At 38.4% G+C, this 70718-nt stretch overlaps 5 protein-coding genes and 1 long non-coding RNA gene across 9 annotated transcripts in view; 4 read left to right on the top strand and 2 right to left on the bottom strand.

Annotated features, from left to right (window-relative positions):
- The window catches only part of spa17 (sperm autoantigenic protein 17), an 8710-nt gene extending 4013 nt beyond the window's left edge, over window positions 1–4697 (bottom strand). For all 4 annotated transcript variants that reach the window (XM_056263360.1, XM_056263361.1, XM_056263362.1 and 1 more), the window contains exons 1-4: window positions 4532–4697; window positions 4260–4330; window positions 4120–4166; window positions 2178–3690 (exon numbers count right to left, since the gene is read on the bottom strand). In XM_056263360.1, coding sequence (XP_056119335.1) covers window positions 2178–3690; window positions 4120–4166; window positions 4260–4330; window positions 4532–4685 — 1785 coding nt within the window. In that variant the 5' untranslated portion in view covers window positions 4686–4697. The remainder of the gene's footprint in view (window positions 1–2177; window positions 3691–4119; window positions 4167–4259; window positions 4331–4531) is intronic.
- Window positions 4698–12830: 8133 nt separating this feature from the next.
- Window positions 12831–15228, bottom strand: LOC130096823 (uncharacterized). Its single transcript, XM_056263511.1, has 8 exons — window positions 15103–15228; window positions 14620–14940; window positions 14489–14530; window positions 14075–14383; window positions 13854–13986; window positions 13720–13763; window positions 13111–13223; window positions 12831–13020 (listed from the first exon to the last, which is right to left on the bottom strand). The coding sequence occupies exons 1-8, from the start codon at window positions 15146–15148 to the stop codon at window positions 12880–12882; spliced, it is 1149 nt and encodes a 382-aa protein (XP_056119486.1). The 5' UTR covers window positions 15149–15228; the 3' UTR covers window positions 12831–12879.
- A 1404-nt stretch (window positions 15229–16632) lies between these two features.
- On the top strand, window positions 16633–27860 carry LOC130096814 (multiple epidermal growth factor-like domains protein 6). Its single transcript, XM_056263500.1, has 22 exons — window positions 16633–16746; window positions 16832–16919; window positions 17209–17397; window positions 17496–17601; window positions 17763–18005; window positions 18087–18188; window positions 18887–19078; window positions 19786–19896; window positions 19989–20181; window positions 20417–20553; window positions 20647–20871; window positions 21797–21938; window positions 22009–22132; window positions 22250–22441; window positions 22558–22695; window positions 24542–24724; window positions 25454–25648; window positions 25739–25887; window positions 26263–26431; window positions 26505–26639; window positions 27412–27564; window positions 27645–27860. The coding sequence occupies exons 1-22, from the start codon at window positions 16634–16636 to the stop codon at window positions 27858–27860; spliced, it is 3495 nt and encodes a 1164-aa protein (XP_056119475.1). The 5' UTR covers window position 16633.
- An 81-nt stretch (window positions 27861–27941) lies between these two features.
- Window positions 27942–31131, top strand: LOC130096723 (uncharacterized). The gene is made up of 3 exons (XR_008808220.1): window positions 27942–28074; window positions 30549–30899; window positions 31011–31131. It is a non-coding gene; the product is annotated as an uncharacterized LOC130096723 (long non-coding RNA).
- A 100-nt stretch (window positions 31132–31231) lies between these two features.
- LOC130096813 (zonadhesin-like) lies at window positions 31232–33927 on the top strand. Its single transcript, XM_056263499.1, has 7 exons — window positions 31232–31359; window positions 31456–31659; window positions 32766–32915; window positions 32998–33177; window positions 33262–33378; window positions 33478–33627; window positions 33719–33927. The coding sequence occupies exons 2-7, from the start codon at window positions 31515–31517 to the stop codon at window positions 33925–33927; spliced, it is 951 nt and encodes a 316-aa protein (XP_056119474.1). The 5' UTR covers window positions 31232–31359; window positions 31456–31514.
- A 60-nt stretch (window positions 33928–33987) lies between these two features.
- si:ch211-286b4.4 (zonadhesin) lies at window positions 33988–70174 on the top strand. Its single transcript, XM_056263359.1, has 69 exons — window positions 33988–34192; window positions 34282–34386; window positions 34921–35065; window positions 35145–35356; window positions 35898–36116; window positions 36361–36467; window positions 36563–36716; window positions 36809–36908; window positions 37562–37728; window positions 37925–38158; window positions 38240–38427; window positions 40029–40137; window positions 40215–40365; window positions 40442–40581; window positions 40660–40809; window positions 40892–41017; window positions 42077–42232; window positions 42504–42620; window positions 43552–43713; window positions 43796–44014; window positions 44110–44277; window positions 44356–44490; window positions 45135–45350; window positions 45674–45852; window positions 46511–46613; window positions 46686–46844; window positions 46937–47099; window positions 47230–47333; window positions 47424–47603; window positions 47761–47967; window positions 48070–48249; window positions 50986–51177; window positions 51276–51425; window positions 51945–52048; window positions 52132–52334; window positions 52776–52996; window positions 53631–53777; window positions 53851–54015; window positions 54430–54581; window positions 54662–54830; window positions 54912–55020; window positions 55850–55989; window positions 56142–56267; window positions 56435–56614; window positions 57277–57501; window positions 57583–57709; window positions 57946–58145; window positions 58240–58452; window positions 59253–59398; window positions 59478–59605; window positions 61145–61292; window positions 61434–61566; window positions 61726–61875; window positions 62611–62737; window positions 63045–63256; window positions 63355–63517; window positions 65844–65923; window positions 66019–66179; window positions 66294–66384; window positions 66479–66630; window positions 67195–67261; window positions 67344–67481; window positions 67787–68107; window positions 68881–68984; window positions 69054–69160; window positions 69254–69333; window positions 69406–69440; window positions 69533–69664; window positions 69783–70174. Exons 1-69 carry the CDS (start codon window positions 34012–34014, stop codon window positions 70032–70034), a joined length of 10686 nt encoding a protein of 3561 aa, XP_056119334.1. The 5' UTR covers window positions 33988–34011; the 3' UTR covers window positions 70035–70174.
- Window positions 70175–70718: the final 544 nt, after the last annotated feature.

The following is a 70718-nucleotide window of genomic DNA, read 5'->3' as shown; positions in this document are numbered from 1 at the left end:
CTTGCAATGGAGAAAAATAAGATAGAAAAGGGACCCACCATGGTCTAAACGAATTATATTACATTACTTCTAATATGCACAGTCCAAAATATTGCTGAGGGCTATCATCATAAACTAAGAAAATACTAGAAGCAGCCCTCCACATCTCAGTCAGTCCCACACAGTCCGTGCCTCCTCCACCCTGTGGCAATATACTTTATAAGACAAACAGACAGTAAATCCATTGCCCTTTATTTCTCTAGAACAGTGCTCCATCTCCTGCCTCCTACCCTACCAAGATTAAAGAGAGAACATGCAGCTCTGTGCTGTAATGATATCACTTCTCTTTTCTTGGCATCTGTTGGATGTGTAAGCCTGGGAGCTAATAAAGTCGGTTCACAGAGCATGGAAGTGTTAAAACAGAGTTTCCTAGAAGAAGATGAGGTGACTTTACAGTCGTGCCAGAGATTGATGATAGCCATGAATATTGTTCCTGAAAATAGAAAGATTCCCTTGCCCCTCCTACAGCATATAAAGTCATTGGACAAGAGTTGATATAGGTCAGGTTAGATGACCTACATTGGAGTGAGAGGAAGAGAGCTTTGCTTTAGTGCGTGTCTCTAATTAACCCCTACAGAACTTGAAACTCTGCACTTCGGACAGAGGATTGTAAAGTGAAGCAGCTAATTGGGTGCATACAGTATTATGTTTCTTTGGAAACATATCACACAACTCCAAAATCTAGATCAGTTTCTCCCTCAGATAAATGGTCGGTAAAATGTTTCCATGGAAACACCACCAAATCTGTCTCCTCCGAACCCCCTTAAATAAGCATATGGATTTTGTTCTGACCTCTTGGTAAAAGATCTAAACTTCTTTTTGAACATCTCTTTATGAAATGTTGCAAACATTTCTTTACGTTTATGCATAATGTTTATATGATGTAAGATGTATGTATAGTTTGAGCTTTTTTTTACTCTTGCGGTCTTGTACTCACCAGCTGGACTATTTCAGGACATCTTCAATCACTGTTCTCCAGAGAGGAACAGAGCCATGCTGTTGATCAGACATGTCCTTGAAGATTTTATTTTTACTTATTAACTTGGGACAATAAAAGGAACAGTCTGCATCCAAGTTAAGGATGACGTGGGACTGTTTGATTGTGGCAAAAATCATAATCATGATTATTTTGGTAAATATTAAAGGAGTAGTTGACCAAAAAATTAAATTTACCCCATACTTTATTCACTCTCAAGCCATCCTAGGTGTATATGACTTTCTTCTTTCAGCCAAACACAATCTGAGTTATATTATAACATTGTAATGGCATTGAATAGCGCATCCATCCATCCATCATAAAAGTAATCCAGAAATCTAAAAGTAATCCAAGCCTTTGCCGAAAGCCAGTGATTATAGTTTATAAAGTTTTAAATATGGATATTTTTCTTACAAAAACCCATCGCTTCACTTCAGAAGGCATTTATTAACCCGCTGGAGTCATATGGATGGATGTATGCGCTTTTTGGAGCCTTAAAAAACAATGCCATTACAAAGCTGGTAAGAGCCAGGATATTTTTTAATATAACTGCGATTGGGTTTGGCTGAAAGAAGAAAGTCATATAGGATGGCTTGAGGGTGAGTAAATTATGGGATAATTTACATTTTTATTTTGGGTGAACTGTTTCTTTAAGATCATGTTTATTTAACACTATTACTTAGTTATTTTGGAAACATGCTGCATTTATTTGGGATTTTTTTTTTTTATTGTATTATCAAAGTCTTATTGAGAGTGCCTTTCCTTGAACTTTAAATATAGAAAAACAGAAAAACAAATAAAAATAAATAAATGTAAAAATAAAATAAAAAAATAAAATAAAAATAAATTAGATCAAACTAAATAAGATCATTGTTATTGTACTTCCACAGCCTAATGAAAACATTTAGGGAGGAGCGAAAGCACACAGCTGTAAAGCAAAGGGGTGCGCTGGATTGTTGTTTTACGCCAAAAAACTCTCAGATGTTTTAGGCCAAAAAACATAATTCGAAATAAAATTGTATTATTCGGCCAGCCTTAGGATGAGGCTTCTATCACAACATAAAATATAAATTATGCAATCCATATTTTTTTATACAAAAACCATACTTTTTGTTTATCAAATGGGAAGGGAGTAAAGGAGAAAAAAACAACAAAAACGTACCTTTGGTTCACTGCTGTCAGGATTCTCCTGGTTCTCACTTTCAAGTGTTGATTCCTGGCTTTTATCTCTTTGCTCCTCCAACTGATCCTCCTGATCTGCATCATTCTCAGTCTGTTCTTGTAACTCTGTAGGATGTTCTTCACCGATAACCTCTGTTTCTCTCTCTAAAGGCCTGGGCTCAGCTTCTTCAGCATTCTTTGGTTCAGTATGGGTTCCATCATCCTCCTCATCCTCAGTTTTCACCATATTTTGCTGAGGTATGTTTGAAATGTCTGGATCCATCTCTTCAGCATCACAGCCATCACTGTCAAGATCACTCCCTTCATTTACATTCTCTGTGTTTAGATCTTTCTCAGAAGCTTCCATTACATCAGTGTTTAAAATTGCATTGCTTATCATATCCTCTGTTACTTCCGATTCACTGTTGTTTAGTTGGGAAACTGGCTTTGGGGTTTCTAAAAGGTCTTCCTCAATTGCATCAATATATTTAGATGTACTCAGTTCATCATTGCTGTTCTCAGCTTCATGCTCACCTGTATGAGTAGAAACCTGATGGTCATCTTCATCTAGAACATCTATGACTTCACTTTTACTGTCATTTGTTTCATCACCGTAGTCAATATATGCGTCTTTCATTTCCATCAGTGATTTACTATTGATATCAGATGTGGAATCAGTTACATCTTCTACAAAGTCATTGGTGCTGCTGTACTCATGATTGGTCTCTTCTTGATCTTCATTGTCTGGCAAGTCATCCTTTTCTTCAATATGTTCCTCTGATTCCTGCCCTGCTTCAACTGCACTTTCAGTAACATCTTTTTCAATTGTACTTTTTGCTGAATCCTCTACATAAACCTGCTCAGTGCTCTTTTTCTCCGAGTCAGTGTCTTCTAATAAAGTATCAACCATTTCTGCGACTCCCTGTTCAGCATCTTCAATATGGCCACCATCATCATCATCATCATCATCATCACCATCAGACATTTCATTTGGTGGTTTGCCTACATCTTGCTCAATATGTGAAGGGGTTTCAACAAAAGATTCATCTTGTGATTCCGACTGTTTTCCATTCGGAGGCGATGGATTTGGGCTTCCCAAGTCTCTGTTGGTCTCAGTAGATTCAGATGGGTGGCTTATCTCTTCAGCACATACATCGACATTTGCTAGACCACCAAAGGCAGGCAGAGGTGTAGGCTCAAGTTCGGATCTGCAGATATCAATATCTACAGCTTCTTTTACGACCTCTTCATCTTTCAGTACCTCTGATGTTTGTTCTGGAATCCCGCTGGGGTCCTTCAGCTCTTGAGCACATATATTAACATCTGCTGTTCCCATATAGGGAATATCTGCAGGAGGTCTGTGTTCCCTCTCACTGGATTCCTCATCGAGCTTCTTTTCTAACTCATATTTTTGCTTTACTTCAGTGTCCTCTGAATTATTAGTGTTGAGGTCTTTTAATGCAGAATGTTGGGTTTCGTTGTTTCCAAAAGTTTCAGAACGGCCAGTGTTGTTTCTGAAAATTGACATGTAAGAAGGTATGCAACAGTGATTAATAATAAAAATAAATAAAAGCACAAACCAGTAGAACAGGAGTAATAAATGAATCCTTATGTACAACCCAGATGCATATCTGTGCTCTGACAATACAATCAATCGTCCGAAAGCCGCCCTCGGCTTGATCAAATGATCGAAGCCCTGCCTCAGAGACGGAGAGCCGCCCGCAGTGCTTCATCCTGCTATAATGTTTTAAACCTGCTGCACTGCCACAATGTACAACCAGAATAAAGGAAATCAAACCAAAACTACAAGTTTTATTGTCTAAATTTTCATCTAAAATCTCACTCTGTCTTCACTTCAGTCTGTCTTCATTTCGATTCTTCTCTCATCTGGAAAACTGTAAGGGAGAGTGAAAGAGTGAAATCACATTTTCTCATCCACACACCTTGTATTTATTTTAGGCAAAATGGAGTTTCCCTGTATTGATGTGCCCTGTTTTGAAAAGAACAAACAACACATGCATGTTAGAAGGAATAACTGCAAAATAATCTAAAGGTTCAGAGTTTTGTCTTATTTTTTAGATACCTTAAACGAGTGATTATTGTAGAACCTATCTTCCATCTTTGCACCCCACTCTGCTGGATCAAGGCCACTTTCTGGAACAAAACACATTAATTATGTCCAAGCATGCATTGACTATATAGATTTAATAATAGTAGCCATTGCAAACAAAATTATTTCTGCCTTGGACAAAGACATTTTGTAGCCAGCAATGACTAACTCATACTGTATATGAGTAACTCATATATCATCAAACACTATTAAACATCAGGATCAAAGGAAACCATCTCAGTCACCTTCTCTGGCTTTAAGAAGCTCTGTGAAGTAGAGAGCAGCAAAGGTAGGGATGTCCCCAGGCTGGTCTCTCAACACTTCTCTGGCAAGACCCTCCAATAAATTCCCAAAACCTTTAGGGATCCGCAGGTTTGTGTTGGAAAAGGGAACAGACATCTTATACAGCACCTCAAGTCTGATGAATAAGTTTAAAAAAATAGGGAAAAGACACATTCATTAACAATGAACGGTATTACAATGGTACACAAAATAATTTAATACAATTATTTAGTTTAATCCCATCAAGATGTTTAGTTTTACCGCATGACATACACTTATTGGCATGATTGACATGTTCTAAAAGTCATCAAGATGAAAGACAAACAGGCGTTTTTTTTATCAGTAAAATGAACGACATATTCTAACAATTGTTCTGTCAAACCCACATTTTCTTGTTTGGTTAAATCGGTAGTTACAATATTATATATTTAATAATGTTGCAAGGTGGACTGGCGTGATGTATCTTACCGGTTAAAACGAGCTGAATGTTGTTGTCAACCGTTGCTATGCAACCAAAACGTGGTTCCAACTACCGAAAGCGGAGAGGGTCAAAACGATTCAGATTGAAGTAACTTAGTATTTAAACCTATGTTAAAAATGTCAAAATATTAGTAGCATACCAATATAGATATTTAAACACGCAATATAAAATTTTAGGAATAAAATACAACAACAACAACTCTACAAAACCAAAGAAAAAATTATTTATTTATTGCCAAACATTAAACAAAACATTAAAAAGCTTTCAGTAGAATTTAAGAATCGAATTGCTGGGTATTCGGTAGCATTAATTTAGCTATGGGTAACAGGTGATTTTACTCAGGTCAATTCTTCAGGATTAGCCTACCTGAGAAACATTTCCCCTCACAATATTTCAGCTATGTGTCTCTTCTTTCTCTTGCATGCTCGATTCGCGAGTCAATTAAATGTTTTAAAGTTAACCTCTAAATCGATTCACAATTCAGTCTGAATCATTCAAACAGTCGTTCATCGAAGTTCATGAAATTCAACCCCTGGCTGCGTTTGCAACAACGAACAAATACTGCAGGTAAAGACATTTTCCAACAGTATCAAAACAGCTAGCCTACAGTTAATATGACAATGTTTTTGACCATATACCTTAAACACCTTTCATTGTCCTAACCAGGCGCGTCGTTAGACATGGGCATTCGGGGCTTCAGCCTTTTTTTAGCCCCGGATCTCAAAAAAATTAATTTATTGATAATTATTATTATTTTTTAATAATTTTGTATTTATATAAAAAAAAAATTACCGGGTCTTTTAATCTATCCTTCGGAATCATGTATTAAAGACGATTAAAATGTGTTCAAGCAGATCAAAGTTACTGGTTAGTTACAGCACGCTTGCATTTAGAGTGCGCACCAGAGGAGAGAGAGAGCGTGAAAGAGCCATATTTGTAGCTTCTGGTGGTAGCTATTATGGACATTAGAGGGGGAAGGTATACTATATACTATATGAAAACTATAGTATAATGTGAGATAGAAATACAAATTTAAGTCGTTAAATTCAAGATCACGTAAACGTTTCCCTCCGCTGCGGCTGTCAGTCATTCAGCATCAAACAGCGCGTTGCGTTTGGTTACGACAGTCAACGATGAAACTCTCTCCAAGATGATTCAATGTTACTATTATTATACTTTATCGGACGGTAGATAAAGCTATATGGTTTCGCATAAAATGACTATATCTTGCTGGACTGTATAGGGCAGGGGTGGGGAACGTCCGGCCCCCGGGCCGTAACCGGCCCGCAAAACAGTTTGATGCGGCCCGCGAGTCAAATCCTCCCAAAAAAAAAAAAAAAGAACCTCAGAACCAAAAATCTCAGCCATTACTTTTCCTGTGACAGAAAACACAAAATAGGCAAAACGGCAAGCAGGGCGAGGCCAGTAGCGCGAGTCACCTGCGCACCGGTTTCAGTTTCTCACGGATGAGCTTCGGGGGCGCGCGCGCCGCACCGGTTTCAAGTTTCTCACCGCGCCCCGCACCGGTTTCAAGTTTCTCACTGATCAGCTTCGGGGCGCGTAAAAGGATCGGAACGAAGACAGCGGAGGACCAGGCATGGACTTTACTTTATGTGTGTGTGGTCGTCGTCCACGAGGAGCTACTGCTTTTACTTTCGTTTTGTCATTTGCGTATTAATGTATTAAAGTGGTTTAAACGTTTGCCGGTTCCAGGTTTTTGTTCCTTTATCCACCTCTAAATAGCTATAAATTAAGCTTATGTCGTTTTAGTTTCATATTGTTAATTATTAGTTTCATAGGTTGTTAAACCTAAGACGAACTCTTCATATTGCGCTGCATTACTGTCAGTGTTGTTGACTATTACTGACGGTAAGGTTGCGCTGTTGACGCTCGCGCAGCCTCTCGAGCAGAAATCTACACACATGAGCGCACACACACACTCAGTTAACAACATACTGCCTATAAAAAATCTAAATGTGGAGTTTTTATATTTTTAACATATGTTAAGCAACCTCAATTATTTTTCCTGAACACCATCACGATTGAAAATGTGACATTAATTTCCAACAACAGTTCAAAACAGTTAAAATTAAGTCACTTACATTTTGGATGCAATATTGGCTGTTTTTGTTCTGTTTCACCAGCGAAAATAGTTCCAAACAAAAATCACAGCAGAACCACGGGGCATCTCACAGGAACACTCACTGTTTTCATTACTGAATGATTCAGCGTTTTGAACGAATCGATTGAGTCAAAGATTCAATGACCCATTCATAAACATCTGTCTCAATCTTGAATGAATCAGCCGTTTGGACAAATCGTTTGAATCATGAATGAATCAATGACTCACTCATTAAGACGGTCGCCTGCCGCCACCACCTGGCGGTTTGTGTTATGTTTAAAAGTAGATCATTCTTTCTAATCGTTTCTAATTTGTAAATTTAAATCTATTTCATGACATTATTTTATGCAATTGTAATTTTTCAGTGTAAATGATTTAATTTGATCAGCCCTATAGTGTCTTATTATTCGAAATAATTTAATTTATTGATCAAATTTAGGAATTTAAAATGAAAGATGAAGCATACATTTAATAATATTAGGGGAGGGGATGCCCTTTAAAGGTGCAAATATTACAATATGCCGATTTAAATATCAAAGCTAATTGAACACTGATGAGAATATTGTTTCAGAATAAATAAATAAAAAAAAAAAAAAAAAAAATTCGGACGAGAAACTTTTTTGACAAGCGTATGAAAGGCTTAATGTCGAGCCCTGCCTATAGCAATGTCATCAGGATACACATACACCGGTAGGCAGTGGCCCACCTTACCGGGTGACCATGTCGTGGTCCACCAGAATTTATAGTTTACCCACCTCTTTTTTTACCAACCTCTGAATAAAACGTACGAGTCCCAGTCACGCCGAACCTCTCTTCTTCCTTCCAAACACTGAAGCTCATTACAATGGCCCTTAAAGAATGTTAAAAAATTGTAAATGGCCATACCTGTCAAGTATCCCGTTTTGGCCGGGAAAGTCCCGTATTTTACCCTTCTTTCCCGCCGTCCTCCCGTATTAGTGTTTTCCCGTAAATCTCCCGTATTTTAACCTGCGTTATTGAAAAATAATAATACCCCGGGCGGAGTAAAAAAAAAAAAAAAACATTCCCACTCGGAGCTCTGTCACTAGCCTCGCGATAACTACAGGTACTGTAGGTGGCAGTGTCGCGAGGTTAGTGCTCAGATGATGAGTGACAACGCGGAAAAAAACAAAAAAACAAAAAAAAAAACAGAGTCGGATGATCTACGCTATGATATGACAGAGCAAGGCACTCCTGCCAAAAAAACAAAACCCTCATGTACTAAATACCGCGATCAATGGGATAGCGAATTTACTTTTCTGAAGAGGAGCAGGGTGGGGGACAGTCACGGTCACGGTTAGCATCTCACACGGGGAAGGAGCATGGTACGAAAGATTGTTACAGAGAATAGGATGACGTTAGACAACAGAACTGTTTGCTACTCTCATGTAAAATTAACCACTCTGGCCCAGCCCACAAATACACTCCTTCCAAAACAGTTAATACAAAGTCTGCAACAAATTTGTTCAATAACTCACTAAAAGAGTAAAGAAAAGTTATGTGAAATGAAAAGAAAAACTGCAAATGAAAAGCAATGTGAAATGAAAATAATGTGTGGAATGAAAATAAAATGTAAATGTAAAGACAAGCAATGTTAAATGAACAGAAAATATGCAAATAAGCCTTTAAATAATGCTCTTAATATATATATACCATATATATGTGTGTGTGTGTGTGTTTTAATTAACACCTGTCTTAAAATGTAAGGGATACTGGAGCTTGGTTGGGGTGGTGGGACTGATCGAGGTGGGCGCCGGAAAATTTCCCTTATTTTCAAATCCAAAACTTGACAGGTATGTAAATGGCCCTTGATAGGAAAAAGGTTCCCCACCCCTGGTATAGGGAATGCGGAGGTACGTCACGCCGTGTTGCATTATGGGACGTGGGCGCCATCTTTACAGGCACGATCTCTGTTTACCTTCGGTGTAATAGTGGGTGTTTGGCTAAAACGAGGTAAAATTGAAGAAGAACGGAAGAAATGGAGATGTTTAAAGAAAAAGACAAGGGACCCTACCGGGATAAACTAAATGCCACTGCCAAAAAACGTTATTTGGACAAACTATCCGCGATAAACAACGTTGATACATCTGATTTAGTTTTGGTGTTCAAAGCCTATGCTAAGTTGATTACTATTGTACATAAAGTTCAAGCTATTTTACCTGAAAAGCAGCTCTCATAGTTTGTTAGCTTGCTATTTTCAGCATATGTTAAGTTTTCATAGGTTGTGCAAGAAATTTACATTACTTTATAATGCCACAAGATGTGGTAAATTGTTAAATACAACTGTGCCTTATTGTCATCATTCAATGTTGACACGTGTAAAAATGAGGGTATTTGGTCATTTATTTTAAAATAGTTTGATGTATCTTTGCTCATTTATGTGTACTTAAAGGGTCTTTGTTGGATGCAATCAGTACAGAAACAGAGATGTCACTTAATGTATTTATTAAGCAGTTATATAAAAACATGATTCACAAACATTTTAAAAAAGCCATGTAAAAAGATCTACAGAATATCAAAGCAAATTGTTAATTGAAAACAAAATAAATATAATTTGATTCATGCAATGTGTCCTGGCTTTATCATCTGCTAACATGAACCACAAATTCAACATCATTCATCAACTATCCTCCTAACTGTTAGTCATCGAGGAATACACAATACACAACCTCTTGCTTTGTACAACTTTTAACAAACGTAGTATGCAGTGGAGGACAGTAAGTCAAGTTTTTCCTCATGATTGCGGCACCCCACGCGATCCGGCGTCTTCTCGTCAGCTCCTCGACCTGCTTCCCTTGTTTTTTTTTCCAAGAAAGAAAGGTGAAAAAACGTATTCCGTTGTTCAGTTTCCTCCCTGAACGATCGTGTGACCTGCTATGGCAGTTGAACTGAACAACCATATCGACGTTTATTAAAATCTCGACAGAAAATCCAAACACAGCCTCCAACACATGCATTTAAATACAGCGGTATTGGGCGCAATCCTGTAAATATGGCGGCGGACCCATAATGCAACACGGCGTGACGTCATCTCCACATTCCCTATTGCTTAATATTCGTTTCTACCGTGATCACACTGGAGAGAGCACTATAATTGTTCTTCACGCGCACATTAACTGAAATTTAAAACTGTTAAAAGAAAAGGCTCAATAAACTATTGCATAGATAGATACTGTTACTGTATAATACACTATGCATCGATATGCCTTTGTGCTTTGAACTTTTCTGCGCGCTGTGACTCTGTGTTGCTTCAAGCGCATCATTCTGCGCTCGAGATGCGCATAAGCGCTTTGTGCCGCACATGAGTCTTTCATAATTATATCATAATACTTTTGCGCAATGAAAGATTATTAATAGCTTTTTTTGTTCTGTTCTGTCCTATCTATCATATGTTGCTGCCTCATTAAACAGCTGTGCTATACATTTAAAAATGTCTTAATTTTATAGTAGACTATATATATATAGCCTATAATTGATCTTTCTGATTTTTATCTTGTTTTTCATGAATGTATTTTACAACAATACAAAGAGCAATGTGTAACGTTTTACCTGATTTAGTGCTACACTTATTGTCTCTTTGTTCCCCACTAAATAATGTTTTTTTCACTAAATGTTCAGATTTAATACTGTTTTTCTAGACAAAATTTTACTGAGTTATCCACTAATCTAGTTTATAATATAATTTTTGTCATAGGTTATGATCATATATTTTTTTTTTGATTTGTTGTTTTTATTTATAATGAAGTTGTCTGTATTAAGTAGATTGTGTTTAACACACAAAAGAGTGATTATCAGTTCAACACACAGAGTTATAGAAATTCTACTTGATTTAAAAAAAAAACTGCGCTGGTATTGGACCGGTATCGGTTGATTCTCCGAATTTTTGGTATCGGATTGGATCGGTTCAGAAAAAATGATATCGGGACATCCCTAATATTTTCTGGTAGGCTATATCTAAGTTACCCAGGAGCTCTGTTGACATAGGCATAGCTTGCATGAATTGAGTCGTTGAACACAGCAGGAGAGAACGCAACGTTAGCCAGCTAGGCTAGCTAAAGCTCCGGTGGAAAATTATTAGCTAACGCTACGGAGGCCATAATATTTTTGACTCATGGCTGAAGTTAAGTTTCTCCAGCTCTCCAGGTTGGCAAAAAATGCATCTCAAAATGCATCAGATTGATGCTTTAAAATATGGAATATTTAAAATTTTCTTACGGGGGAGCATGCCCCCGGACCACCCTAGAGGGGTAATATCCTTCTCAACTTTTTCACCCCTGACCCCTTTTCATGCCTGCTATAGTTCCTTTTCCAGACTTATACAAGCACACTGTTGGAGTGATTTATGTGTGTGTGTGTGTGTGTGTGTGTGTGTGTATAGTTAAATAGATATAGATAAATATCTACACAGAACAGCCTATATATATATATACATATATATATATATACTATATATATATATATATATATATATATATATATATAGTTTTATATTCATTTTTTTTATATATTTAATATTCATGTATTATTTATTTGTGTTTCTGTGAATAGCTGTTGCAGTTCTACAAATAAAGCATTCTATCTTTTTACCTATCAGTTAAATTAGCTACAAAAAATGCACCTGAATGCAGAAAATTAGGTGTTTAATGCCCAATGTTTCCTGGGGGAGGTCCCCCAGACCCCCCATTTATATTATTATTGCTTATTATTATGTGCCTCTGAGTAGAAGTAGTAGTTACCAAAAGCGGGGGTGGGTGGGTGGTGGGGTCTGGGCTAAGCCCCCAATGTATCAAGACCCTAGCAACGCCCCTGGTCCTAACCCCGGTGAATGTGTAAAGTGTGAACGAATTTCAAAGGCGTTTTTAACCTTTCCTTCATCAGTAGTAGTAGGGCACAGTTCCTTGCTACAACAAGACCCATGTAGGGTGTAGGATGGTTTGGGGCACGTTCCCCCTGGAATTCACAAAAAGGATTTTAATTTAAGACGGGTTTTAACTTTTTTTGTGCTATTGAAAACAAAACCCCACACATATGTGTAATTGGAATTTAAACTATAAATTACTTTAACCATTCTTTTGAAGTCACCATGAAATCAAAATTATTAAAAAAAAAAATGTATGGTATATTTTTGTATTTATTAAACATGACTTATCTGTGCACATCATTAGTATTATTTTTTTAATTCATGTGCAGTCTCTTCTCTTCTCTTCTCTTCTCTTCTCTTCTCTTCTCTTCTCTTCTCTTCTCTTCTCTTCTCTTCTCTTCTCTTGAACTCTTCTCTAATTACGTGTTTACTGGCGTGAGGGCCAGTAAAAACCCTACATTTTTTCTTGTTCGAGAAGCTGTTTTACTTGTATACGTCACAATTGGTGGGGTAAATTAAGGCTATCGCAACTTCCGTTTCATTCCGCCTTAAAGTCATACAGATCTTCCTGGTCAAAAAAGGCAAAGATGCCAACAAAGCAAAAAAATTTGGTTTAAAAAAAATCTTTTTATTTTATGAGTTGCAAAACAAATGTAATACAATAATAATTTCCTTCAAGAATATAAAAGCATGACACACAGATAAGTTTACACAAGCATTCAAAGTTTAATGGTTTTTAATTGCAGTTAACAACAATTGTGAAGAAAGCTATTCAAGATTTTCACATTTTGCCTTCTTTTTTTGTTAGAGATACAGTTTTTTGAAGTAACTAACTAAGAGCCTCAGAGGAGTAGGTAATTACAGCATATTCAGACGTTGTGCTTAATTTTCTAGTGACCTCTTTAGAGTGGATGTGCAGTCTGTCAGCTGAAGCATGCAGTAGTCCTGCTCTGGCCTCATCTCTCCATCTCTGCAAAACACATTCACACTGTCACTCATCAGGTCCCATGCACCATGCAATTATACATAATTGTATTTATTTATAATATATTTCTGTCACCGGTCTTTGGTTTTTTGAAGTCTGGGTAAAGGTGTCAGATAGATCCGGATTGCTGGATCCCCTCACAGAGATCACAATATCAGCGTAAGGGACTTCATGATCACTCTGGCTGTCTGGGAATAAAAAAAAAAAAGTTACACTTTCTCCAGATGAGTGTAAGTTTGGCCTTGGTAAGATTTTGTAATGTTTATGAAAGAAGACACATATTATTACAATTTAAAACAACTGTTTTCTATTTGAATATATTTTAAAATGTCATTTATTCCTGTGATGGAAAGATTCCTCCAGTCTTCAGTCTCACATGATCCTTCAGAAATTATTCGAATATGATGATTTGGTGCTCAAGAAACATTTCTTATTGTTATCAATGTTGAATACAGTTGTTAAACAGATTTTTCAGGATTCTTTGATGAATTGAAAATCAGAAAAGCATTTATTTTTGTCTTTCTTTACTGTCACTTTTGATCATTTTAATGCATCCTTGCTGAATAAAAGTAATCATTTATAAAGCTTATATAACAGTTTTGAATGTTGGTGCTGTGTATATATGTGTGTACATTATATATGTATATTTTATTTTTATATTAATGCTTATAAATTGAGAGAGACCTTGAGCAATTGGCCTCATCACCACAGCATTTCTGGATGGATCCCTGCAAGAGACCAGATACTGCTGGTAAAAGAGATTTGATATGTTTTGCTACTTCGTAATGATTCATTTTACATATGCAATTGTGCATTACCTTTCATGGACTATGTTAGTGGAATCCATTATCTTACACCCTCTTCTGTAACACAGATACACCAGATGGGCCGTCAGGACAACCACTGCAGACACTGCAAAAGCTGCGAAGACCTTGGCCCAGGTGAATCCATCTGTATGGCAAAATGCTGACTTGATGGACTGTATTTTATGTGAATCTGAAAATGTGTCGATATATTTTTGGAAGTGTAAAACACTCACCTATTGTGTTAACCTCTATATCCACAGTGAAAGCCTGCTTTGTGCAAGTCCCTTTAGTTTGGCACCTGTATCGTCCACTGTCCTCTCCTTTGATTTCACTCCACTGTATTACACTGTCATTTTTCGGGGTCAAAGGGAGGGTACTGTTTTCTCTGACCCACTGGACCTCACAGTGTTTGAATTCAATGGCAACACAGTGAAGTATGAGTGAGGTTCCTGCCATCACTTCAATAGTGGAAAATGATGTAAGTACCTCATCTGACTTCACCTGACCCCTATACGACTCTACTCTTAAAGATGGACCTAGATCTAGACCAGTAAGACACAAGGACACAAAAACAATACAAAACATTAGTCTTAAAAATAGCACAGTAAGTAGAACTATCCTTTCATATACACAACTTACAGACTCACCAGCTTGTCCTGTAGGAGGTGTTACTTGTTCTTTGGATTCATCTATATGAAGCATTATTGCACATATAGTGAGAAAAGGCCTGGGATAAATTCATTCATGTTATTCATCATAAATGATAAACGCATCTTACCGTGAACTTGCAGCGTTACCAGAAGCTCTGTTTTCCACGGAATGCCCGGTTTGTCACTCTCTTCAGAAAAGCAAGAATAGTTATAATGCGTTTGCTCCATAATTAGATGAGCTGTGTATATGCTCACAGTGCACATGTCTCCTAATGTTAATGTTTTATGATTCCAGTGGCACTTGCTACATACTGGAGTTTCTTCCCATTTCCAGTAACCACGAGCGAATCCACTGGAACAGTTGTAGGTACAATTTAAAGTAAACGATTCTTGGAGTCTTGCAATCTTAATTTCACGCTGGATTTCAGAACTCGTACTTCTTACAGCATCTGTGAAGAGCCATAAAGTTAACAGCAACTAGAAATTACACTTATATTAGTATTTAAGTAAATATATTTAAGAATTTAAGGAAATATCTGATTTACCACATTTGATATAGATAATTTATTCATTATCATAAAAATGATATATAGCATTTCCAGTGACATTACCTTGCAATCCTAATTGTAAAAGCAGCATCACAGGAATCAGAAACATGTTTTGGCATTCATTCAAGATACCTGTTCATATCTTGCATGTGCTTGCATCTGCATGCGTAAATGATAATTCGTATATAGCATATGGGAAAAACAAAGGGAAGCTCCTCCCCATAGGGTGGGCTATATTTACTGTCTCCGAAAATGTGGTTAACTGAGCTGTTGGTACATCATGATGCATGGCAAAATGTCATTGGTCTTTTGCAGCTTGACTTGCATGGCACTGTGGTTTTGTTTGATAATTTAACAAAATAAATTATATGTACATTATGTACATTGAATTTGGATGTCAATCAAATGGAGCGGTTCAATGGTTTTGATTCATGATGATGTTATTCTCAAATGTTGTTTTTACCTAATTAACATTTTCCATCTAAACCATTTAAATGGAAATCGTGTGAGTGATATTTAAAGAAGTTCACAGTCTGACTCTTGATAATATCCATGTTAATGAATCAAAGTGTCTTTTTCAGCAGTTTGATTAATTTATCACCCTATTGCTGCAGTAAACTGGATCACATTCATGCTTTGCAGTGGAAAGCGGAGGTTAATACAGTTTGCAGCTGCAGAGGTTTGAAGCTCCATTTCAACGTAAAGGAACAGGAAACATCGTGCCTTCGCATTACCACAAAAACCTACAATCTATTTTAACATTTACTGCACTGGATGCTATTTTACATGTATATGGTCCTTTTTTAAGGTGTTATTTTTTATTTTTTATTTTTTTTCAAATGTGCACTGTAACAGTGAATATTATCAAATTTAATTTCAAAATCAAAAGGAAAAACTTAATCAAAATTCCAAGTGTTAAGAAATTATATTTCCATAAACAAGTCTATTTTAGAGTTTTTTTATTGTTACATTCACTTTCAGTTGTCAGTACCATAGTGTTAAAATGTTGCAAATGCATCATTTCTTTTTATCCTTTCTTTTTAAATTCATTTTGGGGAGTGTGTGTTCAAATGTAAGTGCATGTAGGCATAAAATATTTATTATCCTAACATTAAGAAATCGGAAGGTAAATAAGATCATGTACAGTCCATGGTTTAAAAAACAGACTGATATTCTAGACAGTAAAGTTCACAGTTCTGCCCAGTGAGTGTATCACTGGCTTCTGACTGGAATTGAGTTACATGGCTTGAATTTCACTTTCAATTATTGAGGTGTCCCTATTCACTGATAGACTTAAAGGGGATATAGAGCGACTGAGGACAGAAGTCCGCTGCGATGTAACGGGGAGCTTAAAAATGATCGGCATGAACCGATATTTTATTTTATTTTTCTTCTGCGTGACATGGAGTGGCTTCAGACAAAGATGGAATGTATATGTATCAGGTAGGCATCATCAGCATGAGATGAAATTCAGTACAGTACAGACTGTGTAAAATAAATTAAACCTGCTTATTGATTAATCAAGTGTGGATATATTGATAACTGATGAAGTTAGTAAATCTTTTTTTAATATCTTGATGATGCAGGAGCTGACATGAGGCCTGAGAGTTCAGATTGTTTAATCTGTTATAATCAGACACAAATATCATGCCCGGAGGGAACCTATTTTTCATCAGGGATCTGCCTTGAGTGTCCCGCAGGGCAGTTGTAAGTGTAATTTTCGTTTTATAGAAGAATTTGTGTAATTGCATCAAACCTTAAAAAAAATGTAAACCTTTTCCTGGCATTTCAGCTGTCCTGGCAATGTGTCTGCACCCAGAAAATGCCCCACTGGCATGTTTAACCCTTATACTGGGAAAAGCAGTATCCAGGATTGCCAGGTATCCTATCATTTTATATACATTTTTTTTATTTTTTTATTTATGCACTATACCTTATGGGGACAAAATGTCCCCACAAAGATGGCGATATTTAAAATCCTTGTCCTTGTGGGGAAATTGTTTCGTTATTTGTTGATGTTTTTTGAAAATCTAAAAATCCCGAAAGTTTTCTGTGATGGGTAGGATAGATTATACGGTTTTTACTGTATAAAAATCATTATGTCTATGGATTGTCCCCATAAAACATGAAAACCCAACGTGTGTGTGTAATTGTTGGTGTCTTTTAAAGCCCTGTGTCCCAGGTTTGGTGAGCGCAGAAGACCGTGTGGAATGCAAGCTTTGTCCTGCTGGTTTCTCCTGTGACAGTGCATCAGGCAACCTTACAGCATGTCTCTCAGGACAGTATTCTCCAGAGGGGCTCACCCAGTGCCTGCCATGCCCCTTTGGCTTTGTTTGCATAGAGGGCTTTCAAATGAAGGTGGGTACGTACAAACTGATGTGAATTACCATATTTGTAATCTTACATTTCATCTTTGTACCGTAAACCATTTTTATTTGTTTGTTTTACCATTTTAGTGTGGCCCTGGAGAAGAGTCAAACTTCAACCAGACTGAGTGTGTTGACTGTGCTGAAGGCTACTACTCCACTCTGTGCAGTGCTCAATGTCACCTGTGTCCCGCAGGTAAACATGGACTCCCATGTTTAATTCACATGCAATTGATGTCTTACTTGCACCTGCTAAAGCCAAAATAAACACGCACATCAATATCACAACAGGCACACACTTACAGACACATAATTCCTTGTACATCCCTTTAAAGTATATTCAATTTTCTCTTTAAGGAAGCCACTGTCCGTACAAAAAGATGTCCGCACCTCTTCCTTGTCCCGTGGGCCATTATTCATACATGCCGGGCCAGACTGAGTGTAAAAAATGCAATGGTTCCTCAGCCTACAGGAGTACAGTGACTCCGGTCTGGTCAAGGGGACAGTCTCATCTCGGTCAGAGGTCAAGACAGCTTATCTCCTGTCCTCCTGGGACACACAGAGACGGAGAAAGATCAGACTGTGTTGTGTGTCCTGCAGGTGAGGCAGTATTTCAGGTTGGGCTGCATGCTTTTCACATTCAATTCCACAATTTTGAGTGTTAATGTTTTTTTTTTGCAGGACATTACTGTGTTGCAAATATTGCGATACAGTGTCCGGCAGGAACTTATGGACCAAAGGAGGGGCTACAGAGAGAGAAGGACTGTGCAATCTGTCCTGCAGGTACTAATTTTGTCCTACAGCTTTACTTATTTTTAGTGATCTCAGTTTCATTTTACCTGTGGGTCTATTTGCTAATGTGCATGAATGTACCTTTAAGGTGAGCTCACATTTAACCTTCTGTGGCGAAAACTCACAAGTGCAATCCAGTGATTCTAATCAGAATCTGTGCGATCAGGAATTTCGCATGTTTTTTTTGCAACAGGTTTTTCACGTGAAATCGCTGCATTGATGTGCCTTCTATGTGAGCAATGCTGCATACCTCACCTCACCACACGACTGACAATAGACAATGGACTTTTTTCCCCAGCGAAATATCACTAATGTGAACATGATTTAATCTGTTATTGCTCCACCAGCTAAAGTAGTTCCAAACAAAGTCAAAGCACAATGAACCATTACACGTCCCTGTGCTGTTTCGTTGCTGAATTAAGAGTTTTTAAGAATTGGTTGGGTTACTGTCTCATAAAGACTCTTGTCGCCACCTACTGGTGCAATGATGTAACTTGCAGAAAGAGTCGCTGTAAAATCCCTACCACGAACACACAGACTGACATTCTGTCTGGAACACGCAAACAGAAAAGTGGAGTGATACAAAGAGACAAACGTCCCAGCCAAACAAATTCGAGGACCAGAACTAGATGTATAATGAATAATTGGAATATGCATGATAATAGCTGGAAATGTTTTGTTCTTCCCAGGATTTTATTGTTTGGAGGGCACCTCTCGGAGGCCGAGCTCTCAGTTTCTGTGCCCACAAGGGTATTACTGTGAAGAGGGCACGGGTGTGCCGCACGGGTCACCTTGCCCTGCTGGAACCGCAGGAGGACAACTGGGTCAGACAAGTAGGGCAGCTTGCAAGAGGTGTGCAGAGGGTCGCTACTGTCCCACAGGTTAGGGCATGAACCCATGACACACTTATAGATGATCACGTTTATACACACGCATGCATTTATTATACACACGCATTTATTATACACGCACATTTATACACACGCATAGGCCTACTATACGTTTTCTTTTGCTTTTTGTAGTCATTATATTATCTGTGATCTGTGTTTCCATAGAAATACTCTTTTTTTGTAGAAACAGTCTAATTACTTAAATGTTATGAGTGTGTTTAGCAAAAATGATAGTTCAATGTAACTTTTATTTTACTAAACCCACAAGAACGACTGCTGTTGAACCGTTTCCTGCCCTCAGCTGTTTCCTGACTGATAAGTGGTGTAGAGAGTGTGTGATGTGGGTCAGGAGTGCAGAGAAGATGGAAAATTTGTTTGCGATGTTTTTCATCATATGCTAAAACACATCACCATTTCGGTTTAGTTTATTGTTGTACTAAACTCAGATTAATCTAAAAGGGATTGTATTTAAGTGCTGTTTGTATTCAGTAACTGATCTCTAGTCATTATAATATACTGTATATATATATATATATATATATATATATAGTGTGTGTGTGTAAACAATGTATGTGTGTACATGTATATGTTTTTTTTTTAAATAAAAGTTGAGAGTGAACTTCTAAGAGTACACTATCCTCAAAAGCGAATCGACATTGACTAAAGGACAGACCACTTTAAACCATCATTGATTTTAGGTTCTGCAGGTCCAGGTTTGCTTTGTGCCCGTGGGAGGTACTGCCCAGCAGGTACACTCAGTGAGATCTTATGCCCACAAGGGACCTTCACCCCTCATCAGGGGGCGCTGAGTAAGATTTCTTTCTCAAAATCTTCAATCTTATCAAAGCACATACAATTAAATCTGCTGTTGGGTTGATAGTTGTCTCTATTTTCATCATAGGTGTAAAGGACTGTTTAAAGTGTCCACCGGGCTTCTATTGTCCAGAAGGAACAAGTGACCCTTTGCCTTGTCAGCCAGGCACCTTTAACCCTCTGGAGGGGCAGGATGATCTGGCAGACTGCAGGCCTTGCTACCCGGGCAAATCATGCACACAAGTTGCACTGAAGTTTCCTGATGTGGATTGTATGCCAGGGTTAGTGTCTTTCGTACTCGAGAATAAAAAAACAAAAACAGTCTAAGCTTGTTTCTCAGATTTGTCAGGCCAGTCTGGTATGTTTTTTTTTTTTATGTTTTGGGCAGGTAACTTGATTTAAAGGTCTGGTCAGGCTGGGAGCTTTGATAAGAGCTGGTTGAAAGCTGTTCAGCAGGATTTTAACATTTTTATATCTTTTTTTCTATTCAAAACATCTCTGTGTGTGTTTTTTCAGGTTTGTGTGTCCACCAGGTTCTAGCCGACCAAACGACCCATCCAGTGCTTGCCCTCCCGGTACCCTTAGTAACCGTACAGACCTCACTGACCTCTCCCAGTGCCAGCGGTGCCCTGCACGTTATGCCTGTCTTAGAGGTGCATTCAGAGCTGGATGTCATGTACTTTATACATTTACAAGTTTTATTTACCTTTTAATTTTTAACTATTTAACAACTTTCGCCTTTACAGGCACGGGTGGTGTCCAGAGGCCTCCACTTTTTTGCTTTCCTGGGCATTACTGTCCTGCAGGCACTATGTTCCCCACTCAGCACAAGTGTCCCGCTGGTACCTGGAATGATCAAAGTGGACTGGAGTCGGAGCGCGAGTGCCGGCCATGCCCAAAAGGCTGGTATTGTTTAGCAGGAGTGGGCGGTCCATCTGGAAAATGCAACTCTGGGCACTACTGCCCTGAAGGTATTAAAGCTTTGTGAAATATCTGAATGTTCTTCCACTTTGAAGAGAAACATTCATTTTAAGTTTGGCCTACAGGAACATCTGAACAGGGTCACATAAATGTATTTGATTCATTTCAAAGCCATTAAAAGAATCATTACCTTTGAAATTATTCAAATAGTCAGCCATTAAAATAATCAATCACTTTTGGAGATATCTTATGGAATTTCTGAGCAGACCGGATTCTTTTGTTTTGTCTTTTTTTTTGTCTTTTTTTTTCATGATGTGCATTTCATTTTAATTTGTGATGTGAGAGGGCCATGAGCATGGCATTAAAATAATTAAAGTTAGAAGGACAATAAAACATTTAGCTGAACTTTAACCAAAATATTTAAAATAATATTATTATTACGTGTATATATATATATATATATATATATATATATATATAAGTACATGTACATTTATAATGAAGTTTTTAAAATATGCTCTATGTATGTGTGTGTGTGTGTTCCCGATCTGCCCGATAAGTTAAGCATTAAACACATAAAGCACTAAAAACATTTCTTACCTATGAAAATGTTTTAAACAATATGAAATGCGTGACGAAAATGTGTGTAAAGTATCACAAAAAATCAACTTGAATAATTCTGTTTATACAGTACATTAACTCCAACTCCCACTATCTCAAAATTTTAAATTAATTTTGCACAAGGACTTGTCACCCTGGGTCACATGACCATAAACAATTAAATTACTTCCTTGAAGTGACCATCACATGTTGCCTTCTCTAACGAACTTCTGGAAGGGCCCTTTGTGAAGGGATAAAGTTGTTAAATTTCCTTTGGGACGCCCCTACAAATGGCGTCCCATTCCCTAAGTTCCCTTTATGGGTGCAAAATCGGAATTTGGAATTCACCCATACTGTATGTGTGTATCTCTACAGGTACATTATATGGCTCACAGCACCCATGCCCTCGAGGCACCTACAGCACAAAGATCGGTAATGGTGGAAAAGAGGACTGTCTGGTCTGTCCAGAAGGCTATTACTGTAAGGAGGGTACATCCAAACCCACTTCCTGTCCACCGTGAGTAACCGTCCCATTTGGCTGAAATAAAGCTGGGTAAGAGTGGATTTGACTTTTCCTGTGTGTCCAGGGCAACATTTCGTCAGATAAAAGGGGGACGGAGAGCAGAAGATTGTTCTGTGTGTCCTGCCGGCTACTTCTGTCCTCATCCGGCCACAGTCAGTCCAAAAGTTTGTGGAACAGGGAGTTATTCTGTAAGCCGGACAGCTCTTTGTAATCTAATGCATGTTGTCTTACTGTAACAAATAAATGCATAATTTCATTTATCCATCTCCCTGTCTTCTGATTCTGGTCTTGCTCTTTTTCCTTAGGATGAGGGATCAGAGGAGTGTCTGCCATGTTTACCAGGTCACTACTGCAGCGATGAGACCACCAGTGAGGAAGCCATGCTCAGAGTAATGGTCTGCCCTCCGGGTTTCCTCTGCTCACAAGGCATGGATCGAGAACCCCAGCGCTCAGCGGTATTCTGCCCAATCGGCTTTTACTGTCCCGGTGGAAGTGTTGTAAGTATCATTTCAAGGGTCAGAAACATTACAACCATCGTCGATCATCATGTCAGATGATAAATGGAACGAAACATAGCAATTATTTTCTTTTCTATTATTTACGTCCTAATCAGGATCCTAATCCTGTTCCGTGCCCCAAAGGGACATACAGTCGACAGCCAGGTCTACGTGACCCTTCAGACTGCACAAAGTGTCCGGAGGGAAAATACTGCTACACAGAGAATTCCCAGGAAGATCCCATTATTGAACCAGTATGGCTCTCTTGTAGTTTTTGTATAAACCGTTGAAACCTGTTAGTTGACTATAAAGTCTATTAGAGGGATAATTGCATGATGGCCTGGTCTCACAGACAGGGCTAAGATTAAACCAGGATTGGGCCTTAGTTAAATTAAGACATTTAAGTAGCTTTTATAAACTTGCTTTAGAGAAAAACATTACTGGAGTGCATCTTGAGACAAAACTATGGTACTGTGTAAGTTTCTTTCAGTTAAGACAGCACAAACATTAAGACTTGTCTGTGAAACTGGGCATTTATGTATTTAATCTTACTTTATTAACCAATGTCTTTGCTGTTGACTTTCAATGATCCAATTCAGCCATACTAATAAGCAAAAATGACTTAAGTTAAACATTACATTTGTGTTTTTGTTTTGTGTTGCTTTTATTGCTGAAGTAAAAGTGTCGAACTTTCATCTGTGTCTTATTCAATCTGCAATCCAGAATAGCACAACTGAAAGGTTTGTTTGAGCTGCGCCCTCTACTGTACAGGCGTGAATGTCCATTTCCTCAGGCCTGAGGTTTATTCATTTCACTTTTGATGTGAAAGGTTCTTTACATTTGCCAAAAATATTACTTTTTTGTTTTGTTATTATAAAACAATCAAGCAAACCCAGCCCAGGTGTGAAAAAGTAACACAAAATTAACATAACGGATTACTTTTCATGAAAAGTTACTGCCGCAATTAGTTACTTTTTCAGGGAGTAATATAATATACAATATAATAATGCATTACATTTAAAGTTGACATATTATGTCCCTTTTCACACAATGTAATATAAATCTATGGTGTCCCCAGAATGTGTCTGTGAAATTTCAGCTCAATATACCCCTGAAATCATTGTCAAATTTGCCCCTTTTTGGGTGAGCAAAAACATGCAGTTTTTGTGTGTGTCCCTTTAAATGCAAATGAGCTGTTGCGCCCGCCCCCGTTCAGAAGGCAGTCGATCCTTTACAGGAGCTTCGAATAAAACACGCGAATAATCTCACTCATCCAAAATCTCAGAAATAACCAGTAGCGGAGTGCAGCCTTACGGAGAGACTCAGGAAGAGGTTGGAACTTTTAGACGCACCTGGATGTTTCTGAATGGTTAGTGGATGCCAGAGCCATGGTGGATACATTTATATAGTTGTTGTGGAGTTACATTGATTCATCTCATCGACTTGCATGTATGTTTAATTTTTACACAAGTTGAAACTGTTCTATGAGGTCTTTATAAGACAGCTGTGACGTTTTTTTGGTCAAATAGTGTTCTGTGCAGCAACGACAGAACAGTTTGCATGCTTTTCTCGAACTTTTGCCATTGCGTTAGAACTGGTTACCGTACACTGTTGTGGCTTGCGAAAACCAAATGGCGGCGCCGTGGGTGGAAACGTGCAGATTAAGGGGCGGTAATATTATAATAAGATCCCCTTCCTACGTCAGAAGGGGAGCGAAATCTGATCGGCTTTTTTTTTGACATGCCTGCAGAGAAAGGCTTTCCAAAACAAAGTTACTGGATTGTCACTTTTCACTTTTTCTGGGTTGGTAGATGCACCGGGGACACGATTATAGTACTTAAAAACGGAAAAAGTCAGATTTTTATGATATGTTCCCTTTAAAATTAACTTTCCCCAACACTGTTCCAAACCCATTTGACCTTATTTTTATGTGGAATACAAAAGGAGTTATCTAGAAGAATGTCCAAGCTGCTCTTTTTTTTCATAAAATGTAACTGAATGTGACCATGGCTGTGTAGGTTTCCCATCCTCTTTCATTGTATGGAAAAAGAGTAGGATTTGTGTGAACTATCCCTTTAACATGTATATTATGCCTATCAGACAGGAAACTGTCCTGATGGATACTTCTGTCCTCTTGGTACCGGACATCCAAACTCGTTTCCATGTCAGACGGGCTTCTTCAGGAATGACTCGTATGGCCATAGAGGAGAAGCTTGTGTGGAATGTCCTCCTGGTCACTACTGTCCTACTCTGGCCACACACTATCCTACAGTCTGTCCACAGGTAAATGTAAAAGTTGGCATGGTATAACATTTTTACTTTACTGTCTAATAGATTTTTTTCTTCTGAAATAAATAAATAATGAATAAAAAAGAAATAGACCAAAAGTGACAGTAAATACATTTATCATGTACAATAAATTATTAAAGGTGCTGTATGTCACTTTTTCTCTCTACTAAAGCATAAAAATACCATAATATGTTTGCATATATTGAGGAAACATGCTAAGTTCACGTACTCGTTTCTCTGAAAAACACTTCTACAGCTAGTTATTTTACTTTGAAATGTGCATTTCCAGGCTGGAATGTTTGTTTTTGTTTTGGTCTGTGATATGCACGTTGCCAATTTGCCAATTTTCATTGTCCATTGAGCACGTTCCTGTTGCGAGTGCTCAAACTGGCAACCCGTGTGAGCGGAGAAGGTGGTGGGAGAAATGACAATCTCCGATATTTTGAATTGTATTTCGATACATTACTTCATTCTTACAGACTGCACCTTTAAATGCTGTTCTTTTTATTCAATAAAAAATCCTGAAAAAAACCCTGGTTTCCACAAAATTATTTAGCAGTACAACTGTTTTGAACATTTGTAATATAAGTAATGTTTCTCGAGCACCAAATCAGCATATTAGACTGATCTCTAAAGGATCATGTGACACTGAAGACTGGAGTGATGTTGCTGAAAATTCAGCTTGAATGTATCTAAAGTGCATTTTCTTTCTTTAATATTCAGGGTTTTTACTGTACTGACGGGAGCTCAGTCCCAGAGCCATGCGAAGAGGGCACGTATGGATCCCGGCCAGGCTTGAGTAAAGCATCACAGTGCACCACATGTAGTGGTGGGAAATACTGTACAGGACTGGGCAAATCTGAGCCCACGGGGGACTGTGAAGGAGGATTCTATTGTAGACCGGGATCTAGAAGTCCTGTAAGATAATTACAAAAAAAAAACATTCATTTTAATTTAATTTGCTTTTGATTATTTTAATAATCGAACTTTCTTTTTTTGCCTTGACAGATTCCTCCTGATGGTCAAAAGGGGGGTGTGTGTCCTGCTGGAAGTTTCTGCCCACCGAGCTCAGTTCACCCACAGCCGTGCCCTTCAGGAACATACAGTAAAAGCACTGGTCTCCAACATGCAGAGCAGTGCGTCCGCTGTCCTCCTGGGTATGACTGCAAAACTGTGCACGTTATAAATAAACATTCAATTCTCTTTCTTAAAGGGATAGTTCAACCAAAAATGAATTTCTGTCACTATTTACTTTCTCAATTCGTTCCAAACCCGAATGCCTTTTTTACTGTGGAACACAAAACAAGAGATTTTGAAGAACGTTGGGAACCGAACAACACTGGACCTCATTGAGACATTTCTCAAAATATCTTCTTTTATGCTCCACACAAGACAGAAAGTCACACAGGTTTGGAACGACATGAGGGTGAGTAAATGTTGACAGAATTTTCATTTTTTGGCGGACTATCCCTTGAAACTATCTTCTTAAATCTTGAATTCCAGTTCTTATGGATTTTTTGTTGCTCTCTCAGTTATTATTGTTTAGGAACAAACTCTACATCCCCTTCTGGTCCGTGTTCTGCGGGGTATTATTGCAGTGGAGGTTCAGCCACGCCAGTCCAACATGAAGCTGAGGAGGGACACTACTCTTTGGAAGGAGCTGTGAGGGCTGAACCGTGCCCAATGGGAACTTTCCAACCAGTAAGCCACGGCGATATAGAATTTACACCAAGTAACATTTTAATTTAATTGAGTTTTACTTCTTTTCCATCAGGGAAGAGGCTACAACTCTTGCATTGAGTGCCAATCTGGAAGACTTTGCAACAGGACAGGCCTATCCCAGCAGCCCCTGTGCCCACCTGGACACTTCTGCCCTGCTGGCTCCTTAATTGCTCACCTATGCCCTCCTGTGAGTATGAAGCCTCTTATTCCATCTAATATTCAATAATGTACACTACCGTTCAAAAGTTTGGGGTCGGTACGATTTTAAATACTTTTAAAAGAATTCTCTTCTGCTAACCATGGCTGCGCTTATTTGATTAAAAATACAACAAAAATCAGTTATAGTATTAAATATTATTCCAGTGTAAATCAGCTGTTTTCTGTGTTAATATATAGTAAAGTGTAATTTATTCCTGTGATCAAAGCTGAATTTTCAGCATCACCAGTGTCAGTGTCTTCAGTGTCAAATGATCCTTCACAAATCAGTATAATATGAGGATTTGATGCTCAAGAAACATTTATTATTATTATCAATGTTGAAACAGTTGTTGGTCTGTCAGTTGTACAGTTTTTTTTTTTTTTTTTTTTTTTGGTATTCTTTGATGAATAGGAAGTTCAAAAGAACAGCATTTGTTTGAAATAGAATCTTTTGTAACATTATAAATGTCTTTACTGTCCTTGATAAATAAAAGTATTGATTTCTTTCCTCCAAAAAATAAAAATAAAATTCTCACTGACCCCAAACTTTTGAACGGTAGTGTATATTCAAAGTTTTTATAAGATTTTATAATGCTTTTGAAAGTCTTTTATGCTCACCAAGGCTACATTTATTTGATTAAAATACAGTAATGTTGTGAAATATTATTACAATGTAAAATAACTGTTTTCTATTTTAATACATTTTAATTGTAATTTATTCCTGTGATGGAGTATTCCTTTTTTTTTTTCATTATATGAAGGGTACATACACTGCAAGTTCAGGAGCGGAGGATCTGCAGCACTGCGGCCCATGTGATGCTGGTCAGTACTGCCACTCTCCTGGACTAACTGCTCCTCAAGGACCATGTGAGCCTGGTTTTTACTGCACTGGTGGATCCCACATTGCCACTCCGGTAACAACATACTGTCTGTCACACGTTAATCAGTGGGATTCATATCGAGCTCAATGATCCAAAAAAATTTTTTCTTACAGATTAGCTCCAGGTATGGTGACATATGCCCCATGGGTTATTACTGTCCAGCAGGCACCAGACACCCTCATGAGTACCCCTGTCCTCCTGGAACCTGGAGTAATGCATTGGGGTCCCAGACTGTGTCTTCCTGCTGGCTTTGCCCTTCTGGATTCTTCTGCAACAGCTCTGGCCTCATTCAGCCCACCGGAATATGTGCTCCAGGTACAAAATCATAATCTCATATCATAATCCCTCCATATTATTGACTTTTGTTTTTAAAACTGAGTTCTCCACTGTTCTGTCATATAGGGTTTTATTGTGCAGGTGGTGCTAAAACACCCATGCCTGACGATGGGGCAACAGGAAACAGGTGTCCGGCACGGTATTACTGTCCACAGGGTTGTACATCGCCTCTACACTGCCCTGATGGAACACATTCAAATACCACAGGTATACATTTACTTTACATAGTTAAAAGGTATACTTTTATACATTTTCCTAAACCTGAATATCCAGAGTTTATAACCAGAGATCTGTGAGGCTTAAAACATCAAACATTCCTTTAATGGTGGTTTTAGTATAATTTGCGAAAGTTTGAATTCCAATTAACATACTATGCATTCTATGTAGTATAACAGAAGATTGGGATTAATCAATGTGTTTTAAAATCATACTACATCAAAAGTTGTGTCAAAAGAGCTTTGATTTTTGAGGTTTGCATCCATCCATGCATGCTTTTTGAGTTAATACTTTCCAGAATTACTTGAGTTCTATAATTGGTTCCTTTCTTCTCTGCTGGGGGTATAATCAATTTCATGAAATTATAGTACAAAAAATATATGCTGCGTCCCAATTCACCTACTTATACTAAAAGTATGTACTGTTTTTGTGAAGAAAAAGTACATACTTTTGAGTGTGTAGCAGTATACAGGCAAGCTTTGGTACCACTCTGTCGCTTGGTTACATGCATTCTGTCACAGTTTAAACTGCCCTGTCAACCATCTTGTCACAGTTAAAATCCTCCACATTCAATTTAATGAATTTCCTACCGTATCGGAAAGAAATGTAGTAACATGTTGATCTCCCAGTTGTGGGTCTTTCATGAGGAGGACTCCTAATGTGTTTACATAATGATACATTTAAAAGATAATGAAAAAAAAAGGTATGTTTATAAAAGTTCACAGTGTTGTTGCAGTTGAAATATAATGTGGAGAACAATTAATACATATCTTTAAGTCAGGTTAGATTCTGATTATTAATCACTCAAACAGGTTTATCGAAACCTCTCTACTTAACTGTCAGACTCGTACATAGTTTTAACACTTTTTAGGCTCTTGTTTGCAGTTCTAATCGAATCCTCGTCAAACGCGCAATGGATTGTGGGTAGGGGTGTAACGGTTCACAAAATTCACGGTTCGGTTCGATACGATACACTTGTGTCACGGTTCGGTTCGGTACGATTCGGTACGTTTCCGATACAGCAAAAAGAAAGAAATGCCAGAGAAATTTCCTTGATTTAATCTTTTTAATTATATTTTTATTAAAACTAACATCATAAAGTATGATATTTTTTAACTTTGAGCAATGATGGAGCTATACTTGACTTTTCTTAGGAGCTTATAAAACAAAACAGCTCCTTGGACAAAATTAAATGTAATATTGTAGTAGTTATAAACAAAGGATTATTTTAGTTCAGATTAACATTTGAGGGCAGCAATTGTATTCATAATGTCAAAATAAAACAGACGTGATGTTACTTGAAAGCATTATAGCCTACTATTCCTGCCAAACTTCCATGGTTACAGTTAGTAGTGTTACTACAGTAAACCCATGGTGAATGTTGCTGATCTGTGGACACTGGATAGTTCATTCATGGCACAATGTTTCTTCCTGGTTTCCACGTCAGCGCTGTTTGATCCGTTAATAACGGAGAAATGCGAATGTTTCTCACTAGATCTTGCAGCGATGTTATTACTTCAGTGGCGAATTCAAATGCTTTCTTTACTGGATTTGGCTGTGTAGTAACTGTAACAGTGCTGATGATTAAGATCGGCTCGCGCTGTATTTGTCCAAACTGATAAACGGTCCTTCAACCACACAATAACGAGTGGTTTCGTTCCGCTTACATTACATTTGCCATTTGATGTTGGGCAATGTTGTGGTCACGCACATTATGAGCGCGCTTGCCACGCGTGACGCGCCTTCATTTGAAATAACGAAATTTTGGTCGGCAGGAAAAATGGTCCAACGAACCGTTCGGTTCAAAAATGCGTACCGAAAACCGAACCGAAAGCCTCGTACCGAACGGTTCAATACGAATACGTGTATCGTTACACCCCTAATTGTGGGCAATATTAGCCGTTATTCATGGCTCTGCACTTTGGATTGAAACCAGAAAAAGTAGACCATCCGGGTATCTTATTTTAACTATGATCTGGGATATACTCATTTTACTTTCGAATACTATTTAGGAAGGATAGTATGCAAATTGGGACGCAGTTATAGTATGTTATTTACCAGTGCAGTACATACTTCTTCGCAATGTAATTTGTAATCTGATGGTGTATCAAGAATGCAAGATTAGGATTACTGTGCCTCAAACCATAGTACTTTGAAAAAGGTATGTTAAAAGAGTTTTGATATTTGAAGTATGCATCCAAGCATGCTTTTTGGGGTATCACAACCCGTTATGTTATCATAGGGTATTCGTTTTGTGCTCTTAGACACAATTTTATGATGTATCCAGAAAACTTTGAATTATATACTTTACCATCGCCAGTGCAGTACATACTTTTCATCTTTTCTGTTCTTTGCCTTCAACTGGTCCCTGCCAGCTCATACACATGCCAACTCATTCACTATGTCAACTCAAAGCATAATAAAGTAAGTTGTGATCATTATATTGTTAATGTGTCTGAACGCAGGTGCTGCAGAATGCAGTGACTGTCCCACTGGATGGCTGTGTCTGGAGGGGGAGGAGCTCCAGTTGTGTCCAGAAGGACATTACTGTCTGGGGGGCACAGTGGAGGACATCCTCCCTTGCCCTCCAGGCACATACAGCCCTAAAGCAGGACAAAGCCAAGTAGAGCAGTGTTTACTGTGCTCAGCTGGTGAGAGCAGTGCCCCTGCTTTACTTACACCTTTGGCAGTTTTAATAGCATTGGTGTAGTATTATGTTCATCATACACACCTATCATTTTAAGGAATGTACTGTGAAGATTGGGGACTAGTTGAACCTACTGGTCCCTGCCAGGCTGGGTATTTTTGCCTCACAGGTATGTCCAGTTATATCGACATCTTGCTTTTTAATAATTAGTGACCTCATTCTGTTGATTTGAATCATAGCATCTAAGCAGTTGTGGTTATGGTTCTCTTGACTTTTGCAGGCATAAACTTCAAGAATCCTGATTCAAATATTAGCACAGGGGTGGGTGGGCCGTGTCCTGTGGGTCATTACTGTCCTGAGGGCACCAGCCTTCCTTTACCCTGCCCACTTGGCACCTTTTCAAACAGGTACCGTATTACAGGGTCAAATGATCATACCATACCAATATGAGTGAATGAACAGATAAACAAATAATATATTTTTTTGTCTTTATAGTCTTTATGCCACTAAGAAATCGGGTTGCACTGTGTGTCCTGCTGGGCAGTTTTGCGGTTCGGTGGGCTTGAGTAGACCATCTGGACCCTGCCGAGAGGGGTTCTACTGCCCTGCCGCGGCATCGTCATCCACTGGTGCGACCATCCAACCATTTTTGTTAATTTGATAGCGTCATTAGCTCATTGTCTGTTTGAATTCTACTATTGACTGTGGTGTTATGGTTGGTACAGGTTCTGATTCTGAAGGTGGTCTCTGTCCTCAAGCGCACTTCTGCCCCACTGGCAGTGCCATGCCTGTTCCCTGCCCTGCGGGCACTTATACCAACCTGACAGGACAGATTAAGTGCAGTCCCTGCCACGCTGGATACTATTGCCCAGAGAGTACCAGCAAATACACTCTGTACCCCTGCCCTCCTGGATTCTACTGCCCTGATGGTAAGAGACAGAATGATATATAAACTATTGCTTACAACACAAAAAATAAATAAAAAATCGATAGATACCTTAATTTTTAACAATAAATATTCAATTTCTTATTAATTTTGTTCATTTTATCTTTAATTTTATATATATATTGGTTTATTATATTGTATATATATATTGCCAAAGGATGCTGATATTGTATATCTACACCAACGTTAAACAAATTGTGGTCAGTAAGATTTTTTTAAACAAAATTAATACTTTCAGTAAAGTATTAGTAAAGACATTTATAATGTTACAAAATATTTCTATTTCAAATAAATGCTATTCTTGTGACCTTTCTATTCATCAAAGAGTCCTGAAAAATATATCATGGTTTCCACAAAAATATTAAGCAGCGCAACTGTTTTCAACATTGATAACAATAAATGTTTCTTTAGCAGAAAATCAGCATATTAGAATGAATTCGGAAGGATCATGTGACACTGAACACTGAGTAATAGCACACTATGAGTAATGATGCTGAAAATTCTACTTTACTGTCACAGGAATAAATTACATATTAAAATATATTCAAATAGAAAACAGTTATTTTAAATTGTAATAATTGTTAACAATATTAATGTTTCAACTGTATTTTGATCAAATAAATGCAGCCTTGGTGAGCATAGGAGACTTCTTTCAAAAACATTAAAAAGACCCCAAACTTTTGAACGGTAGTGTATTTGTACATTAAAACACTTAATAATTTATAACACTGTTAAATTCCATTAGCAAATATCTAATTTTAATTTTAATTTTTAGCCATCTAATTTTTCATTATGTACATTATAATGTTGTGATACCCTTTTTTAAAAATGTTTTATTTTCAATTTATTTAGACAAAAAAGTATAAAATTGTATATATTTTAATATCAACCATAACTAATATTAAATAATCTTAATATTAAGATTTTATGTCATTGTATTTTCATATGTGTATTTCATATTGTCATATGTGTATTTTGTCTTGTGGCACTGGCAGATTTTTTCCTATCTGACTGCTTCACTAGACAAAATGCACTTTTCATTAGAGAAACCACACCTCAGTATTATGCAGTGCTGGTCTTTGTTTACAGGAACAAAACATGCCACCCAGTTTCCCTGCCCACGAGGCTATTACAACCCCGAGCCGATGACCCACAGCCTGGACAGCTGCTTACCCTGTCCTCCAGGCCACTACTGTGAGAAAGAGCGCCTGTCCGCTGTGTCTGGGAAATGTAAAGCTGGTTAGTACATCACCTGAATGAGACTATTTTTAACTGAATATTGAACTCATTTTGAATTTCAACCAATGACTTCATCACACAGGATGGTTCTGTGTATCTGCTGCCTGGAACGCTCAGCCCTTTGACCTGGACAACTACACTAACGCTAACTGCCTATGCCCTGCTTCCTCCACTGGGGGCAGATGCCAGGAGGGGTTTTACTGTCCATCAGGGACCTCTGAGCCTCAACCTTGCCCTCCAGGAGCTTTCTGCAATGCAACCGGTGCGTAATCACCAGATACAAAGCAATGAATTGCCTGTGTGCTTTTGCAAAACAGTTTGCTTATAACCTGACCTTCTGAAACAGGTCTAGCCCTGCCGAGTGGACCGTGCTCTCCTGGGTATTACTGCACGAGAGAAGCCACTTCCTCCAGGCCTATAGATGGCATTACAGGCAACATCTGCCCTCCAGGGACTTACTGTGGTAAGTATTGGGTTATTCAGATGTAGATTTATGTCACTTTCCAGCAAACCAGCCTTTCCAGAATACATTTTAGTTATGAATGTCTATCGTTTTCCCCAGACGAGGGCTCCAGTGCACCACAGCCATGTCCAGCGGGGACTTTCTCCTCAGCAGCGGGCCTTGTAAGCAAGGACAAGTGTCAGGCCTGTAGAGCTGGATACTACTGTGCTACCGTGGGCCTTCAGGCTCCTACTGCCCCCTGCAGGGAGGGTGAGAACAACTATCACTGCACTAAACTCAGACTAGTAAAGTGCAGTTTAAACAATTTCTACATCTTCTTGTCCTTGTCCTTTTTCGGTAGGTTACTGGTGCCCGCCTGGTCAGACAGATGACCTAGCTCTGCCATGTCTGGTCGGTCATTACTGTCCCCCAGGAAGCTCTGTCCCAATTTTTTGTCCCACTGGGACATATCAGGACAAGCAGAAGCAGGCAAACTGTACAATCTGTGAATCAGGCAAGCCGCAGTTTTCTAAAGAAAACTGTGACACACTCCCACATTTCTATTTCTGAAATTCATACTGAAGCTTGTATCCTGTTTTTTATTTTTCTCCTACACCAGGTTTTTATTGCGATGCGACATTTGGGGCTGTAAATATGTCTGTCCTCCAGCCTTGTCCAAAGGGACATTACTGTCCTAAAGGAGCTGGTATTGCCAAACAATTTCCATGCCCTGCCGGCACTTATAACCCCCGTGAGCTCATGGACAGTCAAAGTGACTGTCTGTTGTGTCCGTCAGGACATTACTGTCCAGATGTTGGACTTGAAGAACCTACAGGTGAGACTGATGACATTTCAGTAAAAATTCTGAAACAAATGCCCCATTTTCTTGCTTTACAAGCCCTGTGTTCAAATGCATATTTGTAGGACTGTGTTTGGCTGGTTTCTGGTGCAGAGAGGGCTCCTATTCACCCAGTCCTATGGATGGTTCTACAGGCGCCCCATGCCTAGCTGGTCACTACTGTCCTAAAGGTGATTTAAAAATTTCAGCTACCAGAATTAGCCTTTATCTGTCCTGTCTTATGAGAAATTTGCTAAAGTTGTTATCACTAAATAACATCTTTTGTCGGCACAAATATTAATTATGTTAAATTCTACACCATAATGTCGGTGTTGATAGCATAGTGGTTAGTGCACTGACATGTGGCGCAACTGTGCCTCTGGGCGACCCGGGTTCGAATCCGACTCAAGGTCCTTTGCTGATCCCATTCCTCTCTCTCCACCCAAAAGCTTTCCTGTTAATCTCCACTATCCTGTCTGCAAAAAAGCACAAAAAGTTACAACATAATGTACAGTATTAGTAAAGTAATAAAAGTATAAAGTAATTTACATGATATTTTGTACACATAGTATTTGCTGTTTGCCTAATTCTGTTCAATTAAATGTCAGAGCATGTGGAGAACTTTTGAACATGTTACACTGGTATGATATTTGAACTTATGGTACACTACTGATGTGATTTCATTTATATAAAAGTGTTTTAAAGGTCTCCCTGTGTTACTTTAGGCACTGCCAGTCCTATGCCCTGTCTGGTGGGAACGTGGTCTAATAGTACAGGACTAAGTAGTGCTGAGGAGTGTCAGTCATGCCCTGGAGGGTTTTACTGTGCCTCTAGCGGTCTGAAAGAACCCAGTGGACTCTGCTCAGATGGGTATGTGCAAAACAATATGCACAGTACAATTGCAACACAGATGCCCAGTTTAACCTATGGTGTCATATGTCCCCAAAAGGTTTTATTGTGCTGAGAAAGCTGAGACTCCCACTCCCACTGATGGGGTCTCCGGCCACATCTGTCCAGTGGGTCACTACTGTCCTCCAGGAACCACTCACCCTGTTCCATGTGATCCTGGGACTTTTGTAACCGTCACTCAAGCCTCCCAGTGCTGGCCCTGCACAGCTGGCTGGTACTGTGTGGATGGAGCCCGGCTGCTGTGCCCAGCTGGTTGGTGCTTTGGTCTCTCGTTGGCTATGTTTGGAATGGAGTACTAGTGTACTGCTTACTGGATGCTGCACAGTATATACTGCCTACAGTTTAACAAAAGTACGTGAAACAGTATGCATTATGCAACTGTTCATGTTTTAAACAGTAGTGTGCTACATTTCTGTCCTCATCACATTGCTTATTTAATTCTTTGCGAGGCATCCAGTTATCCATTTGTAAATAATAATTGTTATTGTGCATTAATGTTTTATGTTAAAATAACTTGGTTATAAGCTGCTATTACTTTCAGTTCCAGTTCTGCTTTTATACAAAATTCCGAACATATCCATTTTATGTTGCTGCTAGAATAGTAGTGAAAGTAGTGTCAATAGGTTACTTCCTAAGTATATGCAATGATATACTTCCTAAGTCTAAGTCCAAGAAACTCAATTAATTTGTAAACAGCACCACGCAGTGGAGAGAGACAATACATAAACATGCTGACTGATTTCATCCAAATCCAGCAATCATATTTAAGCTGTTATCTTATGTCTGCCTGTAGGTTTCTATTGTCCTGAAGGCACAGGGTATGACTGGAGGCCTTGTCCAGCAGGGACATACAGTCCTGACTCTGGTTTGAGTTCCCTCTCTGAGTGTAGGGAATGTGTTGGAGGACACTACTGCTCTCTTCTGAGCTCCACCTCTGTCACAGGAGAATGCTCTGAGGGATATTACTGTGTGCATGGGAACATCTCACCTCAACCTCACACGCAGTCTGCAGGTAGCTGGGTTTACATCCATGGATTTGGAGAATTTTGAATAATTTAGGGTTATTACATAAAAAATTCTGAATGAAAGATGTGAATAGAATACAGGTGTTTAATTTTTTTTAATAATTAAATATATAAAAATAAAGGTCTGGAAACAGTTTTTGAAAAAGCAACATCACATTGTTTTTGCCTTACAATGAAGACTTTATAAATATATATAAAATAGAATGTAATAATGTTTTTGTTTTTCTCAAGGAGCAGGAGGACCTTGTCCTGTGGGTCACTTTTGCCCACAAGGCACCACTCAACCTCAGCCTTGTCCAGAAGGCACTTTCAGTAATAAAACCAAACTGATCAAAGTGGTAAGAGGAATTACTCTATTTATAACAGCATGAGACCACACAAGTCCCATTGTCCTATTACATCTGTAAGGACCATGGATACCCTTGTCTTATAGGAAGAGTGTTTGTCATGTTCTGCTGGTCATTATTGTGGCATATCTGGGCTGACTTCACCCAGCGGAGAATGCTGGGAAGGTTTTTACTGCAAACAGGGAGCCGTACTCCCCAACAGCCCAATCAACGATCACAGAGGAGGACCGTGTCCGACAGGTAAATGACAGATCCCCAATTCAGGGCAGATTAAAAACGCCCACCTTCCCCTCACACCGGCCCACCTCATCCTGTTTTCCGCTCCCGCGCAGGTTATTTTTGCTCTAGAGGCTCCAGCGCTCCTCAAATCTGCCCAGAAGGATCCATCAGCAGTAGAGAGCGACAGGACAGCTGCAGCCTGTGTCCCCAGGGGTAGATACACTTATACATATACAAAAATGGTTAACATTTAAAGGTGAAGTGTATCTGGGTTTTTTTTTTTCATGTTAACTATTCCAGATTGTGCAGAGCCATCAGCCCACATTATTTCAACATAAATGATCACGTTTCACTGTGGAATTCTTGGTGAAAACTACGTCATTGCCCATGATTCTGCAAAAAACAATCATGGTTTTATTTTTCTCCATCGTTTTTATTTCAGCTGTGTTGTTCGCAATGCTTCATGGGATTGTAGTTCTTTCCCTCATTAAACCCATTAAGTGCACAGTCTTGTACCTTTGTCTTTTTGTCTGGTTTTTAAATACTTTTATGCTTCAAATCTAAGTTTGTAATGATGTGAATGACCTCGTAGCTGGTTGATCTGGTTCATGGCTTATAACTCTTTAATGAAGACATTTTTAAAATCCCTATGGGAAAAATGAATCAAGGCCACTGGAAAAGCAAAGTTGCACTGTTGTGAGTTTGGGGGCGGGGCTATTTGTTTGATCACCCAATAGCAGACAGTGGAGTGTTCATGAAGCCTGTCATTAGTTTTGCATTCTGTTTGGTGGAGCTAGTGCCGCAAAAATGACATACTTTACCATCAAGTCATTCATTGTAAAGTAAATATCTCTTTTCACTTACAGTTACTACTGTCCTGCCTATGGTTCCTCTTCTGAGGGCATTGAATGCCCAGTAGGCCATTATTGCCCTACGGGCACCCATCTCCAAAATCAGCACCCCTGTCCAGCAGGGACTATTAATCCACATTCAAGGATGACCAGCCGTGAAGACTGTTTTCCCTGCCCTCCAGGTACCATTTCTACAAGCGACTGCACTCCTATCGAGTCATTCCTCAGAGTTACGCATCTCTTATTCTCAGAGGGTCACGCTGCCCTATTTCTTCACAGCATTTGCGTAATAGCATTTTCAGTTGCAGCCCCTTGTGCTTCTTTCAGTGTCTGTCAAATCTCAGCTGTGAAATTTCCTACAAACTTTCCACCCGGCAGGTTTCTTCTGCCAGTCTCCTGGACAGAGTGCTGTGTCTGGACCGTGTGCAGCTGGACACTTTTGTCTCTCAGGAGCCGTGTCCCCCACACCCGTGGATGGAGTGACAGGTGGTAAATGTCCTCAAGGACACTACTGTCCCGTAGGGTCCTCATTCCCTGAGCCTTGTCCACCAGGCCGCTATAGCAACAGCAGCCAGAACACTAAGCTGTCTGACTGTCTGCCCTGCCCTCCAGGTCAGTGCTCCTCTTTTGGAGACTTCAGACTTCCTTTTAGATCACTTAGTTTCTACTGATTTGTGGACATTTTCTTTGTAGGATCTGCTTGTTCCAGTAGGGGTCTCTCCTCCCCTTCTCATGTGTGCCAGATAGGCTACTACTGCCCACATGGTCAAAATTCCAGCCAGCCTGCCGACTACATCTGCTCACCTGGACATATGTGTCCACCTGGCAGACCTACCCAGATCCCCTGCCCCCTTGGGACTTTCCAGAGCCTCCTGGGGCAGGTCAGTTGAGAGAGAGGCAGGATTGTTTAATGCCACCTTAAAAGTTGTAACATAAAAAAGTTTTTCTCTTTAGCATTACCATTAGTGTTGTTATTAAGTTAAACTACAATAAAAGCTGTTGAAAGTATTAAAAATCATTAATTGAAATAAAACTGAAATAAAATAAAATATGAAATAAAATAAAATATAAATATTAGAAAATTAAAAAATTGTGAAAATTTAAAAATCTAAAATTTAAAATCTAACCTTTTATTGAAGTAAACAAATTGAAAGTGGAGGGGAAATCACATTATGAAATAATAAATGTTTTTCTCCAAAACACATTGGGAACAATTATTTGCCCCCTTTTATTAAATACTTTTTGCACTCTCCTTTTGCCAAGATAACAGCTCTGAGTTTTCTCCTATAATGCCTGATGAGTTTGGAGAACAACTGACAAGAGATCAGAGACCATTCCTCCATACAGAATCTCTCCAGATCCTTCAGATTCCCAGATCCATGCTGGAGCTTCTTCTCTTCAGTTCAGCCCACTCATTTAGTCATTTTCTATAGGGTTCAGGTCTGGGACTGGGATGGCCATTGCACATGCTTGGTTTTTTGCTCAGTGACCCATTTTTGTTTTGATTTTGATGTTTGCTTTTGGTTTGTTAGAGAAGAAGCTCCAGTATGGATCTGGGAATCTGAAGGATCTGGAGAGATTCTGTATGGAGGAATGGTCTCTGATCTCTTGTCAGTTGTTCTCCAAACTCATCAGGCATTATAAGAGAAAACTCAGAGCTGTTATCTTGGAAAAAGGAGGTTGCAAAAAGTATTTAATAAAAGGGGGCAAATAATTTTTTTCTAACGTGTTTTGGAGAAAAACATTTATTTCATAATGTGATTTTCCCCCCACTTTCAATTCTTTTACTTCAATGAAAGGTTAGATTTTTGCTAATTTTTTAATGAACAATGCAGATTTATTTTTTACAGCCATCTTTGATCATATTTACCAAGGGGGCAAAATAATTCTGACCAGCACTGTATATCCCAAAATGCACACAATAAATATTATTTTTTGCATAATTAAAAAAAACCCCAGCTTGATTAAAATGACGCATAGTAAAAATATTAATTTTACAAGTGATATTTACCTTGATTTTTCTTTGTTCACCACATCTCATATTTTTTTTATCAGGTTTTTTACCAAAACATTTATTTTTTCTTCAAGTTTTTGATAATAAAAAAAAAAAATATATATATATAGATATTATATATTATATTATACATATATTATTTTTCAATGATTTCATTATTTGGATATTTTATTTTTATTATTTTGCTTTAATATTGTAAAAATGTATAAACATTCAAATGGTTTCACTTTGTTTAAATTAATATAGTTTTAAATGTATAATGTATCATATTTGTATGATGTGATTTCATATTTTAAGATTAAAACTATAAGTTTGGAGCAAATAAAACAATAAAATCTCTATATAAATATAAGTGATGAAGGCATGGTAAAAAGTTACCAAGACCTTTTTAATGTGATCTTAATATAACAGAAAGAAACATAAAATGAAAGCTTAAAGATAAATACTTGATCTACTTCACATCCATAGGCAGAATGTTCTGTGTGTCCGGCTGGATATTTTTGTGCTGGTTCAGACACAGTAACAGAAGGAACCTCTATACCTGTGCCATGTCCTAGGGGATATTACTGCCCTGCAGGTACTGACAAAATTACTCTGAGTACATGATGAGGACACTTGAACCCTTTTTTACTCTATACTTCGTATTTTGAACAGGCTCAGAGTCCGGAGTGAGCTTCCCCTGCCCTGTGGGCACTTTTAATGGCCAGTTAGGCCTGTCCAGGGAGGATCAGTGTGTCCCCTGCCCCCCTGGTAAATACTGCAGCTCCTCTGGCCTGGACACCCCTACGGGCAACTGTTCTCCAGGGTGAGTTTATTCCACTAAAATGTCCTGCTGAATAATATAGGCCTGTTTTCTTATGCTAATGTCTTGGATTTTGCAGTTATGTTTGCAACCTGGGTGCCTCGCTCTCAGAGCCAGTTGGAGATTCCACGGGAGGAAGATGCACAGCTGGCTTCTATTGCCCACCGGGTGCCAGCCATATGGAGCCCTGTCCTCTGGGCACATTTGGCTCATTAGAAGGTCTTATTCCAGCATATGTAGCATGCTTGCACTGTTCAATATGGATGAATGGAACTAACATTGTGGGTGTTTGAATAGGAGCAGCATCTGTAGTGGTGTGTCAGTCGTGCACACCAGGACAGCACTGTGCAGAACCAGGGCTGAGTTCACCCTCTGGACCCTGTAGTCCTGGATACTACTGTATTCAAGGATCACACACCCCTACGCCTCAGTACTACAACAACACAGGTCATTTTCTCCACTTACCGCAGTGTTTGATCATGGTAATGAGTCTAAGCATTGCAACGATAATTAGTTGAATTTGTTTCAGATGGTGAAGAACCTGGGGCTTGTACAGCGGAGGATGTCCGTTCTCAGATTCAGTTCATTGGGGATCTCTGTCCTGCAGGGCACTACTGCCCGATTGGCAGTGCACGACCAGAAGCCTGCCCACCAGGTAGAGTTTGAACTAAAAATGAAAATTCTGACATCATTAACTCACTGATTTTCTTTCTTCTGTGGGACAAAAAGGAGACGTTTAACATAATGTTCACGCTGCTCTTTTTCATACAATACTGGAAAGGATATAGTGACGAGGAGTTTTCAAGCTCCAAAATGGAGGATTTTCTGTGAAAAAATTACCTTGATTTTGGTCTGTTCCTCACACAATGCTATCGTATAGTCTCAGAGGACTTGGAATATAACACACAAGTAGTATGTGCTAGTTTTATTGTGCTTTTTTTTGTCCTTTTTGGAACTTTTTGGCTGCTGACCACAATATGCTTTCATGTTCAAGCAAATCAATACTTTCACTTAGAAAGGATGCATTAAATTGATCAAAAGTGACAGTTAAGAGATTTATGATGTTGCAAAAGATTTCTATTTCTGTTTCAAATAAATGCTGGTCTTTGAACTTTCTATTCATCAAAGAATCCTGAAAAAAATATATCAAGGTTTCCACAAAAATGTCCAATCGTTTCAACATTGACAATTATAAGAAATGCACCAAATTAGCATATTAGAAAAACTTATGGAGGATCATGTGACACTGAATAAAGAATAAAATGATGGCTGCTGAAAATTCAGCTTTGATATCACAGAAATAAGTAATATTTTAAAATATATTGCAATAAAAAACAGTTATTTCAAATGGGAATAATATTTCACAATATTTCTGTTTTTATTAGATTTTTGATCAAATAAATACAGCCTTGGTGAGCACAAGAGACTTCTTTCAAAAACATAAAAAACATTTCACGTCAGTGTAGTGTAATTCAAAACCTCCTTTTGTTTCCACTGAAAAAAGAGCAATGGCAAGTAAATAATGGCAATTTCCTTTTTTGGTTTAACTATTCCTTGGATTATGTAGCAAATTTTGTAATGTTTCTAAGAAACGTTACTATGTCACCTCCAGTTTGATTTACAGAAGAATAATCAACATCCAACTTGACAGTATTTTGTTAGTATCTCTCTAATTGCGTTTAATCAAATGATCTCTGATTGTTTTATATTATAGGTTCATTCCTGGGCCAGCGTGGTGGTGTGTCTGAGACAGAGTGTCATCCATGTACCCCTGGATTCTACTGTCCAGACTGGGGTCAGAGCTCTGCAGAGCTCCGCTGTCCTGAGGGCAGCTTCTGTCCGGCAGGTTCTGTAACAGGACATCAACCTGGTAGGAAGCAACACTGACGAAGCAGAAATCCACATGTCCTCTGGGCATCAGTTAAACTGGGGTACTGGATGTACACAGTGCTGAGCAGGTTTAATAAATAAAGAGAGACAGTGTCTGCTTCCTCCTTCCATTTATCTTATTGACTCGCCACAGCATCTCTACAGGCTTGCCCTAGTGCTGTCTGAATTATTTAGTACCGTTGCCATAATATGTCTAGACATCGTTTATTTTTATACTGCCAGTCTCTTACCTTTATGATCTGTCTGTTCAGACCGTCAGTGTCCGTCTGGTCACGCATGTCCGTATGGCAGCGTCAAGCCTGCCATCTGTTCGCCTGGTACTTATCAGCCTCTGCCATCCCAGCCTTCCTGTCAACCATGCCCACCAGGTAAATATTATATGGGTGAGTCTTTCTAAGCCTCTTAAGGAATGTCTGGGTCATATTTCACCCTAATATCATAAAGAAAACGCATAAGTAAATTTATTTTATTAAGAAAAAATTAAGCCTACATTTATAATTTGCCTTGACTAATCTATGTATTATTTTTAGGATAATTACGCATGGTTTACCATACATTTCTATAGTTACTCTCTGACTATCCTGATGTTTTACGTTACTGCAGGGTATTTTTTTTTACATTACAGTGAAACAATACTGTAACACAATTTTGAAAAGCACATTTTGATTTTTAAAATCTTAATGGTCCTAAAAAAAGGGCTTAATTTTCTTCAGGCTAAATTTAATAAAAAAGAAGAAATACATTTTGAAATAAGAAAATTAATAAATACAATTATTTCTTTAGATTTTTGATTTAAATATGACATGGAGATTTTTGTTGTTGTCAGATTCCCTGTATGTCAAGAAATGGAAGCATAGAAAAGCCGACATTTAATGTTTTACATTTACTATTCTCATTATCAATTATGATTTTCATTACAATAATACAGAATTTTTTTCACATTACAGTAAACTATTTTTTTAAATAACATTTTAGATCTATATGGTCCTAAAAATAAGTTTCAAAATTTAGTATGACCTAGACATTTCCCTGACAGGTTTCTTGACTTTCAAGAAAAAGTCTGGGTCATATTTCCCCCCCAAATTCATAAGAAAAATTGTAAAATGTATTTCACAAAGGAAATTAAGTATTGACATTATTTTCAGGACAATTGTACCTCTCAATTTTCATTACCATGATGTTTTTCTTTAAATTGAAATCAGCATATTTTTATTTTTAAAGAAACATAATGTTTTTTTAATTATTCAACCAAGCGAATTGTATTATTTTTACCGTATTATATGCTTTTTCTTCTACAAGGTTTATACTGTATGGAGGGTTGCACCACCCCGCTTCCCTGCCCTCCAGGCACTGCGAATATGATTGAGGGGTTGCAATCACAGCTGGATTGCTCTCCATGTCCTCCTGGATTCTACTGTAACACCAGCGCACTAATCAGCCCCTCCGGACCCTGCTCCGCGGGTCAGTGCCACAGAGATTCCCATCAGAATCTGTTCTGGTGGTGTATCTCTTAATTTTACATCTGGTTCTCCCTCTATAAAAGGTCATTTCTGCTCATCTGGGGCCACAGAGCCTGCCCCAGTCTCTCAGATGTATGGAGATATATGTCCGGCAGGATATTACTGCCCTGAGCAGAGCAGTGCTCCGTTACCCTGTCCTGTTGGTTTTATTCTCCAGGACAAAGGGGGCACCTCCTCTAATGACTGCTCCCCTTGCCCTCCAAGCAGATATTGCATTGCACCAGGCTCCTCTCAGCCCTCAGGTTGGCAGATAATAAATATTACACCGTAAACCACAAAATAATTCAGCTGAATGATGATGAGAAGTGATCCATATGTTATTTTTGCCCTTCTGCAGGGTTTTGCGCTCCAGGTCATTATTGCGTTGGAGGTGCAGATACTGCCATACCTCAGGCCACATTTTCTCAGAGGACCTGTTTTTGTGACCTCATATCTTTATCCCACCTCCAAAAGTATGATCTTTGCCTTCTGAAGCACAACATAACCTGTTCAATTCACATTCCAGGTAGGATTCTAGGTATGGTACTACATCATTTATATGGTAATGGATGAGGCTGTTAAAACTGACTGACACTTTTTCAAGGAGATGATGCCGGAGTCTGGGATGACCTGGATCCCAGACCTCTATTCGATTTATCCGAGTCTGAGGGTTATTCAGAATTACGCCTACAAATCACAGAATCATGTACTGGTTTCAAAGGGGACCTGTGTCCTACAGGTACACAATGCACACTGATACTGTATATTTGTTAATAAAAGGCTTCTTTAACATTGCATTAAAAGGATTGTTCACCCAAAAATAAAAAGTCATCATTTACTGACTTTTTGACTAATGTCATTGGCATTGCAAACTTTTTTCTGAACACAAAAGGAAGTATTTCAAAGAATTTGCTGGTCAGTCCTTTCTATGCAGTTACAATGAACTAGAACTGGAGATGTCAAGCTTAAAAAAAAAGGATGCAAATGCACCAGAAATTCGTCATAAATGTAGTTTATATGACTTGTGCACAATATTCCAAATCTTCTGATGTCATGTTATTTTTCTGGGTGAGCAACAGACCACAAAGTTTGCCATTATTCACTAAAAAACTTCACATCCATCTTGAAAGTTAATGAAAGAGTAATGTTGTTTGTTTCATTAACAAATCATTCAGACCAGTTGTGAACCCATTCATTGAAAAGTTCTGACTCAAAAGGACGATTTGTTCACAAATCAGACATAACTATTTCAAAGTATATCAAGACCGAATTTTCTTTTTTTTATGGTGAACAATCTCTTTAATGGATATCGGCCATCTCTATCTGTATAAGATCATGATGATTATGTTCTGATGGCTAAAGCTCAATGAATCATTTCTACAGGGTCTTATTGCCCAGTGGGTTCGTCTCTTCCCCAGCCCTGTGATTCGGGCTCTTATTGTAATCAGACTGGCCTGCACACTCCTGTAGGCCTCTGTTTGGCTGGATTCTTCTGCCCCACAGGATCCTCAAATCCTAGTGCTGTGCTTTGTCCTCCTGGACACTACTGTCCCCGAGGCACACCACTACCCCTGCCCTGTCCACAAAGCACAATGTGTAGTAAGTGAAGCTAGAAGCTAGAGCTAGAAGGATCAATGAACATTTTCATTATTTTGCAAGATGCATCTTCAATTCAGCTTCAGTATTTACCAGCATTGCTTTTACAGTTACATTCTACAAATCTTTCTGTATACCCATAATGCAGTTTATTTAAGAAGAATGCGTAGATGTTGTTTGACATCCTGTCTTTATTGCCTATTAACATTTTATCTGCCATTAACCAATTAAAAAGCTTTTAAAGCACTGCGCCTATTTTCTGATAGGCGTTTCTGGTTTGAACTTTTCTGGGAAGCTTTATGGTTTTATTGTTTAATACCCACCAGGATCTGCTGGTGCATCCGGTGTAGAAGGTTGCCTTGAATGTCCACCGGGATATTTCTGTGAGCGAAGAGGCCTAACTGAGCCCTCTGGTCTGTGCTCTGAGGGCTATTACTGCCCTGGAGGACAGAACACATCCAGACCACCTGAGTATGTGTGTGGTGCAGGCCACTTTTGTGAAAGGGTAAGCGGAAAACTCACCATATGCACAAGTGAATTGATTGATTGACAAACATTTTTTATTTGTATATTATTAAAATATATTGTTTTGCTTTTTGCTCAATTAAACATGCACATTTGAACAACTTTAAACATATTTATTTATAACATTAATGACACCAGAATACAGGGACAAGCCTTTTTTATGTATATTATTAAAATATTAATAATAATTCAAGAATAAAATTCACTTCTTAGGTCTTGTTTAGCCTGAAAAATGAAATAATATTTAATTTATAACAAGTATATACCTATACCTAAGTCAAAGAAGTTATACTATGGTGATCAAATTCAAATTTATATTTAACTTTTTCTTTTTTAAATATAACGTTATAAATATTGTCATCATTTAATTATTTAATGAAATGTTAGGTAATTATGTCTTTTATATGGGGTTTCTGTAGTATTTGAAGTGTTTTTCATGAAATGTTACATTTTGAGTGACCCAAACTCTGTAAAAGTGTAAAAAACAAAACAAAAGAGGCATTTTAACAAAATTGAATTGGCATGAATTTACTAAAATGACTTGTTAATTTAAATCCAAAATTTTAAAATAATTTAAATATCTTAAAATGGCAGTGTGCCTTTTACAAAACATACTCATGTTGTTCCCGCTCTAACAGGGCAGCATCATGGAGAGGCCATGTTTCCCAGGTAGCTTTCAGCCCAGTCTCGGTCAGCATAGATGTGAACTGTGCCCTGTCTCCTTTTTCTGCCCTGAGAACGGTACAAATAAAATTTCAATAAATGAACAGATTAAATATATGCCTTTGCTTAAGGATGTGTTTCTTGTACTAGGTATGACACACCCATTCCCATGTCAGCCTGGATTTTATTGTCCAATCGGAGCATCCAGTCAACATCCCTGTCCTCCAGGGAGTTATGGGAACCGGTCTGGATTGGCTGAGTCTTCTGAATGCTCTCAATGTGACCCTGGGACCTATTGTATAGGGTCAGGTATGACGCATGAACAATGATTATTTTCCCCAGAGAACATGCTAATCCTGCTTGGTCTTATATGTTGAGCTGATATTTATTTGTTTGTCCAGGGGATGTGTCACCAACTGGCCCTTGCAGTGCTGGATTCTTGTGTTTTGGAGGAGCCGTCACTCCCTCCCCAAATGATAATGAGACTGGAATACCATGTCCATCTGGATCGTATTGTCCAGCCGGAAGTTTTGCTGCAATACCTTGTCCCAAGGGCACATTTAGGTACCAGTGTGACACATAATAGTACAAAACAACTGAAAAAATGAGAACATTTTATGTTATAAAATAATGTTTTTAAATCAATTTAAAAAATCTCATTCTATTAAATAAAATAAAATAAATTGTTTTACAGCAATCTGTATCAACTATCCAACATAAGTCAGTGCCAAAACTGTACACCCGGGTTTTATTGCTCAGAACCAAGCCTGACCTCAGTCAGTGGACCCTGCTTATCAGGTTTGAATACAAATCTACGGCAGACAGTTTTTAAGCCTTCACAGGACTTCTTGTAGATTCTTATTAATATGACATGTTGTATTCTCACAGGGTTTTACTGCAGTGAGGGATCTCCGACTCCAGCTCCTCTGTCAGCCGTTTATGGCGATATTTGTCCTCCTGGTCACTATTGTGAGATTGGTAGCGCTGTGCCAACTCCCTGTCCAGTGGGCAGCCAGCGCTCTGATAGCGGGGGAAAGGGCACAGATGATTGCATGCCTTGCCCTGGAGGTACTGTAATACTCTATTTTGGAGATATACTGTCTGCTCTGTGACCTCAAGGTAATGCTCCATTTCAGTGTCGTTACTACACTTTTTAGAAGAGGTCAAATACAAAAGTGATTGTTGTCATTGGTCATACTTTTTATATGTTGTTGTTTGATCGCAGGTCAGTTTCAGGATCAGAGGGGGCAGAGCAAGTGTAAACCCTGTCCTCCTGGTTTCCACTGCATCAACCTCACAAGCGGCTCTACGGGGGTCAGCACTCCTTTGGTCTGTCCTGAAGGCTTTTACTGCCCCAATGAGACTCAGCCTAGAAACCCAGTTCCATGTCCCAAAGGCACATACAGTGATTCTCTAGGCCTCATTTCAGCAGGTGATGTATTCTCTATTCTACTGCAATAAGTGAGGAACATTATTAAATGCGTTTTTCCATTTCTATCATGCTTATTTTATATATGGTTTTGTATAATTGCAGAGCAGTGCCTGGTGTGCCCTATGGGATATTTCTGCGGTTCAGATGGTCTCTCCAAGCCCTCTGGGCCCTGTGCCCCTGGATTCCTCTGTTTTGTACAAGCAACAGTTCCTAACCCCACTGACAACAGCACTGGCACTATGTGTCCACCTGGGGCATACTGCCTTCTGGGAATAAGAGCAGGTTTTTATCAATATTTTAAAGGGCACCTATTATGCAAGATGTAAAATATGTCTCTGATGTCCCCAGAGTGTGTATGTGAAGTTTTAGCTCAAAATACCCAACAGATACTTTTTTACAGCATGTTTAAATTGTCACATTTTGGGGCTCAGAAAAACGCACCGTTTTAGTGTGTATCCCTTTAAATGCAAATGAGCAGCTCCTGCCGGCACAGAGGACCATACCTGTCAAGTATCCCGTTTTGGCCGGGAAAGTCCCGTATTTTACCCTTCTTTCCCGCCGTCCTCCCGTATTAGTGTTTTCCCGTAAATCTCCCGTATTTTAACCTGCGTTATTGAAAAATAATAATACCCCGGGCGGAGTAAAAAAAAAAAAAAAACATTCCCACTCGGAGCTCTGTCACTAGCCTCGCGATAACTACAGGTACTGTAGGTGGCAGTGTCGCGAGGTTAGTGCTCAGATGATGAGTGACAACGCGGAAAAAAACAAAAAAACAAAAAAAAAAACAGAGTCGGATGATCTACGCTATGATATGACAGAGCAAGGCACTCCTGCCAAAAAAACAAAACCCTCATGTACTAAATACCGCGATCAATGGGATAGCGAATTTACTTTTCTGAAGAGGAGCAGGGTGGGGGACAGTCACGGTCACGGTTAGCATCTCACACGGGGAAGGAGCATGGTACGAAAGATTGTTACAGAGAATAGGATGACGTTAGACAACAGAACTGTTTGCTACTCTCATGTAAAATTAACCACTCTGGCCCAGCCCACAAATACACTCCTTCCAAAACAGTTAATACAAAGTCTGCAACAAATTTGTTCAATAACTCACTAAAAGAGTAAAGAAAAGTTATGTGAAATGAAAAGAAAAACTGCAAATGAAAAGCAATGTGAAATGAAAATAATGTGTGGAATGAAAATAAAATGTAAATGTAAAGACAAGCAATGTTAAATGAACAGAAAATATGCAAATAAGCCTTTAAATAATGCTCTTAATATATATATACCATATATATGTGTGTGTGTGTGTGTTTTAATTAACACCTGTCTTAAAATGTAAGGGATACTGGAGCTTGGTTGGGGTGGTGGGACTGATCGAGGTGGGCGCCGGAAAATTTCCCTTATTTTCAAATCCAAAACTTGACAGGTATGCAGAGGACACAACAGAAACTCTCAGCAGTGGGGTTCATTTTCAATTCAATTCAATTCAGTTCAAACAACTTTATTTATCCCCGTAGGGCAATTCAGTTTTAGCCTACCAGTCGTATCAACAAGACAAGAAGACAACACTTAGTCAAGCATTCAGAAACACTGTCAATGACATCATATTGCATTTGGGCACCAGAACAAAGCAACAAATACACAGGCCACAATACATAAACTAAGCAGAGACCAACGTTCAAGTAGATAAATAGATAAATAAATAGATAATACTAAGTAAATAATAAATAAATAGTAAATACAGAGGTTTACGATGCCTGGCACATATCTAGTTGCCGCTGTCAACAGTATTTAAAAACCTGATGGCAGAGGGAATAAAATAATTTGCATATCTGTTAGTTATGCAAATTCTTGCAAAGTACGTCACATTGCCTCGAATCTGAGAACGGCTTGTTCTGAGACATTGCTTATGATTTATTATGGGGATTTAAAAAAAAAAGCACTGGGTGGATTTGTATCATTATAGGGTGGTTGTGTACACACACTCCCAACACACATTTATGTTCAAACCTTGTAAAAGTGAATTTTGCATAATAGGTGCCCTTTAAATAAAAAGCTTTTATTTGTATATTTTAAATTTTAGTAATTTTGTTATGGGTTTTTGTCATTTTATTAAAAGATTTGTTGTATATAAAGTTTAACTTTACTATATATTTATTTCAGTTTTAGTCATTTTAGTACATTTTTATTTCAGAAAGTTCCTAAAGTTTTTAATGTAATATTTATATTTTGTTTTAATATTTTAGCTTTATTTAAATAAACAAAAACTAATTTGAACAGTTTTAGTAAAAAACCTGGGTGCACTCGTGCATTGCTAATGGATCTTAGGGGCATGATTTCAGATGTTAAAGATTTATTGTCCATTACTGAGAAGCACTGTAACTATAATTGACATTTTCTATTACTCATATGTTACGTAAAGTGCAAATGAGTCAGAAAATAGCTTCGAAAAGATAACGATTTTTGCGATTTGCTCATTATTGGCACAATAACAACATTGCTGTGGACGAGCTGTTTAGCTCTTTTACTAAGGGTTTTTCAATCTTTACAAACCCGGAGTCCCTTAAAAAGACTCTCAGCCAACCCAAGGAGCTAGCTTTCTTGCTAACACTTTATACTAACTTTCATTAAAAAACATTTATTACATTATATAATCAGATCATTGGTTCGTTAAATTATCATGGTAATATAATTGGTCTCAAAGACAAAAGCTACATGCCCCTTTTCCTAATTGTTTAAATCATCATTTAAATTTTCACACACACATTTTTTTTTTTTTTTTTTTTTGCACCCTGATCTTGTCGAGCGCAGTGATTTCTATTATTTCTTTCAAAATATTTTAAATAAAATTATTTGCTTCTTTTATCCTTTGTGGAATAGGGTATAGTTTCACAGAACCCTGATTGAAAACCATAACAATACAGTTAAAGCACTGATATTATGGCAGAATTTGGAGTTGAATGATGCAACCATGAGTCATATGGTATTATTGTCTATTTCTATTGTACCGTGTAGGTGAATGTTCTGCAGGCTACTTCTGTGACTGGGGCTCCAGCAGTCCTGAGCAGAGTCTCTGTCCTGCTGGTTTCTATTGCCCCGCAGGCACACACAAGCCCCTGGCCTGCACTGCAGGCACTTTCAGCTTCGTCATGGGCAACAGCCACAGAGAAAACTGTGATCCGTGTCCATTAGGCTACTACTGTCCGGGTGCGTTAGTATTTCTATCTACAAGAAAATTAGTTTAAAACCATCTCTGTGCTTTTTTATAAATCAATTACAATAGATCCTATTGCATTACAATGCAGGGGAAGCAGTATCAGAGCCTCTTCCATGTCCACTGGGACATTTCTGCCCCATGGGCACATCACAGGGCACTCAGTTTCCCTGCCCTCCAGGAACAGTGCAGCCACAGTCTGGGACAGCTAGTATGGAGGATTGTCTACCGTGTCCTGCAGGTCAGACTGAAAATACATGAAAATAACAAGACTTATTGCACAAATACACTACCCTTCAAAAATTTGGGGGAATGAAATTATACTTTTATTCAGCAAGGATGCTTTACATAGATCAAAATTGACAGTAAAGACAATTATAGTGTTACAAAAGATTTTTTTTGTAAATAAATAATTTCGTTTTTCACATATTAAGCAGCACAACTGTAACATTGATAATTAGAAATGTTTCTTGAGCACCATATCAGCATATTAGAATGATTTCTGAAGGATCGTGTTACTCTGAAGACTGGGGTTACGACTTTGACTTTGATATATATTAACATAGAAAAAAGTTGTTTTGAAAAGTAATTATAATTTTAAATATTATATATATATATATATATTTGACTGTATTTTTGCTCAAATAAGTACAGCCTTGGTTAGCATAAGAGACTTTCAAAATCTTTACGTCAGTCTTTTGAACAGTAGTGTACAATATGTGGGGGGAAAGGATCTAATCCATGTAATCTGTCTATCTAGGCATGTTTTGTGCTCGCCATGGCCTTTCAGAGCCTACAGGGCACTGCCAGGATGGATATCACTGCCCTTCGGGTGCCACGAGCCCTGATGGCACTGGAAACATGGTAAATATGATCAGTTCTGTCTCTTAATAGAGACTCTGTGTGTTTACAAAGGGTTAAATTCATTTAAAATGTGTGATTTTCAGATGGAATCTACAGGCAACAACATGTGCCCGCCTGGCCATTATTGCCCGGCTGGTATCAGCTCTCCTCTCCCCTGCCCCGCCGGAACATTCTCCAGCTCCCCAGGGTTGAGTGGGGCAGAGCAGTGCCAGCCGTGTCCTCCCGGGTACTTCTGTGAGCAGACTGCTATGATCCATCCATCAGAAGCAACTCTCTGTGATGCTGGGTAATTATTTATATCTATGCTTTTCAGGAGCTAAACACAGTCATCTGACAACTGTACACCCACACCCACTTGAGCTGAGCCAACCGGGTACACTCATGCATTGCTAATGGATCTTTGTGGCATGATTTCAGATGTTAAAGATTTATTGTCCTTTACTGAGATGCAGTGTAACTAAAATTGATATTGTCTATTACGCAAATGTTACGTAAAGTGCAAATGAGTCAGAAAATGGCTTCGAAAAGAAAACTTCAGTTTCTATGCAGTTGTAGTCAGTAATGAAAACAGATACAGTGGAGTGGCAGTGAAGTGCTTTTGCGATTGGCTCATTTCTATCAGTGGAGGAGGATTATACATTGGGCATCCAAAATCTGGCATATGATTATAAAATAATGATTTTCTTTTGGAATATAGTTTGTGACAGCCTTATTTGTCCCCTCGCAGATATGTTTGTATGAACGGCAGTCGTAGTGCTCGACCAGTAGATGGACTACAGGGTTATATTTGTCCGAGCGGACACAGTTGCCCCATCGGAGCTCCATTGGAAATGCCATGTAAGCCTGGCACATATAGCAGTGCTCCTGGCGCCGCCCACTGTCTCTCATGCCCTGCTGGCACTATGTGTCCTTCCCCTGGCACACAGGAGCCTTCTCCATGTCCCATGGGTGAGTCCAGCCCAGTGCTGAGTAATGCCAGTATGATGGATAATGAGTAATTAATTATGTCTTTCCATTCTGCTACAAATTAAAATCAGACACTGCTGTTCAAAAGTTTGTGGTCAGTAAGATTTTTAAATGTAAAAAAAAAAAGAAAAGAAAAAAAAGTGTCAATTATGTTGACCAGGGCTACATTTATTTGAACAAAAATACAGTAAAACCTGTAATATTGTGAAATATTCTTACAATTTACATATACATAATATTTGGTATTTTAATATATTTTAAAATGTAATTTATTCCTGTGATGGCAAAGCTACATTTTCAGCATCATTACTCCAGTCTTCAGTATCACATGATCCCTCAGAAATCAATCTAATATGCTGATTTTGTATAATATTTTTTGTGGAAACCGTGTTACATTTCCCTCCCAAAATTCTATATTGAATAAAAAGTTTTTAGCATTTACTTGAAATAGAAATCTTTTGTAACATTATTTGTTATTTTTGATAAATTTAATACATCCTTACTGAATAAAAGTAATTAATTTCTTTAAAAAAAAAAAAGAAACTTTTGAACGGTAGTGTACAGTATATGCTATTATGTTTGCTCACAGTCTGCTGTCTTTTCTGTGTTGCATCAGGTCATTTTTGCCCTGTTGGCACTGCTGCAGCTGTACCCTGCCCTGTGGGCACACTGGGACAGGTTACAAGGGCTCAGTCAGAGGCTGCCTGTGTGCCCTGCCCTACTGGCCTCTACTGCAGTTCACCTGGAACATCACAACCACAGGGTCTGATATCATCCCACACTTTGGTTTTGGTCAGTGACTGTATCATATGTACTAATTGTTGTTTTGTTTGTAGGCCAGTGCCAGCAGGGTTATTTCTGCCAAGGAGGGTCTCCAAATCCTGCACCTCTGAATACGACTGGCTACCTCCGGAATGGCCCCTGCCCACGTGGTCATTTTTGCCCTTCTGGGACCCTAATGCCTCTGCCCTGCCCAGCAGGCAGCATTCGTAACCTCACCGGTGTGTACAAACCGCCAACTGACACATTTATTTGAATATAATCTATAAAACATTTAGAGCCTCATGTTAAAGCAATTCAAAGGGCAGTTATTATAAGCATAGAAAAACCACGAAAGGAGCAGCATTTAGATGCAAATGAATAATTTAACACGTGAGCGCAACAGAGCATCAAAATAAGCGAGCTAGTAAAAACAATAGGCTGTGTAGCTTAAAGCACAGGTGCACAAATATTGCACAGATTCAACTTTAGTTGCTCTTATAAATGCACTCTAGCAATATACTTTTCAAATTATTCACATTCATCTAAATGTTGCCCTTCCCATATTTTTTGGAACCTTTTGCACATTAATATTTTATTTACTAATATACAGTGATTTGTGTTTATAATATAACTATTTATTGACCTGCCCACAGGGGGTTACTCCATAGAAAGCTGTCTTCCTTGCCCAGCAGGGCATTATTGTGCCAGCGAGGGCCTGAATGCTCCAACTGGGCCCTGTGCTGCTGGCTTTTACTGCCCCATAGACTTCTCCTCCACCACCCCACACGCCTTCCTATGCCCTAAGGTCAGTTTAGCCTCCTTCACACCTTCTATCCATTTTTAATCTGAGCCTAGCAGCCTGACTGACAGGTTTTGCTTTCTCAGGGTCATTATTGTTCTTTGGGTTCACCCCTGGCCTTGCCATGCCCCACGGGACAGTACCAACCGAATCCAGGCTCGGATAACTGCATCCCCTGCCGTCCAGGCTATTACTGTGAGGAGGCAATTATTGGAGACCCCCGGCCATGCCCGCCACATTCCTACTGCCCTGCGGGTAACCCGTAACCCATGCTGCTGTAAATCTCTGTGGTGTCATTGGTACATTTACTTTATCCCATTGTGCTTTTAATTGCAGCCACAATGGTTCCTCAGCCTTGTCCAAATGGCACATACACCCCACCTGAGGTCAGGGGTCTGCAGGAGGAGAGAGAGTGTTTGCCGTGTCCACCAGGAAAGTTCTGCAAGTACGTCTACAGATCATAGAGTGTTTCATCAAGTGTTTCTTCAACTATTAGAAAATAAACTTAAAGGACACTTTACAATCTCTCACTAGATTATTTTATCCACCAACAATTTGAGGTCGGTAAGATTTTATAGAATGTTTTTGGAAAAAAGTATCTTATGCTCATCAAAAAGCATTTATTCATTCAAAAATACAGTAAAAACAGTAATATTGTGAAATATTGTTACACTTTAAAATAACTGTGGTTTGAAACATAGTTTCAACTCCTTTGCTGAACTTAAACATTGTTATAGTGGTGCCGAATCCCGGGAAGAAGGAGGAACACGCTGTCAATGAGCCCTCACAGCTGTGGGAAATCCACAGAGCCATCGTGTATGGGCTGAGCAGAGTCTGCCGCCATGGGGCCACATTAACACTCGCGCCACCGGCATCGCTCCGTTCTCACGGCTCTCTGCCCCACCCTGCTTGCCACTAATATATTTTATAAATTTGGAGCTCAAGAAACATTTTTTATTATGAATGTTGAAAACAGACGTGCTGCTTAATATGTTTGTGGAAACCATGATGCAATTTTTTCAGGATTCTTTGATGAATAGAAAGTTCAAAAGAACATAATTTATATATAATATAAATATTTTGTAACATTATACATGTATGATCACTTGTGATCAATTTAATGCATCCTTGCTGACTAAAAGGATTTTTTTTTTTCCAAAAGAATCTTACTGACCCCAAACTTTTGAACGATTGTGTAATTTGTGGATATACATCCCATTTTTTTCTGAATGAAATGAAAATTTGATGAGTTTTTGTGTCTGATTATTCCTCAGGGCTGGACAGGTCAAAGGTCTGTGTGCTGCTGGATTTGTGTGCATCTCTGGCAGTTCAGAGTTCACCCCTCAGGCGGCTTTTCTTCTCAACAGAGACCAGTGTGAGTGGGGAGCGCAGTGTGCTGGACCATGTCCCGCTGGTACGTTATTCAGCTTCCTCTAAACCCTTCTATGAATCCGATGAAGAGTCTTAATACATGAATAAAGTGATTAAGAATCTTATATGATTATAAGTACTGTACTTTAGGTGTTCAGAGTGCGTGTTTACTCCTGGTGTTGTTTATTTGGACAGGCTTTTATTGCCCTGAAGGTACTGAGGAACCTTTATCTTGTCCTGCCAACACTATAAGAGAAACCCCTGGAGCAAGTGCTATACGTAACTGTTTGCTTTGTCCTCCAAGACAATGGTGTTTAGAGGGTATGTCAGTTGCTAAATGCTATGTGTAAATACTGTGTGTTTGATTACCTGACAGATGTCAATGTAGTGTATACTTAGTATATACTTATATAAAGTAGTTTTACATGTCTTGCTACATCCATTGGAATGAAAAAATAAGTTTCCTTTTGCTTTCTGCCCTCTTATAGGTGAACCCATCCCACGCTTGTGTCCACCAGGCTATTACTGTGATGGCATAGCTGATTATGAGTCTGAGGGGCGGCCCGGGCCCAGACAATGTCCCCCGTTCACATACAGGCCCACATCTGGGGCAGGGAGCAAGGGAGACTGTCTCACCTGCCCACCTGGCACTTTTTGTAACTCCACAGGTCTGACATACCATATATAACATACTATATATAATCGTATATTTATGTAAGGGGTCAGTAAGTTTTTTTTTTAAGACATTAATAATTGTATTCAGCAAGAACACATTAAATTGATTAAAAGTGACAGTAAAGAGATTTATAATTACATTTACAGTAACATTATAGATTTAAATTTTCAAATAAAAGCTGTTCTTTTGAACTTTCTATTCATTAAGGAATCTGAATTTTTTTCCACAAAAATATTACAAAGCACAACTGTTTTCAACATAATGATAAAAATAAATGTTTTTGAGCACCAAATAAGCATATTAGAATGATTTCTGAAGGATCATGTGGCACAGAAGACTGGAGAAATTGCTGCTGAATTCAGGTTTGCCATCACAGAAAAAAGAAATACATTTTAAAATCTATTAAAATTGAAAACAGTTACTTTTAAATTGTAATATATTTCAAAATATTACACTTTTACTGTATTTTTATCCAATAAATGCAGCCTTGGTGAGCATAAGAAACTTATAAAAAAATCGCACTGATCCCAAAATGTATATAATATACCATATCTAATCATATATCCTTGTATAACCACTTCATTTCATGTTCAAAAGGATTGTCTAGATTATCATTTTGTTCCTTTCATCAGTAACTATATTAACTGTTTTCAGGGCTCACTGATTTCTCAAGCTTCCTTTGCCCACCGGGTCATTGGTGCAGTGGGACAGGTTTCCCAGTGCCCTGTCCTGCAGGCACTATGAGGGCACAGGCCGGGGCAGCTGCTGTCAGCCAGTGTGAACTTTGCCCTCCTGGAACCTACTGCCCAGACCCTCGCACCACAGGCCAGCCTAATACAGCAGGCATCCCATGCCGAGCTTCTTATGAATGTCCTGCAGGTAGGTGCATCATTCATATTTACAAATGCACTAAAAAGTTAATATGGGCATATTATAACTGTAAAGTGATCCATCATTCAGGCTCAGTGACAGAGATCCCTTGCAGAGCTGGTTCATACTGTAGACCCCAGACAGGAGAGCCCAGACCGTGTCCAGCAGGATACTACTGTCCTGAAGGATCTCACACCTACAGCTCACCGAAGCAAGTGTAAGCACCAACCAATTAGAAATGTACGATATATCGGGACCATATCGGTTATCGGCGATATTAGACATTTTTGATATTGGATATGTAATTGTGATGCTCCTTTTCTCTATTTTTTACATTTAGATTATGTTTGCCGTCATATAATGCTCATTTAAAGTTCATCTTTAAAAACACTAGTAATTAAATAAGACTGTTAAATGTAAACATGATTAAAACAAAATGATCTCCTTTTGCAGATGTACTTTTCCACATTACTGTCCAGCCCACAGCTCTGCTATGCTGTCCTGTCCGGACGGCTGGATGCCGCTGAACACCAGTGGACTGAGGAAGTCTCAGGAGAGCAGCTGTGTGCTGTGTGGGGCCGGCACCTATCGGCCTCGTTGGTCCCCTCACCTCCAGTGTCTCCTCTGCCCTCCAGGATATCACTGCCCTCCGGGTCAGCACTGAAGAACTCCCAAATTACAATCAAATAGACTAACAATAGCAGCACTGATTGATTATGTTAACTAATTTAATGATCTGTTTACTAGGCTCACACTATTATAGTGATCGATCCTGTCCAGTAGGGTATGTTTGTCCACAAGGCAGCTCTGAGCCTGTTCCCTGCCCGCCTGGATCATATGGAAACCGCACTAGTGCAGAATCACTTGAGGAATGTCACAAATGCCCACCAGGCACCTTCAATCACTTGCACGCCCAGAGAGCCTGTTTCCCCTGTGGGAGTTCTTCCACCTCAGATGCAGGTCAGACTGTGTTGTAGAAAACTAAAGGATATTTTGTCAAGCCTTAGGGGACATTTACACTGAACATGTTTTTGCCTCAAAAACAATATGCAGGTTAGTGAAATAAAAAAAGAAATACTGATGCATCAAAATACATTTTGTACTGAAATCGAAATTAAAATGTTCATTTAGCCAAGAACCAAAACTGAAAAATAAAGTTTATTTAATAATCATGTATGTATTGTACTTAAACATTTAAATTGCACATACTGTAAGGCAGTTTTTATATAAACTTTTTGATGATATAATTATGTTTCTAATTCAGTTAATTGTTGGGATAGAAACATTTAAATGGTGTTTAAGAAACTTGTTTTCGTGACAGATTTATTCAAAAATACATTAAATAATGAAGACAACAGGTTAAGTAAAATATGATGAATATGTAATACAGTGCATCTATTTAGAAAAATGCTTCTCTCTAGAGTTCTAGCTGACTAAATTAATTAGAAATGAATTAACTTAATTAGCTGAAACGCATTAACTGAAAACAGCATAGACTAAATGGAAATCGATTAAAAATGAGAAATCAATATTGTCAAATCAGCCCAAGCAGACATGCTTACCTGCTGTAGCTAAAAACAATATCTAGAGCAATATTTTTAAAAAGTTGAGTTTCTTTTACATCTGCACATGTTTACGTAAAAAAACAATGAAAAGGTAGCATCCTAGAAAGCAAAAACATGTTCTGGGTGAATGGCCCCTTATACTCTTAAAAAACAATCAGAGACCATGGAATGTATTTATTTTGATTATTTTTATAGGGGCGTCCTCTTGTACCTGCATAGGCAAAAACCGTGCGTTTCAGCAGTCGGATGGGTCTTGCTTGTGTAAGACCAGTTTTGTCTTCTACAATCAATTGGACTTAAAAAGCTTCAATACAGATAGTGAACTGGACTGTCAGCCTGAGGTAAGATGTGTACTGTAGCTCTATGTCTCTTTCATATAACTGTGTGATAAGACAGTAAGGAGCTCTTCATTCTGTGAAGGTAAAGAAGCGCTGTTGGGCAGGTCAAGTGAGGCTGGCCTCTACGCTGGAATGTGTCGTCCCATCCACCTACTCCTGTAATGTTACGTGTGGACCTCAGGGAGGGACTTTGGATGTAGGGATGGGCATGTAAGTTCACATACAGTGCTACACATACTGTTCCAATGAGGTCTTCTGTGTATTATTATGTTAACACTTTGATTTGACAATAATTGTAATGTTTATGCTAAATACTACACACACTACCATTCAAAAGTTTGAGGTCAGTAAAACTTTTTTTTTTAAATAAAAGTAATACTTTTACTCAGCAAGGATGCATTAAATTAATCAGAAATTATGGCAAAGACTTTTAGATTGTTACAAAAGATTTCTATTTAAATTCTTTCTATTTATCAAAGAATCCTAAAAAATGTATCACAGTTTCCACAAAAATAATAAGCAGCACAACTCAAATCAAACCAAATCAGCCTATTAGAATGAATTTGGAAGGTTTATGTGACACTGAAGACTGGAATAATGCTGCTGAAAATTCAGCTTTGCCACCACAGGAATACATTTGACATAGATTTTAAAATATATTAAAAAGAAAATAGGTGTTTTAATTTGTAATAATGTTTCTTTTTACTGTATTTCTGATCAAATAAATGCTGCCTTGCAGAGCATAAGAAAAATCTTACTGACCCCAAACTTTTGAACGGTATTGTACATTTAACAGTTTTATAAATTATTTATAATTTATACATTTAACGGTATTTAACAGTTGTATAAATTAACAATGTATTATGATAAAAAATAATGCCCAATTGTATGTGATGACCCTGGACCACAAAACCAGTCATAAGTCGCACGGGTATATTTGTGGCAATAGCCAACAATACATTGTATGGGTCAAAATTATTGATTTTCTTTTATGTCAAAAATCATTAAGATATTAGCCTAAGTAAAGATCATGTTCCATGAAGATATTTTTAAAAATTTCCTATCGTAAATATATCAAAAATATATTTTTGTGAGTGGATGCAGCAAAACTTTAAAGGCGATTTTCTCAATAGTTAGATTTTTTTTTGCACCCTCAGATTCCAGATTTTCAAATAGTTGTATGGTTTGTTAGGATTTATGGCCGAGATACATCAATGGAAAGCTTATTTATTCAGCTTTCAGATGATGCATATATCTCAATGTCAAAAAATTTACCCCATATGACTAGTTTTGTGGTCCAGGGTCACATATTTGCTAAATTATTTTGCATACATTTTTAAATTCTGTAAAAAGTTGTTATTAGTTTATAATAACCTAATGCAATAACTAATGTTAACAAACTGAACTTTATTGTAAGTGTATAATTTATAATTTATTACTACACGGCTCTCTGTAATACTTGATTCTGATTGATATGTGCATATTTGACGATTGTCACTGATAACCAATATTATATGCTGTGCTAGTTGCATAAATAATAAAAGCATTTTTAGATCAATTTAAATAAGCAGAATCATTTACAGGCAGCTGGTCATTAACGCAAAATAAATCCCTTCATGACAATACAAGACCACCCTGTCTGGGTTTATTTTGTGATAATGACCATCTAACTGCACATTATCCCTTACATAATGAGCTGACCCTCATTTAAACTTTATCATGAGAAGTTTATGTGATGTTTTTCTTCAGTTGTCACTGTGAGAGGTACGTGTCAGTGGAGGAGCTGTGTAACTCTTCATGCATGTCCACACTACCGGTGCTCTCTGCCAGGCTGGATACAGAGGGACAGCTGCTGTTGAGAATCAAAGCCACAGATGAAAGCAAAACCTGGAGCAGGGTGAGTTCTGGACTTTATCAGCTGTTTGTTTTAGAAAGAGGATTCATTATTAATATGTATCGGTTGTTATAGTAATAGAAGAGCCTGTGCTTAGTGATGTCAACTCATCCTCAGTATAACTTTGTTTCATTCCTCACTCAGAATATGATAGATGTACTAGGACCTGATGTTCACGTCAAGAACATTGGAAGGATCCACTTTGTCCAGTTTTCTCCCGAGGGAGTGTTTGGTTGGATTTTAAAAGACCCTGTGCTCATTGACTCTTTAATGTCAGGTAAGCTGACAGTGTTGATCTGACCTACAGACTCAAACATTTTGCCCAAGCATCTTTAAGTACAGGTCCAAACCCACACTTAATGATAAGCTTGTATGTCTTTTATCAAGATTGTCCAGATCATAAAACTTTAATGCTTGTTGTGGTTTTTCCTTTCAGAACCAGTTGAAATTCTGGACAGAGATTACAGGAGGAGAAGACATGCTGATCAGAATGAGGTTCCAGCGCCTCTTCCACGAATTCCAAATCCCATAGCATGTCTGTCCCCAAATGACATGCTCATCTTTCAGCTCACGATCAACCACATTGGTATGGCTTTGTTAAAAAGTGGTAACCTGTCATTTTTACCTTAGGGAGCTATATCTACCTGATTTAACCCGTAAAAACAAAAAATTAGGAATTTAAGTTGATTCAGCGATATTAAATCATGTTTTTGACTTCAACGATACCAGTTAAAGGTGCACTATGTAATATTGACAGGTAGCGGTTGAACTGGGTACTGCAGTCCAAATTCAAAATATTGGAGAGTTATTTCTTTCCCCGTCTCCTCAGACTCAACACTCACATGGGTTGCCAGATTGAGGACACAATAAAAATGTGCATTACTGACAATGGAAAGTGATGAGCCTTACAGTTTGCAATTTTTGCAATGTTTTTATTGCAGAGGCTTTTTAGGTCGGGTAGAATTTGCGATCTCTGACCCAGTTTGTTTGCTGGCTTCCATCGCTGTGTTTTCCGCCAACTGGCAACCAGGGGTGTCGGAATACTATTAGGTAAATTGGCAGGGGGCGGGGTCACACGGACCTAAACAAAAACAGACATTTCCACAAGGAACGCACATTTCAAAATAGATTAAATGGCTGTAACATTGTTTTTCAGAGAAACAAGTATTTGAACTTTGCATGTTTCCTAAATCTCTGCAAACATATTTATGGTATTTTATGCTTTAGTACAGTAAGACCTTTAATTTAGATGTTCATTTCAAGTTAAAAAATTTTTTTCAGTGTACATGTATGCATGTTTCATGTCATTCTGCCAATTTAGACCGCCACCACAGTCACTTCCCAGTATACCAGAAGGACCACCTGTTCAGCAGTAACCCTGGCTGGGATTTTGGGTCCTTCAGACGTCTGCAGCATCTCGTCATACACACACAGCTAAATTCCAGCAGGTAAAAATAGATGGATATATCACATTTAGCTTCAGGCCCGGCTTCATGCGGGGGCTTGGGGGAACTTAGCCCTCCTATGATGATCTGAACCCCTCCAACCCACACCTGGAACGCAATTTAAACCGCAAAGCGATCTAATCCGAATGCGATTTCAACCGAGGGGACACAACCCCCACCCCCCACCCCCTGGAACACGATTTCAACCACAAGCCCCCCTGAGAATTATAAAAGACGTGTGTCCTGGCGCTGGACTGTCTAGCTTTCAACAAAGATCTGCATCTGATCTTCATGTGATTTGTCTTAATAGATTTGCACATGTGTTCATGGAGCCGGGAAAGTATGTGTTCCTGGATAACGCAGTGCCGGACTGGAGTCTGATAGTAGTCGTGAGTGAGCAGGGCTCTGAGTGTAACCCCACCACAGCCTCGTTCCAGCCCACGACCCCCGCACAGCTAGTGCGACATGGGATTGTCAAACAACACAGCTTAAACCTGCTTCCAGACTGGGGGCTCATCACAGGTGAACCAAGAGGAGCTTATCATGCATTTGAAATGGAAAGTTGCATTTTTCTTGCCAACAGGAATGCTTAAAATACTGTGCTTGGTATTTCTCCATAGGGATCTTGTCTCTGCTGGTGTTGTTGATAATACTGTTGACAGCCTCTGCTCTTGTCTTGAGGCCTAATCGGTCCAACCTCATCGCTCGAGGGAGGCCAAAGCCCAAGTGGCGCAGCTTGGGTGAACCCAGTGTTCCTATTGAATATGTTTTTAATACAGACGGGTAAGTCAACTGCTAATCGCTCAGGTTTCTTGGTGTTTGTTATAAGCATGTTCACTAGAACTTGCAAGAATACTAGGGATGCAGCAATATTTCAATTCTGATAACACTAAAATCAGTCGTTTGAAATGCTACATGTTAATTTACATTATGAAAATATATATTCATTTTGAGATTTGCAATAGATTACATTTAACATTCTTATCAAATTGTTACTGTTTAAAAATCAACATTTAAAGGGGCTATATGTAAGAATTTTCACATATTAATCACTTTTTTATTGACAATGTTTGAACAGCTAGCTACGAAACTTAAAAAAGACCTTCCCCAACTTCCTAGGTTGTCTATGAAAGCATGTAGACTGATTTTTATGTGAAGCACTCAAGATGTTTTTACCTGGAAAATCAAAAGGATGTGACGTTTACTTGCGCTCCCAAGAGCCTCTCTTCCATTCTATGCTTCTACAATGTTCAGGATAATGCCGAAAGAGCTATAAGGGGCTTTCGCACCGGATAGTTCTAGGAACTTAGTTCTAGGAACTAGCCACCAGGGTGGTTCCCCGAGAACTAATGGTTCCCCTAGGAATGTTTTCCTGTTGCATTCGCACCGCCAGTAGGAACTTTGAAGTGACGTGAGCCGCGCTCGTTGTTGTGACTTTTATTTTGATGGCGCTCAGAACGCCAGAGCCTGAGCAAACAAACAATGCTCACATTCTCCGTGTTCATTAGTTTACGATCTGTCCGATATTAGATAGAACTGTTATACATAGAAAGTAGACAGTATATGAAAAGTTATTAGCGTATGCCGTGTGGTTGATGTCCAGTGTTGTTAGCTGAGCAGAAATACATGATCATGTTTAGCTTGGTCCCCTCAAAGTTGTGTAGGATTTTCTCCTCAGCGTAAAGGTTAAGAGGCCCATCTATCACTGTTTTCCATGTTCGTAGAGTTAGTTTCTGGAGTAAACATATAGGCTATAATCTGTGTGTTGACAAGGCTTTTTAAAAAATGGCGGGTGCTGGTGTTTCGTGTGCGTTCGGCCAATCCGCGTACATTAACGTCACTCACTATTAGTACCTATAGTGCTGGTTTAGACCCTACTCTGAAGTAGGAGCTAAATTAGTTCCTCCAAAAGAGTTCCTAGAACTAAAATCGTTCCTAGTTCCTGCGGTGCGAATGCGCCGACATCCGGGTACTTTCGCCAATAGTTCTAGGAACTATGAAAATGTTCCTCTGGTGCGAAAGCCCCTATTATGTATGGTAATGTCAATGTGTCAAGCAAAGAAAAGGAATTAATTGAAAACTATAGTCTCATATAGCCAGATCTATATAGTCTATGCCTGGTCTCAAATATACTTTATAATCAAACTATCATAACAGTGTAATTTTACTTACCTCATCTGTCGACATGATGCCAATTGCAGAGATGGTCCAATTGAATTGCAGAGATGGTCCACACATATCCACAATAAACAGATGCTTTCTTAACTGCTACTTTCTCACCACTGTCATTTTTGCTGTTTATTTTGTTATTGAGAGGAAAGCATGCAGCACATATTTACATATTCATCTAAACATTGCTTTCAGCGTGGACAGCGTCTGGATGTTCGTTAACAGTATATTGCTGCAAAGGTTTCCAACTTCTGTTCACTTCTAAGCAAAGAATGAAAAAGAACTTCACCATGAGTATTTCGGGGCATTGAATCACGGTCAAGTAAACGAGTACGAGCAATAAGTTGCTGGTTGCAGTTCACTTAATGGCCACCGGTGATGCTAATATCAAGGGTTTCTGAATTCTACATAGTATAGCCCCTTTAAGTGAGCGTTATATAATGGCAAATGTAATGTAAAAATGTAAGAAATTAACTTTGACTAAATACAAAATATTGACCAATATACACTGCTGTTGTTTAGGGCCAGTAATTTTTATTTTTATTTTCGAAAGTCTCTTTTCTCTATTTTATCAAAATACAGTAAAAATTATTATTATATTTTAATACATTTTATTATGTATTAATTTATTCCTGTGATTTGTAAAGCAGAATTATCAGCATCATTACTCCAGTCTTCAGTGTCACATGATCCTCCAGAAATCATTCTAAAATGCTGATTTTCTGCTCAAGAATTTTTTTATTTTGCATTATCAATGTTGAAAACAGTTGTACTGCTAAATGTCCTATATCCGTGATACATTAGCAGATCTCAAAATTGATATCCATTTTTTTTATTGTACATTATGTTGTGATGCCTAAATTCACATGCAGCATTTAAAACGACCAATACCATGCCGAGCACCTTTGTGCAATTTTGAGTGTGCTGTGTTGTGTTGTAGTTTGGACGGCTCTGAGCCGCTAGGTCTGAGAGGGGTGGGAGAGGGAGCAGAATCAGAGGAACTTGCTCTTTACAAAGGAGGTAACTGACAATCATCTGAAATGTCTGAAAGCTGACAAATATACAAACACTTCTGGTGAATTCTGTCAAATCACATATTGATCCAACATGTGAAGGTTTCAGAACTTCACTAATGGACCTGGAGGAGTTCAATGTGAAAACGCTGTATGACAAGTTAGAGGATCAGAACTTACATCTGGCATCCCAGCTGGCAAAGCATCGCAAAGACACACAGGAGTTTTACAGGAACATGTGCCAGCAAATTGATGCTTTGAGGGTAAGACAGAAAACGAAAAGTCGATTGAAGATAAGAAATCCATTAAATAAAAAAAAATAAAAAAATAACACAAGCAGTCTCTATAACTAATCAACTTTTGCATCTTGAATTTAGGACACACTAGAAAATATGGAACCCTCAAAACTGAACCAGTTGAAAAAAATACTAGACAGTGAAGCTCTGATGAAAAGAGAAACTGCTCATGGTGAGACAGCAGTTTGCTTGAACTTGAACGCCTTACGTGTGTATCTGCATTCTTAACAGTCACAGGTCAGTGAAAGTATTTGTGTTTGCACCAGAGCCGTGGATGGGGCTGACGGAGGCCATGCTGAGATCTTTGGAGGGAGTGCTGTGCAGGATGAATGGGGAAGTCTGGCAGCAACAGGACAGCACAGCTATAAATAGCCACAGAGACATCAGAGAGAGTGAACTTCCCACCAGATACATTCAGGTTAATCATTTAAACCAATTAAAACAACACAGAGCCAATTTATAAGCTATGAATGTAAAAAAAAGTGATATTAAAGGGATAGATGCCCCAAAAATGAAAATTCTGTAATTATTTACTTATCCTTGAGACAAAAATTATGCCATTATCATTTTATGATCAGATCACATGTTTTATCATAAAAGTGGTCCATTTGGGACTATTTTTGATTTGTGAACAAATCTTTCTTTCAGGCAGTGTTGTTTTAGTTAATTGAAATAAAGCTGGAATAAATTATAAATATTAGATGAAAATGAAAAACGTTATAAATACTGCAATAGTATATAAATAATACTAAAATAACATTGCTTTTGGGTTGTCTTTAAAAAAAAAATCCTTTCATTCAGTTTGCATAACCAGTTTGAATGATTCATTCACAAATGATACACGTAATGGCTTACAGCTTTTGTGTCCCACAGAGGAAAGAAAGTAATGCAGGTTTGGAACGACACAAGAATAAGTAAATAGTGACAGAAGGTTCATTTGTGTGTGAACTATCCCAACAAGTGTTTCTATATCATTTCACAGTTTTCCCCTTCAGACATGCCCGAGTTTAAAGTGGGTGCTGATACAGAGGCAGCTTCCTCAGATCCAGGTTTGACCTTGTTAAAAACCAGTTTGCAACCTCTCACACCAGGACTGCTGCTGTGCTAAAAGAACATGCTCTCGTCTGTCAGGTCAACAGCAGAGCACCATCCCCTGTGTGAGTGAAGAGGAACTGGCCAAGTTTGTGTCTCTGACGCCTCTCTCCAAAACACTGCAGGAGATAAAGGAATCTCTCCAGATGCTTGTCCAAACGCCCAGGACTGAGGACGGTCAGTACACATTTGTGCTTTTGGATTTAGTATTGGTGGGCTAAAATAGAAATTGCACTTTGAATAGGTTGTTCATGTCAATGAGCTAAGTAATGAATTATACTAAAATATAACAAAATAATAAAAAATACAAATATAAAACATATTCTATTTTATACAAATATACATAAAAAAATATATATATATATATATATACTGTATAATAAATTGTATCCCCTCACAAATGTCTGTTTTGTGTGTATTGTAAGGTCTCCTAATTGTTTCAGAGTTTTGTAATGACCTACATCTGCTTTCTTCCCCTTCAGTAATTATCAGCCCAGCGGAGAGTGAACCATCGCACCTGATCCCTGTTGCCCTTGACAAACTTTCCCCCCAGCATTTCGCAGTCTTCCTGTTTGGCTGCCATGTTGCGCGTCTGTTGAGCAGAGATTGTGACTTCCCCCCTGTCATGCTGCTGTTGGCCAGGACGGTGCCAGTCTCGCACTGTGATAACTTGCTGGCCTACTGTCATAAAGACTTCTATTATGACACAGCCAATCAAATTCTGTACATACTGGAGAAGAAGCTTCAAAATGCTGGCCAGTTCATCTCCATTCTCTTGCACTCTATGGCCTACATAACCTCAGGTAAGAGAGATTGCCCTATCCTTTCATAAAGAGTTGTCTACTCAAATATCTCTAAAGCTTTTTTCACCTGTATTTAAGAAGACTAGTCACTATTTAAGAAGACATGTCATTGTAAAGAATTCTTGTTTACAATGACAGTCTTAAATCAAAAGCATACTGGACAAACACTACTCTTCAAAAGCTTCATTCGATCAAAAATACAGTAATATTGTGAGGTATTTAATTTAATGCATCCTTGATGAATAAAAGTATTAGTTTCTTAAAAAAGGTAACACTTTATTTTACAGTGTCTTTGTTACACACATTACATGTAGTTACTGTTGTAATAACTATAAATTATGCATAATTACATGCTACTAGCCCTAATCCAACCCCCAATCCTAACTCTAACTCTCCCTATAGTAAGTACATGTAGTTAATTGTTATTACTCAGTACTTAAAATGTATAATGAACAGTAGTGAAAAATTTATTTAAAAAAATACTAAGACACAAAATAAGACAATTAAATATTCACATATATATTAAATATTCACATATATATTTAATATATATGTGAATATATATTAAATATTCACATATATATTATATATTCACATATGAACACATAACTTAATCATTTTAAGGCAATGAGTTTCCTCACTTTTTTTAAGTTAAGTCAACTGATCACTTTTTACAGTGTTATCACATTTCAGTGACATCAGCAATGTATTCCAAACTTAAGGAGCGGCAAAATTAAAAGTTAAAATCTTTTGCCATTTGAATTTTTTTACAGGTTTAAAATCTCTCGACTTCATAAAAGCCTTCCACTTGGCCATATCGACGTTAAGCATGCAGCTGTTTCATCAATCTTTCACCGAAGACCAGAGGAAAGGAAAGGTAAGGCACCTGTTTGGAATATTTATATGAAATCCAGGAAGAGCTATAACAGACTTTTTCACTTGTCAGATGGACAAGGAAAACACACCGGAGGCCTTTGGAACATTAGTAGAGAACTTCTTCAGTGTAAAAATTCCTATTGAAACCCATTTTTCACAGCACCTGCTGGCAGAGAGGTTAGTATCAAATCTAAGGTGTATTTGACTTCAAGAACATATTAAAGCATGTACATTAAGGACATATTAACTCAGTTCCTCAATTGATTTTAGACTTCAAGAATATAAATACTTCAAGTTGGAACAGCTCCTGCAGGAACTAAAACCAACTCTGAAAGACAGACATGGAGATGGTGAGGGATTACTTGTTTTATGAGAACTCTTTACTGAAAACATTCTTATATCTTTTGTGTATATTGTTGCAGGACGAGGGCAAACTGGCCTAAAGACTCAAGTCCCAGTGAGTGAATGCACTTTTACATCTTATGTTTTATTTATTCTGAAGAGTGTACAACTATGGAAATGCCCCTTTTTCCTCTACCTGTGCTTCAGGTGCTGTGTGTGGAGAGAGAAATAAACAGACTTAATGAAGTTTACCAGCAGCTCTCCTCTGAACTCCACAGGGCAATGCTCATACGTAGCCCACCGGAGAGGAAAGAGTCCAAGTTTGACAAACCGCTACAGGTAACAGGCAGTGGAGACCCCTATAACCCCCACGACGTGGGAGGGAGTGCCAAATGCATTTACATTGTATCATGTATTTCTCACTTCTGTCTGTCTCTCACACTCCCCATGCTTTCAGGAGCAACAGATAATGCTGGAGCTGCAGAAGTGTCCGGTGGATCAGAGGCTGAAGGAGATGAGAGACAGACTTTCTAAACTGAGTCCTAATGAAGACAGACCAGATCACAGCAAAGTGCTCGCTCAGAAAGACAGCCAGACTCCCAGCAGACGTAAACCAGAGAAACAGACACCTGCCGCAGGGAAGTCTAGCAACAAGAAAAAGCAGAGCAAGCACATGGACAAAGATGAGGAAAAGCGTGTGACTGCGTGAGGAGTAATGTTTGAAAAATTCCTAATATAACAAGTTGCTGTACCAGCGACAATCACTTTGGACCTTTCAGAAGTGTGAGGTCGATAAGATTTTATTATAAATGTTTTTGAAGGGAGTCTCTTATGCTCACCAAGGCTGCATTTATTTGATCAGTAATACAGTAAAAACAGTAATACTGTTAAATATTACAATTATAATATATTAGTGTCACATGATCCTTTAGAAATCATTCTAATATGATGATTCGCTGCTCAAGAAACATTTTATTATTATTATTAATGTTGAAAACAGTTGTGCTGCTTAATATTTCTGTCAGGACCACTATCGTCAAATACGATTGACAATTAGCATACAGTTAGGATTGGTGGTATAGTTCTGTTCTGGGCAAGAACTCCCTGTGCATCCATACAGCCTAGCATGGATAAGAGCAGCAATAACCCCCCTTAGGGTAAACACAACAGAACCAACATGAATGTATGCAGATATCATTAATTCAAGATTTTAAAGTACAACATTTTTTGAGAATTTAGTTTGATTCGGGGGGAATCAGAATGCCAAATCCTGACTGACGAGAGGAGGAGCTGGGGATGGAGGAGGGAATTGGCTCCTGAGAAACGCGATAGCTGTTGATAATACTGAAGGAGCTTATATATGTATACAGTGATAGGCGTCATATTCCTATAG

This window comes from Rhinichthys klamathensis, unplaced genomic scaffold (assembly GCF_029890125.1).
Source record: "Rhinichthys klamathensis goyatoka isolate OS25496 unplaced genomic scaffold, OSU_Roscu_1.1 h1tg000206l_1, whole genome shotgun sequence".
Lineage (NCBI taxonomy): Eukaryota > Metazoa > Chordata > Actinopteri > Cypriniformes > Leuciscidae > Rhinichthys > Rhinichthys klamathensis.
Note: the sequence above shows the minus strand (reverse complement) of the source record. Positions and strands in the feature narration are given on the sequence as shown.

Coding starts and splice junctions, on each gene's coding strand:
- LOC130096813 (XM_056263499.1), top strand. CDS start 31,515: ATGCCTGTTCCCTGCCCTGCGGGCACTTATACCAACCTGACAGGACAG. Junction 32,916..32,997: donor GTCTGGGAAATGTAAAGCTG/GTTAGTACATCA, acceptor TTCATCACACAG/GATGGTTCTGTGTATCTGCT. Junction 33,628..33,718: donor TACTGCCCCCTGCAGGGAGG/GTGAGAACAACT, acceptor CTTTTTCGGTAG/GTTACTGGTGCCCGCCTGGT.
- LOC130096823 (XM_056263511.1), bottom strand. CDS start 15,148: ATGTTTCTGATTCCTGTGATGCTGCTTTTACAATTAGGATTGCAAG. Junction 14,941..15,102: donor TTTACAATTAGGATTGCAAG/GTAATGTCACTG, acceptor GGCTCTTCACAG/ATGCTGTAAGAAGTACGAGT. Junction 13,021..13,110: donor CTTCAAAAAACCAAAGACCG/GTGACAGAAATA, acceptor TGTGTTTTGCAG/AGATGGAGAGATGAGGCCAG.
- si:ch211-286b4.4 (XM_056263359.1), top strand. CDS start 34,012: ATGTCTGTCCTCCAGCCTTGTCCAAAGGGACATTACTGTCCTAAAGGA. Junction 36,468..36,562: donor AAACCAAACTGATCAAAGTG/GTAAGAGGAATT, acceptor CTTGTCTTATAG/GAAGAGTGTTTGTCATGTTC. Junction 69,161..69,253: donor CAGCACCTGCTGGCAGAGAG/GTTAGTATCAAA, acceptor AATTGATTTTAG/ACTTCAAGAATATAAATACT.
- LOC130096814 (XM_056263500.1), top strand. CDS start 16,634: ATGAGGCCTGAGAGTTCAGATTGTTTAATCTGTTATAATCAGACACAA. Junction 17,602..17,762: donor ATGTCACCTGTGTCCCGCAG/GTAAACATGGAC, acceptor TTTCTCTTTAAG/GAAGCCACTGTCCGTACAAA. Junction 26,640..27,411: donor TTGCTCACCTATGCCCTCCT/GTGAGTATGAAG, acceptor CATTATATGAAG/GGTACATACACTGCAAGTTC.